The 64849-nt window shown below is 45.9% G+C and overlaps 1 protein-coding gene and 1 long non-coding RNA gene across 2 annotated transcripts; both read right to left on the bottom strand.

The window, feature by feature from the left end:
• Positions 1–4457: 4457 nt before the first annotated feature.
• Positions 4458–34895, bottom strand: LOC123388998. The gene is made up of 3 exons (XR_006603520.1): positions 34737–34895; positions 11099–11190; positions 4458–6952 (listed from the first exon to the last, which is right to left on the bottom strand). It is a non-coding gene; the product is annotated as an uncharacterized LOC123388998 (long non-coding RNA).
• Positions 34896–40624: 5729 nt separating this feature from the next.
• On the bottom strand, positions 40625–54161 carry CHMP7 (charged multivesicular body protein 7). The gene is made up of 10 exons (XM_004763269.3): positions 53717–54161; positions 51804–51975; positions 45410–45595; positions 45137–45270; positions 44047–44095; positions 43670–43789; positions 43287–43385; positions 43007–43067; positions 42333–42512; positions 40625–42085 (listed from the first exon to the last, which is right to left on the bottom strand). Exons 1-10 carry the CDS (start codon positions 54013–54015, stop codon positions 42033–42035), a joined length of 1353 nt encoding a protein of 450 aa, XP_004763326.1. The 5' UTR covers positions 54016–54161; the 3' UTR covers positions 40625–42032.
• Between the last annotated feature and the right edge of the window lie 10688 nt (positions 54162–64849).

Raw genomic sequence — 64849 nt, 5'->3', positions numbered from 1 at the left:
AATTTAGATTTGTCTTGAGTATTTTACTTTTAGTTTCAGAGTAAGTTTGTTTTGGTCAAGAATTGTACATAGCTAATCTTTCTCTGTCCATCTTATCAGGAGGAACATGATGCCTTTTTCTACATTTGTAGTAATGCTAAGTTTGATTATTTGATTGGTATCTACCTGGTTTATCCATTAAAAAGATACTTTCCCGGGGCGCCTGGGTGGCTCAGTGGGTTAAGCCGCTGCCTTCGGCTCAGGTCATGATCTCAGTGTCCTAGGATCGAGCCCCGCATCGGGCTCTCTGCTCAGTAGGGAGCCTGCTTCCTCCTCTCTCTCTGCCTGCCTCTCTGCCTACTTGTGAGCTCTGTCAAATGAATACATAAAATCTTAAAAAAAAAAAAAGGTGGAATAAAACAAAAAAGTGGAATTTGCTCTCAGCTTGCTGACTCCTGGCACATCAATCTTTTGACTTCGGTGCTCCTGTTCTCAGGCTTTCAGATCCAGACTGACAACTACATCACTGGCTCTCTGAGCCTCACATCTTCCAGCATCTCTGGCTTACACATGGCACTCTTGGGACATTATGTGAGCCAGTACTTTACAGTAATTCGAGGGAGAGAGAGATAGGTATCTCCTAATGATTCTGTTTCTCTGGAGAACAATGACTAATACAAGGTCCTTACAATGGACAGAGCTAAGAGTTTCTTGATTTTGTCAAAATGGGTCTATACTGATTTCTTAACCAGGCCAGCACCAGCAAACCAACAAATTCTTACCCTTTTCCTCCCATCCCTTATTTATATGCACTTTCTTTTATAGTGAGAATCCTGGTTTGTTGTTTTTTGTTCTTTTTTTTTTGACAGAGAGACACAGCGAGAGAGGGAACACAAGCAGGAGGAGCTGCAGAGGGAGAAACAGGCTTACCGCCAAGCAGGGAGCCCGATGTAGGGCTCGATCCCAGGAACCTGGGATCATGACCTGAGCCGAAGGCAGATGCTTAATGACTGAGCCACCCAGGCGCCCCCAGAATCCTGTTTTCCAACAATATCTAAATATTTTCTATTCGCCCAATCCTATAACCAGATATATAGTTAAATTTGTACTTATTTACAGAGTACTTCTAAGCATTTTTGTGGTAAGAAACATGTAGGGCCAATTCTACCTACCTGATTGCTGGCAACATTGAGACCCTTTGTGTGGGTGAATAATGCTGCGGGACAGAGCTGACACTATTCACTCACTCACTGAGGGGGAGAGCGTCTTCATTGCAGTCTCCAGCCAAGCGTCTGTAGGGATTATTTAGCTACAATCCATCAACAGACTGGGAGGTTTTGCCTTTTTAATTTTTTTATTCCTCAGGCATCATGAGGGAGGAAAAAATGGTACCATGGGCCTCAGGCTTGTTTTAAAGATCTCCCGTAACAAGTTACGACAGCAGTCTTTTAAAATGTCAGTCAAATCGTATCATCCTCTCCCCTACATGAAATCCTTTAGAGGCATTCCAGTGCATTTTAGTAACTTACTGCCAGACTCTAAGTATTCTGGCTTTGTGCACTGGGGCCTGGACTAGGGTGAGACAAGCCTGGCACGACCAGACGTGGGAGGGAGTCTACCTTTGTAAGTCTTGTGCCCTGGGTGCTTGAATTGCATCCCCATAGTCAAGGCTCTAGCATCCAGACCACCCTCCTTCCTGTCCATTACCTCCCAGCCACACCAACCTTCTATTTCTCCATGACAAGTTCTTTCTTGATGCAAGAGCTTTGCAATGGCTATTTCCTTCTGCCTGTGATGCTCTTCCCTTGGGCTGTTCTGTCTTGTCTGTGTTTAAGAACTATAGTCACACAAAAGCTTACACTGTGGTGATTTTTATATGGACCCCATTGGAAGTGGCTGCCTCTAAGAGCCCAAGACCACAGAGGTCCTACGGATTCTGGGTGGCTCTCCGTGTCTGTGCCACAGATGGGCTGTGTGACTCTACCCTGGGACTGAAACCCTGGGGCCCTGCATCCAGTCTCCCAGTGAAACATGCAAACCACTTCCTCTGAAGGCTTCCCAGTAACCTGGGGTGTGAACCCTCACCAATGCTAGGACTCCTCTCTTTGTATTTCCCTACATTTCCTCTATTCTTCCCCCCCCCCCCATACGATTCCCTCTCTTCTCCAGAACGCCTAGTAGTGTCTCCTAAATGGACTCACACTTTATGAGAACAAAAGTCAAGATGGTTGGTGATCACTGGGTATCTTCTGCTCAGGCTTTTTAAGACAAACCTCTCAGAGGCAAAGGAGCACAAAAAGGCCTTGTTCACTGCACTGTATGAAAAAGATTGAAAACACGGTCAGTGTCTCTGGCAAACACTGGAAGTGAGGGTGGCTGAAGCCGCAAGCCAGCTGGGCTGCAAGTCTGAACACCAGCAGAGCCGTGGGGATCTCAGTCCCTGTCGCTAAAAGGGAAGAAAAGGGCCCGAGAAAAGGAGATCGAAGCCACCTAATCACACAACACCTGCGATGGAGGAAGAGCCTTCCTTTTATGCATTCATACAGAATAAAACTACATCTGACCACTTCTTCTAGGAGTATGGTTTACTCTGGAAGGTCAAAGACCAAAGACATAGTCTTGTGAGGGGATCTTGGGCCAAGCTAACCACCAGCCAACCGGGCCAGCAGCATCCCCACATCCACAGCGCCCTTCGCTGCCAAGAAGAAATCTGGTTCTTAACCCAATGCCCTGCGGCAGGGGTGGAAGCAGAAACAAAGTCACCACCCAAGGACGAGCGAGCTCAGAGAGAGAGAGAGAGAGGCAACGCACGAAAGAAGAACTTGGCAAACTCAGATGCTCAAACGCCTGCAAACAACAAATGGTAAGAAGGTGAGCCCTTGTAGATCCAGATTCAAACTAATGGTGAAAAAGGACGCGTTTGGTAAAGCCAAGGACGTAGAATACAGATTGGATACTAGATAGCATGAGGGGTTGTGGTTCTTATGTTTCAGGGGTATTTATCGTTGCTGTTGTTAAAAAGAAAACCATGGGCCCAAAATAGCATTGCTTGGGTTAAGTCCCCAAGTCAGTAAACCCAGATTTAATACCTATCCCAACGGCGGCCTCAAACCACGCCCCTCCCAAGAATATAAACTTCACGAGGTTTATGGTTTACGGTTTACGGGAGGGATTTCCTGGCCAATACTTCCCTCTTGTTTCCCTTGGGAGGGCAACCTTGCCTAAACCGCGCACTCCTTCCTAACAAATTTTTCTCTTTTTTAATGCTCTCCCTCTGCCTTTAAAAGCCTTTCTTTTGTTTAGCTCAGCACAGCTCTCCTTTACTTGCTAAATGGGATGCTGCTCGATTCATGAACTATTGAATTGTTCAAGGCACATTAATCTTCAAATGTACTTGGATGAATTTTGTTTTAACAGATTTGGTAGCAGTTGTCGGGATCCAAAGTATACTTCTGATGGCATTCGGGGACAATGAGGAACAGTTGTGGCATCTTGAGAGCTCTTCTGAGTTCACGGTTCCAGGGCCCTTGGTGAGTTCTGCAGACAGCATCGCTTTCCAGTCTGGGGTTCACAGTTCGTGTGCACCAACAAGAACCTCTAACCGAGAACCAGTCCACAGACAAATATTTGAGACAAGCAGAGTATGACATTCCTCCAGAACTCCCAACTGTCTTTTTAAAAAAGGTTTTATTATTGGGACACCTGAGTGACTCAGTCGTTAAGCATCGGTCTTCGGCTCAGGTCACGATCCCAGGGTCCTGGGGTCGAGCCGAGGAACGGGCTCCCTGCTCAGTGGGGGAGGCCTGCCTTTTCCTTCTCCCACGACCCCCGCCTATGTTCTCTCTTGCTGTCTGTGTGTCAAAAAAATAAATAAAATCTAAAAAAAAAAGAAAAAAGATTTTATTATTTATCTGAGAGAGCACATGAGAGAGGACGACAGAGAGCAGCAGATTCCCTGCAGAGCAGGGAGCCCGATGTGGGACTCGATCCCCAGACCCCAGAATCATGACCCCAGCCAAAGGCAGACAATTAATGGGCTGAGCCACCCAGGTGACACCCCCCCACCCCCCTACCCCCACCCGCTGCTGAACTGTCCTAATGTTAATGCTTTGATAGAAGCAAAACACAACATTAGCTAGCATTCTCTAAGTGTTCTTTAACATACGAAAATCCTTATGGAGGGGCACCGGCTGGCTCAGTTGTTTTGACTCCCTTTTCTTTTTTTCCATTATGTTCAGTTAGCGAACATACAGTACATCGTTAAGTTTTTGTTGTGTGATTTCAGTTCAACTTTTGATTTTAGCTCAGGGTTGTGGGATGAGCCCGGAGTCCTTCCTGCCTTGGGCTCTGTGGTCAGTGGGAAGTCTGCGTGAGATTCTCCCTCACCCTCTGGCCCTCCCTCAACGTGTGTGTGTGACCCCGCGCGCTATAAGGCCCAAGTTTTTGTGTCCGAAAGACCACCAAGGAGCCAACACCGATGCAAATCACACGAGGGTTTATTCGACAAGCTTAAGCTTGGGCCCAAGTATACCCAACACAGCGGAGTCGGGACTTGGACCCCGAGTCTACTTAAGGCTGGGGTATTTATATGTCATTACAAGAGGCTTGGCGGGGGTAGAGGGGAAGTTTCAGACTTTCCTGCAGTAAGTTGATTAGCTGTTGCTGGGTTGTTGCAGGGTGGGGTATAGCGGTTTTTCCTGTAACTGAAGCAGGGTGAAGTTCAGCCCCTGGTCACAGGGGCCTGAGATGGCTGCCGAAGCTAAGATGGCTGTTTGTGCTAACACTGAACTTGAGGTGGGATGGCCTTAATTTTCTCGGCCTCCACATCCCCGCCCCCCCCCCCCCCCAGAGGAACCTAAGGAAGGAGCCAATCGTGGGTCCAGGCTGGTCTCAGCAACAAGGTCCGGTGGTTGGTATTGCTGTCTGAGCACCATTAGCTGAACTGTACTGACTCGGTCTTTGACAAGAGTAACTAATCTATTGATAATGCAGGGCCCGAAGGTAAGCAGGAGGAGGAGGAGAGGCCCGGCTAGGGTGGACAGCAAGGTGGTTAACCATGGGGAATGGCTGAACCATGATTCAAACCACCCCTGCTGCTGTGTCCGTTCCCGTTTGCCAGACCTTCTCTGACTTCTTCCATAGATTCTCAGACGATTCCGGAGTGGTCAGTGAAGAAGAAACATTCCTCGTTTAAGGCAGCACATAAACCCCCTTGTTTTAAGAAAATTAAATCTAGTCCTCTTCTGTTTTGAAGGACAACCTCAGACAAAGATGTTAGGGAGTCCTGGAGGGCGGAAATAGAGGTTTCTATCCGTTCTATGTGTAGATCGACTGCTGCTCTGAGACTGTTATCATGGGAATTCTGTACGGCTAGTGAAGCAATACCTGTCCCTGCACCTGCTAACCCAATTCCCAACAGCGTGGCGATGGTGATCACCGAGATGGGCCCTCTTTTATCTCGTCTGTGGGTACCTGCCTCCAACCACTGAAGTACCTGCTCATCTGAGTGGTAGATAATTTTAGGAAGTAGCTGAACTAGCACACAGAAACCCTTTGTCTGATTCAGAACCCGACCAGGAAAACGGGGATAGGCCTGTAGAACATGTCCACCAACCATCTTGAGAAGGTAGGTGGTCGTCTAGGCTAGATATAGATCTTGTTATCATTACATAGGGTCTGGTACTGGGGTAAGAGGGTGCCTGTACAGAGTCCCTGACCTGACACTGATTGTAAAGGGAGTCCTTGCGTCTTCTGATGCCATCTACAGGCATTAGGGTTGGAGGTTGTGTTGTACTGACCCAACATCACAATTCCCTCCTAGAAGGGAGGCTGGATGTCATAGCAGAGCCAGCAAGATCGGGTAAGATTGGTCAAGATTGGGCTTGGTTGCGTTGAGGAACCTGTAAGCTTGAAACATCAGGTCCCAAAGTGGATGCTCAGAGGAGCTGAGGAAGGGAGGATCTTGTGGGAAGGAGTCGGGATGGGAGTGATCATCTCTCGGACGCAGATGGTATGGTGGGTACAGGGGAGGGCAGTGGAGGGGGGACAGGATTTATCTGAGTTTTGGGCGGTGCTAATACAGGGTTTGGGTCTAGGCTAACCTGGTTATTCTGGGCTGAGAGTCTCAAGGTGAATATTGCACCCGGGTCCTGGTAACCGAGTCTTACTTTGTCATAGATTCTTAAGCCCCAAGTAAGTCCCATCTGCCATCTTGTGTCTAGTTTGCCGGCCTCTGTGAATTTTAGGGTGATCAGATTACTGGTTTCAGAGCTCTGTAATGTGTGGTTTCTTTTAAGAGTAATTAAATCATCTTTGTAGGGGGCCGTCCACCAAATTTCGCCAGTGGAGACACAACTCCAGCTGGCACAGTAAAAGTGGGTAGGGCCCCCACACTGTTTTGCCCAGTATCCTGTAAGGTGTCCCGGGCAAACATAAAAATGCCGTTTGTATAGTTGGCTTCTCAACCCGTGGAGATGGGTGTTCCCAAGTATTTTTGTTAGGTCAAGAGTAAGGTCAGGGAACCAAGTCTGTAGTGGGGCAATTTTTGAGAGGGAATATACAACCTCTGCTGTAGAAACACTTATTACCTGCCATGTTAGGTTAAGTGGTTGCTGGGGATTGGCCCTGGCATGAGGGGGACATAACATAAGCAACATTAGTGGGGTAAGTGAGAACGGCACAGTCTTAGCTTTAGGGGATTGTCCTTTTCGAGCTGGCTTTTCCATTCTGGAACGAAGTCCTTGAGAACAGCGTGTGGGTCAGCTGGCCAGACGTGGGTGTAGTGGACCCAGGGAGTAATCCCGTCGACTTTGAGAGCAGCGGGAGTGGTCAGGATCACGATGTAGAGTCCCTTCCAGCGAGGTTGAAGTGTCTGGCGTTGGTATCTCCGGACGTGCACCCAATCACCCGGCCGATATCGATGGGGACCCGGGGGTGGCCCAGTCTCGTAGAGAGCCCTCAGCTTAGGCCACACCTGTTCATGGGTTCATTTTAACATTTGGGGGGAGAAAAGGAGTTGGTCATCAAACTCAGTAATTTTAAACCTCAGGTTTTAAATTGGGAATGATAGGTGGAGGGATACGGAACATGATCTCATAGGGGTAAGTCCCATCTTATATGGGGAGTTTCATACCCTATATAGGGCAAAGGGGAGGAGAGTCACCTAGTCCCCGCCAGTCTCCAGGGCTAATTTAGTTAAGGTCTCTTTTAACGTCCTGTCATCTCTCTACCTGTCCTGAGCTCTGGGGCCTATATGTACAATTTAATTTCCAATCTGCCCCACGTGCTAGTGCTACTCCCTATGTTACCTGAGAGACAAATCCTGGTCCGTTGTCTGATCCAATCTTAACAGGAAAACCATACCTCGGTAAGATGTCTTCCAGCAGCTTCTTGGTCACGGTCTGTGCTGTTTCATGTTTGGTGGGAAATGGCTCTGTCCATCCTGAACATGAATCTATAAACACTAGCAAATACCTGTATCCGTATTTTCCACGTTCTACCTCAGTGAAGTCCACTTCCCAGTAAGCTCCTGGGTGGTCCCCCCGAAGCCAGGTGCCCGGGTTAGATCCACGTTAGTTAACTGACATGCGTGGCAGCTTGCCACCATGTGTCCGATCTTTGATCAGGAGTCTTTGATGGTGATCCTTGCATGTCGCACCAATTCTTCCATTTTTCTTGTTCCCATGTGGGTACTCTTACACATTTTGGATAGGACTCACTGTCCCCGTTCCTCTGGTAGGATTATGCTGGAATCGGCAGCTCTCTGCCAGCCATGTAAGCATTGTGTCTCAGGCAGACGCCTGATCCACTCTAAGTCTGTGTCAGTGTAGTTGGGGCTGTCTGGCAAGCTCGGTGCTCCTGGGTCAGGCAGTGTGGTCACTAAGACAGGGTTCACCGAAAGAGCTGCCTCTTTTGCCTTTAAGTTGGCCAGCCTGTTTCCCCTGGCCACTGGCGTGTCTGCTTTTTGGTGTCCCGGACAATGGATAATGGCCAGAGCCTTAAGCAGTCAGAGGGCCCTTAGGAGCTCAAGGATTTCTGCCTTGTTTTTAACAGTCTTTCCTTCTGCAGTTAAGAGCCCTTTTTCTCTATAAATGGCTCCGTGGATGTGGGCTGTGGCAAAGGCGTACCTGTTATCAGTATAGATGTTTATCCACTTGCCTGCTCCCATTGTTAGTGCCTTGGTTAATTAACTCCATCAGTTCTGCACATTGGGCAGATGTCCCAGCCGCTAACCTGACTCCTTCTCGGACAAAGCTGCTGCCATCTGTTTACCAGGTGTCATCCGCATTCAGCAGTGGTCGGTCCTGGAGATCGGCTCTGACTCCGTGCACGTGAGCTAGGATTTCTTGGCAGTCATGTAGGTGGGTTTCCCAGTCAGGGTTAGGGAGCTGTGTCGCTGGGTTTAGGGCTGTTGGTACCTGGAACAAAATTCTGGTAGGGTTCAAAAGCAAGCCCCAGTAATGGGTCAAGTGGGCACTGCTGATCCACCGGTCCGGGGGTGGGTTGAGCACCCCTTCGATGGCATGCGGGGTAGTGACGTATAGTTCCTGCCCCATAGCCAGTTTATCTGCATCCTTGACCATGGTGGCTACTGCAGCAGTGATTTTTAAGCACAGAGGCAATCCAGCAGCCACGGCATCTACTTTGAGAGGTAGGCCACCTGTCTCTTCCAGAGGCCCCTGCATTGAATTAGGACTCCCTTCGCCACCCCTTCCTTTTCATCCATGTAAAAGTGGAAGGGCTTAGTTAGATCAGGCAGCCCGAGTGCGGAGGCCAAAAGCAAGGCTTGTTTAAGGTCACTGAAGGCTTTGTTCATGGCCTCAGTCCATAAAAAGTCCTGTTTTTGTTTCGTCGCCTCGTAGAGGGGCTTAGCCATGTCAGCGAAACCAGGGATCCACAATCGGCAGAAACCAGCCGTCTCCAGGAATTCACGTACCTGGTGGACGTTTCGAGGCTATGGGATTCTCATGATGGTCTCCTTCCGTGCATCTGTTAATCATCTTTGTCCATCTCTTAAATTTGTACCCCAGGTAGCTCACCTCCGTTCTGCAGATCTGAGCCTTCTTAGCTGAAGCCCGGTATCCCAGAGGTGCTGTCACTTGGAGCAAATCCTTGGTGCCTTGTAGGCACGTTTCCTGGTCCTCTGCTGCCAACAGGATAACATCCTCATATTGTAATAGGGTCCGATTAGGGTGCTTGGCACGGAACTCACCTAAGTCTTCCTGCAGTGCCTCGTCGAAGATGGTGGGCGAATTCTTAAATCCTTGCAGCAGTCGAGTCCAAGTGAGTTGGCCATTGATGCCCTTCTCTAGGTCCGCCCATTCAAAAGCAAAGAGGTCTTGGCTCTTTGGGGCCAAGGGCAAGCTGAAAAAGGCATCCTTTAGGTCTAGCACTGTGTACCAAGTCTTGCCTGGGGGCAAGGTGGAGAGGAGAGTGTAGGGGTTTGGGACCGTAGGGTGCATGTCCATCACCCGTCGGTTACCTTCCCTCAAGTCCTAGACCGGTCTATAATCATTAGAATGTGGCTTTCGTACCGGCAGCAGGGGAGTGTTCCATGCCACTGACAAGGCCGCAGTATGCCTGAGTCTAGCAGTCGTCACCAGATGTGTGGGGTGATCCCCATCTGAGCTGTGAGGGGCATGGGGTACTGGTGGACACTGACTGGATCTGCTCCTGGCTTCAGTTCAATGTACATGACTGGCCGATGTTGGGCCAGCCCCATTCCCCCAATTTCTGCCCACGCTTGGGGAAACTCCTGCAACCAGTGGTCAATGTCAGTCACTGGTGCTGGGGGCGTCTGGTGAAGACAATATTCATCCTCGAGAGTCAAGACAAGCACCTGGATCGGGTGCCCCTCTTTATCCAGCACCTTTGCCCCTTCAGGGTGGAAACTAATTTGGGTTCCCATCTTGGTGAGTAGGTCCCCTAACAAGGGGTAGGGGCACTCAGGGATGACCATGAAGGAGTGGGATACCTGGCCCACGCCAAGATCCGCTGTTCTTTGGGTCGTCCATGAATATTGTTTAGTGCCTGTGGCCCCCTGTACCCATGAGGTCTTATTTGTCAACTTCCCTTGAGGTTGTAGCAAGACAGAGTACTGTGCCCCAGTGTCTATTAGGAATTTAATCAGTTGCCCCTCGACTTGAAGGGTTACCCTGGGCTCAGGGAGGGGTGCTGAACGCCGACCCCCCTAGTCATCTAAATCTTTGACCTCCAAGATAGTAGCAAAGGCCTTTGGTCTTTTTGTTGGGGCAATCGTTTACCCAGTGGCCTTCTTCCTTGCAAAAAGTACACTGGTTTTTATTCAATTTGGGGCGTTCTCGATGGGGGCCGTCCTCCTTACCTGCTCCTGAAGCCAACTTCTTGAGACATCCGTTTTTCATGTGGGTCATCCGTGGTTGTGGCCAGCAGGATCTTACCCGGGTTCCGGGTCTGATGGTCACTTATCTTAGCCTGTTGTTCCTCCAGGAGCTCTCTGTTATTGTAGACTCTGTCTGCCACCACTATCAGATCCTGTAAGCTCTTTTCTCCTAGTCTTTCTATCCTCTGCAGTTTTGTTTTAATGTCCGGGAGCAGCTTGATTAACAAAGGCCATTAAGAATGGCAGCTTTGGGGGCGCCTGGGTGGCTCAGTGGGTTAAGCCGCTGCCTTCGGCTCAGGTCATGATCTCAGGGTCCTGGGATCGAGTCCCGCATGGGGCTCTCTGCTCAGCAGGGAGTCTGCTTCCTCCTCTCTCTCTCTGCCTGCCTCTCTGCCTACTTGTGATTTCTCTCTGTCAAATAAATAAATAAAATCTTTAAAAAAAAAAAGGAAAAAAAAAAAAAAAGAATGGCAGCTTTGGTCTCTGGGGCCTCTGGATTCATAGGGGTGTACTGTCTGAACGCCTCTATGATCCTTTCTAGAAATGCTGCCGGACTCTCATCTTTACCCTGTCTTACATCATATACCTTGGCCAGATTGGTAGCCTTGCATGCTGCAGCCTTGAGACCTGCCATTAGAGTCTGGCGGTAGACTCGGAGCCTCTCCTTACCTTCTGCCGAGTTGTAGTCCCAGGTGGGGCGAGACAAGGAGAAAGCTGCATTTATGAGGTCGCGGTTCTGGGTTGGCTGTCTGTCCTTACCCAGGACGGACTTCCGGGCTTCCACCTGGATTCGCTCTTTCCTCAGTGGTACAGAGAACCTGCAGGAGCTGCTGACAGTCATCCCAGGTGGGCTGATGAGTAAAAAGAACAGTATCCAAAAGATTGATAAGATCTTTTGGGTTATTGGAGAACTTTGCATACTGGGTTCTCCAGTTGTATAAATCACTAGTAGAAAATGGCGAAAATAACATCGGCTGTCCCCCCGTTTCATCGGGGGGATCCTGTGGCACAGAGGGGAAGGACAGTGGAATCGGCCAGTCCTAGGTTTGGGGTTGGGGCTGCCCGATGTCTACGTGTCCCTGCCACCGGCCCATGCATGGGGGCCCCTCCATCTGGGAGGGGGATTGGCACTCCCTCGGCAGCCCCTGATGCTTCTGCTGGAGGGACAGATGATGAGGGGAGGTGCTGGTAGGGTGGTGGGGAATCAGGTCCTCTGTGGGAGTACCCTGAAGGACTGGGTAAAGCGGAGTCTTTGGTTTGGACTCCACTTTCTTGTCAGACTCAGGAGTTGGGTTCCGTAGGGCTAGGATCTTGGATGTAGGTCCTGCTTTGGGAAGGAGAAAAGGTTTAAGCCAGGAGGGAGGGTTCCCAATCATGTCTTGCCAGACCAGGATATAAAGCACTTGGTCAGGGTGGCCGTTTGATTTTTTCTCTGAAGAGGATGGCCTTAACCGTAAGATAATAGGTAGCTGAAAAGTTCCCTCCCGGGGCCATCCAACATTAAAGGATGGCCATTTAAACATGCAGAAAGTCTGAAGCTTTCCCCTTCGTACATCCATGCTCAGGTTATGAGCTCTTTCCCTGACGTCCGAGAAGTGGTCAACCATCAGAGACAGACAGATTGTCTGCGTCTGTCCCATCACATCCTCAGTCCACAGCAAGACAATTACACTTACGACAACTAACAGGAACACACTCACACAGACAAATGATCTGGCGCGGTCGTGAAGACAAAACTGAAAGTAAGTTAAGGGAGAATCCAACGACCACAACGGCAGGTAGCTCTCCTCACAGATGAGGCCTTCGTCCACCAGGCGGGGGCAAGGGACGTCTCCCAAGACCCCCAGTCGATGGCCCACCAGCGCATCTGCTTAAGCCAATGTCGACCCAGATACAGGTTGAATTCCTACAGGTAAAAATGCAGATTGGAGTTCCCAAAGTATATGTGCAAATAGATAAAAATGAGTGCACTCACCAGCCAGCGCAGGACCCTCTGGGTCGGGGTCCTGGGGGTCTCTCAGATCTCGGTGGGACCTCAAAATGTAATGCCCAAGTTTTTGTGTCCAAGAGACCACCAAGGAGCCAACACTGATGCAATGACACGAGGATTTATTTGACAAGCTTAAGCTTGGGCCCAAGTATACCCAACGCAGCGAAGTAGAGACTTGGACCCCGAGTACGTTTAAGGCAGGGGTATCTATGTGTCATTACAAGAGGCTTGGGGTGGGGGTGGGGGTAGAGGGGAAATTTCAGACTTCCCTGCAGTAAGCTAATTAGCTGTTGCCAGGGTGTTGCAGGGTTGGGTATAGCGTTTTTTCCCGGAACTAAAGCAGGGTAAAGTTCAGCCCCTGGTCACCGGGGCCTGATATGGCTGCCGAAGCTAAGATGGCTGTACTTGTGCTAACGCTAAACTTGAGGTGGGATGGCCTTAATTTTCTCGGCCTCCACAAGAGGTGCACCCACTCTCTATTTTTCTCTTTCTCAAATCTTAGGAAAGAAAAAAAGAGAAGAGGGGCGCCTGGGTGGCTCAGTGGTTTAAGCCTCTGCCTTCGGCTCCGGTCATGATCTCAGGGTCCTGGGATCGAGCCCCACGTCGGGCTCTCTGCTCAGCGGGGAGCCTGCTTCCCCTCCTCTCTCTGCCTGCCCTTCTGCCTACTTGTGATCTCTCTCTGTCAAATAAATAAATAAAAATCTTAAAAAAAAGAAAGAAAAAAAGAGAAGAGAAGATAAAAAAGAAAATCCTTCTGGAAGCTTCTTTCATCTCTGCCCCTCCCAACTTAAAAGTATACCATCAATTGCTCCTCACAATCCCAGGGCAGCTCTTTCTGCCCCCACGCTTTAGTAAGTCCAACTTTTTTGTATCCAAAATGTCTCAAGAATTCTTTCCTGACCATTTGTTCCCAGGCCCCACCTCACACCAAATCTCGTAACTTAGCCCTTGGTTCAGCCGGCAGCTCCACGCTGGAATCCCCAGTTCCCACCCTCAGTTTGTGGGTTTAGTTCCCAGTCCCCAGATAGAGTCTGCTGACTTAATCCACGTTAGGCATTCCTGGTGGTACGCATGGCTTCTCTTGGCCAGGCCATAATGACATCTTTTGGTTATTGCTGGTGTATTAAGGTATATATTTGTCTCCTTTTACACCATCTTCTAGTACTCTTGCTTATTTCGTGCCTAAAAACTAAGATGCCAGTGATGAGGGAGCAGGAGGCTGGCTGAGGACAAAGCAAAAGCTGGCACCTTGCACCCCCTCTCCACCCGTTCCCCTCAGTAATATGTGTGACATTCCTTAGGCACCTCTGGCCTAGAAGAAAAACAACTAGTTAACTTGCAGAGATCAAGTCCTGCAAGACAGGAGTCTCCCTTGGTTTACCAGTGTCCTAGAGATTTACAATAAAGCAGCTAACAATAGCACAGTTTCCAGAGGCAAATAACTCAGTTCCTCAAGCCCTAAATAAAGTTAAATTTCTTCTAAACCCAAATCTCACTAACAAGGACACTTGATAGGAGAAAAGAGAAACTTTATCTCTAGATCTCCAAGATAGGGTCAAGAATCATTCCCAAGCATACGGCCCACTGATATACATCTAAAGGGTCTCACAACATCTAAAGGGTCTCACAAGAAGATTTTTACTACTAGTAATGAATAACCTTTCTCCCAACAATAGCTAGCCCCTCAAGGTCCTGGAGACCTTGCTTCCCAAATTCCTTAGAGACTAACATCACCCCCTTTTCCCTCACCTACCCAACTCCTGTGTGTATTACCAGCCACTCCTCAGGGTAAGGGTGCAGCATCTCTGTCTGCCCACAGGTCCTGTCCCCGTGCTCTAATAAACCACCTTTTTTCACCAAGACGTCTTATTTTTTTTATTTTTTAAGATTTTATTTATTTATTTGATAGACAGAGATCACAAGTAGGCAGAGAGGGAGCAGAGAGAGAGAGGAGGAAGCAGGCTCCCTGCTGAGCAGAGAGCCTGATGTGGAGCTTGATCCCAGGACCCTGAGATCATGACCTGAGCCGAAGGCAGTGGCTTAACCCACTGAGCCACCCAGGCGCCCCTCACCAAGACGTCTTAAGAGTTCTTTCTTAGCCCTCGCTACCAAATCTCACCTAGGTTCAAGAACTTCATCACCAGTGATGAGGGAGCACGAGGCTGGCTGAAGACAAAGCAAAAGCTGGCGCCTAGCACCCCCCACTCCATCCGCTCCCCCTCAGTCATATGTGTAGCATCCCTCAGGCAGCCCTGACTGCCATGAACAATAAGCAAATTGTTAACTTGCAGAGCTCACAATCCTGCCAGACAGGAGTCTCCCTTGGTTTACAAATGTCCTAAATCTCACTAACAAAGACGATAGATAGCAGGATTGTGACATCCCACCAAAAAGTCTCCCAACTATCTTAATGTTAATAGCTGGTCTAAAGACAACATTGATCAAGCCTCAAGGGCAAGGCCTCGGGTAGGCCCGGACATCCTGGCATCTTGTAAGCCCTCTTTAGCATATGAAAACTCCGTTGAAACCTCCCTTCCCCTTACCTTCCCCCAAACGCAGGGTACATAACCTGCCATCCCTCACAACCCGGGGCAGCAGCTCTTCCTGCCCACGGGTCCTGTTCCCCATGCTTTAATAAACCACCATTTTGCACCAAAGATGTCTCAAGAATTCTTTCTTGGTCATCGGCTCTGGACCTCAGCCCACCGAACCTCACCTAGGTTCTAGAACTTCATCAAGCAGGAGCTATGAATATCTACAGAAGGGGCAGAATTTTACAACCAACCACCTAGAATTACAAAAGCCACAGTGGGGAATATTCCAACGAGATAACATCACTTAAGAAGTGCACCTGAAAGCCAGGGTTCCCAAATTGAACTGTTTTAACTGGAAAGGAGAAACTTACAAAAAATGTTCAAAGTTCCAAAATAGTTTTATGGAAAGATTCACTGCAAAGGCTAAAGGAAGATTAATGGAAGAGATGCTTGAAATAAGACAAAACAATGATGTCATGCTTACTGCTTACTTTTCTCTTTTGGGAACTCATTCTACTCATCCTGAATTGCTTTTTCACTTAGAAAGGCTACACAGCCATAGGAAAAGGCTGCCAAGTTAATGGTCTTACAGACCCCCACCATATCTACCTTGAAAGGAGGGCCCTCACAGAGCCCCTGCCAGAGGTGATAAAACCAGGGCATTTTCTGATAAACTGCTACATTATTCCCTTTCATGGCCAAGGGGAACATCTGATAGATACCAGAGCCTGCAGAGATGGTCCTGGAAAAATTGGTAGAAGCCAGTGAAGGGTGAAAAAGGCCACCAGGTTCCGTTCTTCTGAATGTCTCTAGTGCCCAGGTAAGACAGAAAAAATAGTTGCACTTTGTCCTTCCTTTCCAAAAGCAACCCATTGTTTAGGGATTAGGGATCCTTGTCTTCTCAGGATCTCACTTTGCATAACTGAAAGCTTGGCTTTCCGCTTCCCTGAGACAAGCAAGTTGTTGGTTCTTTCTTTGGCGATCTTCAGGACTGACTTTGGGTTTAGGGAAGATAATATCCTTTGTACCCTCTTTGGGGCACCATCTTACACCCAAGGGGGGACGGTATTCACTACTGCCAGAAATATTTAAAAGTAAAACTATGTAGCCAGAGAAAAGAAACAAATTGAAGATAATGCTGGTGGATATACTGGATCGACCCAGGATGTCATTCAAATTACAACCCAACTCCCTGAGGAACCGATAACAATTATCCTGATTTTACAAATCTTTGGCGGGGGAGGGGGCCAGGGATCAGCTTTAAAGGCAGTGTGAAATTCACCTATCCCTTACCAATCCCGAAAGTTCCCTTTATCTAAAAAAGACTTGTAAACTATTGACCTAAGTTACATTTTTTTTTTTGTCCCTTAAACTTGTACACCTTCTCATTCTTTTGAAATGTAAACACAAGCCCACAATCATCTGAGACTTAAGGGGAGAGACGAGGAGGAGGAGGCCTTTTTAAAATACAATCTGCTAAAAGGGCACCTGTGTCCAAAGTCTAGCACAACCTCAGGTTGAACACCAGGTAAAATACAAATCTTAAAAATCTTCTCCACAAATATTAGAAATTATGAGGTCCTTTGCATCTGTTTTTGTGTGTATGTCCATATATATATATATATATATATATATATATATTGTGTAAATGAGAGATATTTTTCTACCTCCAGATGGTATTGCTAAAATTAATTTGTGGAAGAGCTCTGTGTAGCTGGTTTGAAGGCAAGCGCTGTTAAGGACTGGGCATTCTAAAACTCTCAGACAGAAACTAAGCCAAATGGTTTTCCAGTTCACACGATCTGGGAAAATATTCGATATAAAATCTAGTTGAAGGTTGATGGTTTGATTAAAACAGACATATCTTTAAAGTTAACATCAAATAGAAGACTTATTCTACATGAGTTTACCTAGCCGAATGAATTCATATTGTGTCTTATAAGATCTCCCAACAACAACAAAAAATAAGAGCTTTGGATAATGGCTAACTTTGGCTAATGTTTAATGAAGTCCACATGGGTAATCTAAACATAGTTATTAAGAACAAATAAATTAAATAAATGTAAACAAGATGAAAGTTTATTTAAACTTTTCAGTCGTATTTAGATCCACTTCAACTGTTTCCCCAAATCTTTCTCGTGACTTAAAACCTTCAAGTTTTTGCCAAGTTGAGTTTAAATGATGAGTTAAGTCAAATTCATTAAATGTCTAGATCATTTCCAAGTTAAGACAAAATACCACAACATTAAATACCAAATACGGGTTTGATGGAAGAAGGGTGTTGAGGTTCAAAGCCAATTGCCAAGGAAGAATTCTGTAGATGTCTTTGGTGCAAAAAGGTGGTTTTATTAAAGCGTGGGGGCCAGGACCTGAGGGCAGAAAGGGCTACACCGGGGTCCTGAGGAGCTACTCATTATATACTTTCAAGTTGGGAGGGATTAGGGATAGCGCAGATCTCTGGAATTTTGGAAGCAAGGTTTCTAGGACCTTTAGGGGGCTAGCTATTGTTAGGAAAAGGTCATTTTTTCTGTCTTATATAAAACCTTTGGCATGAGTGTGGAGGCCAAGAAAAACAAGGCTGTACCTACCTCGAGTCTAGCCCTGACATAAGTACAGACATCTTGGCAAAGCGGAGGCTGGCACCTTGCACCCCCTTCTCCACTGGCTCCCCTCCGCTTGGTAGTATGTGAGACTTTCCTCAGCCACCCCTGGCTGTCCTGGGGGAAAAGCAAATAGTTACCTTGCAGAGATCACAATCCTGCAAGACAGGAGTCTCCCTTGGTTTACCAATGTCCTAGAGATTTACAACCAAGAAGCTTTCTTAACAATAGCACATTTCCAGAGGCAAATAACTCAGTTCTTTAAGCCCTAAGGTCGCCCTCCCCACCATAAAACTGAAAGAGGCTGAGACAGAAGGAAATGTAAAATTTCTTCTAAACCTAAATCTCACTAACAAGGATACTTGATAGGAGAAATACGAAACTTTATCTCTAAACCTCCAAGATAGTGTCAGCGATCATTCCCAAGCACATGACCCACTGATATACATCTAAAGGGTCTCACAAGATTTTTATTATTGGTAATGAATAACCTTTTTTCCCAGACAACAGCTAGTCCCTCAAGGTCCTGGAGACCTCACTTCCAAAATTCCTTAGAGACTTACATCATCCATAATCCCCTTTGTCCTCACCCACTGCCCAGTCCACCCCTACTCTGCCTTTAAAAACTCTTGACTGTAATCTGGTTTGGGGTCCAAGGCCCTACTCCATTGTGTTGGGTATACTTGGGCCCAGGCTTAAGCTTGTCAAATAAACCCTCGTGTGACTGCATCGGTGCTTGGCTCCTTGGTGGTCTCTCGGACACATAAACTCGGGTGTAACAACGAGACCCTTCAGATATATATCGGTGGCTCATATGCTTGGGGACGGATTGCCAACATGTGTCTTGGGGTATAAATAAAAGTTGTTTCAAAAGGAATTTTTATATGTTAAAGGAGATTCATAGGATTGTTGGGGGTCAGGATAGTGTTAAGCTAAGATTGCCTTTTGCCCTTAGCAAGGGATTAGCACTGAGGCAGCTAAGTTCCTTGAGGAATGTTCTCTGCCTGTTTCAAGAATTTGTGAACAGGCTGTAAATATTGAGGAAATTCAAATTTTCTTTTGCCTTTGTTTCCCACGTCAAGGTTTATCTACTGTTGGCTTCTCATTATAAAAAACTAAAAGATAATTGAATGTGTTAATGCTGTATTAGAAAACTTAAAAAGGTATATGCTTCTAGAAACTACAGAATAAATTTATAAATTTACAAATCAAAAATGCTGGTATTGGGGTGCCTAGGTGGCTCACATGGTTGGGCATCTTCCTTTGGCTTGGGTCATGATCCTGGCGTCCTGGGATTGAGCCCCACATCGGGCCCCTGTTCAGTGGGGAGTCTGCTTCTCCCTCTCCCTCTGCCTCTCCCCCTGCTTGTGTTTTCTGTCTCTGTATCTCTGTCAAATGAATAAAAAAATACATCATAAAAAATCCTGGTATTACAGTTCATAATTAGTTATTACTTATTTTTCATGAAAACTTAAGATTTTTAAGAGTTAAAAATTCTAGTAAGTGTATTCAAGACTACTGGAAATAACAAGAAGAAACAAATCTATGCAAGGAAAGTAAGATGTATGTTTTTGGTAAGAAAAACTATGAGAAATAAAAACGAATTCTTGTGGAGGAAAAGAAAGTAATTTGGTCCTAAAGTGAGGTTGGTTCTTTAAAGAGAAAAAACTTAGAACAAAATCTAAATGCTTAAAAAAAAAAAAGAAAAGCTGTAAAGCTGTAGAAGGTTTGTGGAAAAAGAGTCTTGGGAAAGAAATTTCAATGTATCACTGGTGTTAATGCAAAAGGCTGCGACAAATCTACGAACACTGTGGCATATTCTGCTTCTGCAAAAATGCCCCCCCCCCCCAATGGCCATGCCATGGCCAGGCTTTTGACATGGCAAGTGTGTCTGCTCTTGAGTCAGAGAAATTAAGGTGAGTAAACAATGGTCATAAACAGACAGTTGGGGTAGGAGTACCTAAGGTTCTTCTTCCTGGCTCCCTGATAATTTCCATTTTTTGGTTTTTGCATTCCTTCACTCTCCATAGCGCACTTAAGATGATTCAAACTATGAGTAGACATCCTTGCGAAGACTTCTATAAAACAACAAAAACCATCTACCGCCAATGTCTGACTTGTCAGGTCCTTAATCCTGAAAAAAATTGTTTTTATTCCCACAGGGCTCAGACCTCCTCCCTCTGAATCCTTTAAACAACTACAGTAGGACTTCACTCAATGGCCTCTTGGTATAGATTATTATTTTTTTTAACAGGGGGGGAGTGAGTGTGTGGGAGGAAGACTGGGGGGTTAGACGGGAGGGGTTAGGGTAGAGGGGGAGAGAATCTTAGGCAGGCTCCACACCCAGCGTAGAGCCCGACATGGAGCGTGATCCCACGATCCTGAGATCATGACCTGAGTTGAAATCAAGAGTCAGATGCTCAACTGTTTCAATCACCCAGGTGCCCTTGGTATAGATTACTGAACAAGGACTCCGACAATTTTCATATTGACCTCAAATTTTCTAATTGATTAAGTTCTTCTGTCTAGCTTATGTCGTAACTCAGGGAAATGACCCTGAGGGCAAAGGATCCCCAGATGGGAACTAAGACTACCCCCTCAAGCAATGACTTTATCTTCACTACCCAACCCACCAACCTTTCTCCTGTATTTTTCTTTTTTTAAAGATTTCATTTATTTATTAGACTGACAGAGATCACAAATAGGCAGAGAGGCAGGCAGAGAATTTGAGAGGCAGGAAGGCAGGCAGAGAGGAGGAAGCAGGCTCCCTGCTGAGCAGAGAGCCCAACTCGGGGCTCGATCCCAAGACCTTGGGATCATGACCCGAGCCAAAGGCAGAGGCTTTAACCCACTGGACCACCCAGGTGCCCCTCTCCTGTATTTTTCTTACATAAACCTGGTAGTATTTTCTATCTGCTGTCTTCCAAGTGTTGGCCACACCGAAAGAAATCCCTTTCTTGTTTCGCCACCACTCGTTTCCTTGGCCTTTGCATTCTGTCCGTGGTGAGTGGTTGAACTGGTGTTTGGGACCCTTCCCCTGGAGCCAGATGCTCTTGTACCCCTATACCCCAGCTACGTTATCAGTATGTACTTGTTACTGTGTGTTTTCTAGATGGGTTAAAGCTTTCCCCTGCTATAAGGCTGATGATCCCCATAGTAGCAAAAAACTATTAAAAGGGCATTAATTTCTCACTTGGGGTAGAGCCCCATGACCTCCAGTGACTGAGCCACCCACTTCACTGGACAGATGGTATGAACTTCGAGGAAAAACTCTGTGAACTTCTTGGGATTCTATCAGTGTACAACTCTCTGACGATCCCCTGTTGTCTCAAGCTAGTATGACTGGCTACTTAAAGTCTCTAATGTCTTCTGCTCAAGTCCCTCATCAACAAGTTCCAAGGATCTTTCTGGTCACATTTTAGAGCCTGGTGACTGAGTATTCTGAAAAGGTCATCAGAAAAAGACTGCCCGTGAGCCTCACTGGAAAGGACTTTTACCAAGCACTCCTCACCACTTAATACTGCTGATATGCGGCTGTAAGCAAACGGCCCAGACAGAATTCCTGGGTGCCTGGGTGGCTCAGCTGGGTTAAGCGTCTGCCTTCAGCTCACGTTATGATCTCAGGGTCTTGGGATCAAGCCCCACGTGGGGCTCCCTGCTCAGCCAGGAGTCTGCTTCTCCTTCGCCCCCGCCCCATGCTCATGTTTTCTCTCTCTCATATAAATAAATCTTTAAAAAAAAAATTATTTTTGGTGCAAAAAGGTGCTGTTATTAAAGCACAGGGACAGGACCCATGGGCGGGAAGAACTGTCGTGGGACTGTGAGATATAACTGGTTACGTATTTATAGTTAGTGGGGGTTAGGGATGGCGTAAGTCTCTAAGGAATTTGGAAGCAAGATTCCTAGGACCTTGAGAGGCTCAGGGCTATTCAGATAAGGTTACTGGCTACTGTCTAGTAAAACAGTCATCAGATCCTTCAGATGTATGTCAGTGGGCCTTATGTTTGAAAGATGATTGATAACATGTATCTTGGTTGGGGGAATTGTTTATGATTATCAGAGGAAGGTAACACTAACGAGAGCAAAGCTGTAGTAGTAAAACATTAAAGGAAGTCCTTGAGGGAGCTATAGGAATGTTAAAATCTGTGTGTCTCAGGGATTTATCAGCAAGTTAATAAGGCTACATTTCTCTTGCCTTTGTTCTCATCACTGCTATAAAGTTAAAAGTTACTAAGCCTTGTGGGGGGTGGCGCCTGGGTGGCTCAGTGGGTTAAAGCCTGTCTTCAGCTCAGGTCATGATCCCAGGGTCTTGGGATGGAGCCCCGCATCGGGCTCTCTGCTTGGCAGGGAGCCTGCTTCCTCCTCTCTCCCCCTCTGCCTGCACCTCTGCCTACTTGTGATCTCTGCCAAATAAATAAAAAATAAATAAAATCTTAAAAAAAAAAAGTTACTAAGCCTTGGGTACACATCACACAGCTAAGTAAGTTTCCACTGGATACCCAGTCGTGTACAGATGGTGGGAGACTTCTAAATCAAATTCATGTAGCAGATGTCAAAGAATATGGCTTCTGCCCAAGATGACAGATCACATTTCATACTTTAAACATGGAACCTGGGTCTTCTCTTTCCTTTTTTCTGCCATTGATCTGAAAAGGCCTCATCTCTGGCTCCCAGGCCACTACCAAGAGGGGTATAACCGCTGGGATCTATAAATAATCTTTTAGGGGCACCTGGGTGGCTCGGGTGTTTAAGCATCTGCCTTTGGCTCTCAGGTCATGATCCTGGAGTCCTGTGATCGAGCCCTGCACAAGGCTCCCTGCTCAGAGGAGAGTCTGCTCCCTCTGCTCTTCACCCCACTCTTGCTCTCTTTCTCAAAAAAGTAAAATCTTTTAAAAGTCATCTTTTCTTTCAGCCTAAAAGAAAAATCCAACTGTACCTCTAACTTTTCCCAAGCAAAATAAGATATCTCATTGGTCACAAAGACCTAGTGGGAGACTTTCATGATTTAGGATTCACCCCTTTTGATGGGTCCCTACTTCCCTGGCTAGGGATAAACGTGAACAGGGCTAACTTCTTAATTCTTAAAATTATTGCAGAATCTGCCGCTAAAGCAACAGCTACCCAGTGAAGAGCCTTAGATTCTCTGGCCTAAGTTGTTCTGGATGATAGGCTAAACCCTTGGCTACCTTTTGGCGGAGCAGGGAGACGTCTGTGCTGTGTCCAACACCATTTCGTGGACCTGAATTAGCACTTCTGGGGGAAACGGAAAGTCAGTTACTTAAGATCACAAAACAAGCCACTTAGCTTAAAAAGACGACTTGTTCCTTGGGGTCCTTCTTTCACTTATTTCATTTTGATTGCTTTGGGTCTCGGGGACTACGGCTTCAAAGTGCCCTCCAAATATTGGGAATTAGCCTGCTCATCGTAATCACAATCCCCTCCCTGGTGTGCTGTGTTCTCTCCAAAGCTTTAAATGCATGTTCACAGTCACTAACCACCCAGCAAATGATCTCCTTGCTTGGAAGTGTCAGAAAAGGAACAAAGGGATGGCTGGCACGAAGAACGTACCCTGAAGTGCTACTACTGTAGGTATCACAGAGATGAAACAAAAACATCATGCATGACCTGTGGATAACACAAAAAGGAACAAAAGCTATGAGAACTTCATAAGGCAGTAGATGAGAGTGGTGCTGAAGACTCAAATTTTGATTGCATCTTTTGGTTAAGCTGAGAGTCTGATCAAAAGGGAGGAATTGTTAAGAAGAAAACCTAACACCCAAAATGACATCGCTTAAGTTAAGGGCGCAGGCTAGTAAACCAATACCTAACCAAACTGCAGTTTCAGCCCCCCAGGAATGTAACCTTTAACCAGGGAACATGGAATTTTCTAGTCAATACTAGGAAATTGACTGCTAGACTCCCTCCACTCCCCTTAGAAGGGCAACCCTACCTATACAGTCCATTCCCTGCTAATAAATTCCTTTCTTCTTTTTATCCCCTCTGTCTTTACTCTTTTTCTAAGTAAACTCTATGCACTCTAAACTCTATTTACTTTTGTAAGTAAACAGGGGCTCAAATTTAGGACCCCGAGATCAAGAGTTACATCATCTACAAACTGAGTCGGCCAGGCACCCCTCTTTCAGCCCTTAAAAATCTTTCCTTTGGGGGCACCTGGGTGGCTCAGTGGGTTAAAGCCTCTGCCTTCAGCTCAGGTCATGATCTCAGGGTCCTGGGATCGAGCCCCGCATCGGGCTCTCTGCTCAGCAGGGAGCCTGCTTCCTCCTCTCTCTCTGCCTGCCTCTCTGCCTACTTGTGATCTCTCTGTCTCTGTCAAGTAAATTAAAAAAAAAAAAAAAAAAAAAAAAAATCTTTCCTTTCTTTAGCTCAGCAGAATTCCCCTCTACTTGCTAGACAGAATGCTGTCTGATTCATGAATCAGTTAATAAAGCCAATTAAATTTTCACATTTACTTGACTGAATTTTCTTTTTTAACCTAATAGTTTTGCTTTTTCATCTGGTAAAGACTCATACTAAAGTGTACGTAGAGAAAACGGTAAGATGTCTTAGAATCTTTGTTTTTTTACTTTTTTAAGATTCTATTTAAAGACTTTAAATATTTTATTAAATATTAAATTTTAATTTTAAAGGTTTTTTTTTTTTTTTTTTTTTTTTTTTTTTGGTCAGAGAGAGAGAGAGAGACAGCACAAGCAGGGGGAGCAGCAAGGACAGGGAGAAGCAGGCTCCCACTGAGCAGGGAGCCCAAATTCGGGACTCAGTCCCAGGACCCTGGGGTCATGACCTGAGCCAAAAGCAGATGCTTCAGGGACTGAGCCACCCAGGTGTCCCTGCCTTAGAATATTTAAGTATGTTGGGAAGAAGAAAAGGGAGAAATTATAGGTAAAACAAGACCAACAATGTATTGATCTTTACTGAAACTGGGTGATGGGTATGTTATTTTCCCTAATATTATGTATAGTTAAACCTTTCCAGAATAAGAAGTTGATTTCTTCTTCTTTTTTTTTTTTTTTTAAATTTAAGGCTTTATTTATTTGACAGAGATCACAAGGAGGCAGAGAGGCCGGTGGGGCTGGGGGTATGGGGGTATGTGTGTGCGCGCGCCTGGTGGGGTGGTGGTGGGAAGCAGGCTCCCCGCTGAGCAGGAAGCCTGATGCAGGGCTGGATCCCAGGACCCTGAGATCATGACCTGAGCCAACCAGTCGCCCCAAGAAGTTCATTTCTTCAAGCCAAATGGAAGTTCTTGAAAACAATAAAAAGCTGGGCAAGGATGGCACTCACTTCGTAGCTAGAACATCTTTAAGTTCTTGAATGGGAAAGACAGAACGATGGAAAAACTTTAGAATCTGGTAGAAAGTGTATCATTAATAAGTTAAAAATTCGAGGGTACCCACTGAAAGGGCAGAAATATAATCCAAATCATCACAGAAAAATAATGATATAAAAACTTTATCCAACATAGAGCACAAATGAAAAAAAAATCGCTAAAGGATGGCAAAGGCAAATTTGTATCTCTTCTTTTGCTTTATTGAAGCTACAGAGCAAAACAAAAGAAAAAAAAGGGGGAAAATGTACAATTAAAAAAGAGAAATGATCATGTGATCCAGCCCACCCCAAACTTGGGAGTGAATTTGCAACATACTACAGATGTTTGTCAAGAACTGCTTGTAATTGGGCGCCTGGGTGGCTCAGTGGGTTAAGCCGCTGCCTTCGGCTCAGGTCATGATCTCAGGGTCCTGGGATCGAGTCCCACATGGGGCTCTCTGCTCAGCGGGAAGCCTGCTTCCTCCTCTCTCTCTCTGCCTGCCTCTCTGCCTACTTGTGATCTCTCTCTGTCAAATAAATAAATAAAATCTTAAAAAAAAAAAAGAACTGCTCGTAATTATGAATTTTTAATGAAAATCCAGACTCTCATTTGCTTAATTCTTTAAAATGTCTTTGTATTCATTAGTCAACACCACCTGACTGTGCAGATCTTAATATATTTTTAATCAGAAATCTATCAGCAAAACACCAAAGACGGACACAGAGACAGAGAGATCAAGAAAAGCATGTGAGGAAATAAAGGCCTTAAACGACACACTGGACCAGATGGACATCACAGATATATTCAGAATATTTCATCCCAAAGCAACAGAATACACATTCTTCTCTAGTGCACATGGAACATTCTCCAGAATAGATCACATCCTCGGTCCTAAATCAGGACTCAACCGGTATCAAAAGATTGGGATCATTCCCTGCATATTTTCAGACCACAATGCTCTAAAGCTAGAACTCAACCACAAAAGGAAGTTTGGAAAGAACCCAAATACATGGAGACTAAACAGTATCCTTCTAAAGAATGAATGGGTCAACTGGGAAATTAAAGAAGAATTGAAAAAAATCATGGAAACAAATGATAATGAAAATACTACGGTTCAAAATCTCTGGGACACAACAAAGGCAGTCCTGAGAGGAAAATATATAGCGGTACAAGCCTTTCTCAAGAAACAAGAAAGGTCTCAGGTACACAACCTAACCCTACACCTAAAGGAGCTGGAGAAAGAACAAGAAAGAAACCCTAAGCCCAGAAGGAGAAGAGAAATCATAAAGATCAGAGCAGAAATCAATGAAATAGAAACCAAAAAAACAATAGAACAAATCAACGAAACTAGGAGCTGGTTCTTTGAAAGAATTAATAAAATTGATAAACCCCTGGCCCGACTTATCAAAAAGAAAAGAGAAAGGACCCAAATAAATAAAATCATGAATGAAAGAGGAGAGATCACAACTAACACCAAAGAAATACAAACTATTATAAGAACATACTATGAGCAACTCTACGGCAATAAATTTGACAATCTGGAAGAAATGGATGCATTCCTAGAAACATATAAACTACCACAACTGAACCCGGAAGAAATAGAAAGCCTGAACAGACCCATAACCAGTAAGGAGATTGAAACAGTCATTAAAAATCTCCAAACAAACAAAAGCCCAGGGCCAGACGGCTTCCCGGGGGAATTCTACCAAACATTTAAAGAAGAACTAATTCCTATTCTCCTGAAACTGTTTCAAAAAATAGAAATGGAAGGAAAACTTCCAAACTCATTTTATGAGGCCAGCATCACCTTGATCCCAAAACCAGACAAGGATCCCACCAAAAAAGAGAGCTATAGACCGATATCCTTGATGAACACAGATGTGAAAATACTCAACAAAATACTAGCCAATAGGATTCAACAGTACATTAAAAAGATTATTCACCACGACCAAGTGGGATTTATTCCAGGGCTGCAAGGTTGGTTCAACATCCGCAAATCAGTCAATGTGATACAACACATCAATAAAAGAAAGAACAAGAACCATATGATACTCTCAATAGATGCTGAAAAAGCATTTGACAAAGTACAACATCCCTTCCTGATCAAAACTCTTCAAAGTGTAGGGATAGAGGGCACATACCTCAATATCATCAAAGCCATCTATGAAAAACCCACCGCAAATATCATTCTCAATGGAGAAAAACTGAAAGCTTTTCCGCTAAGGTCAGGAACACGGCAGGGATGTCCATTATCACCACTGCTATTCAACATCATACTAGAGGTCCTAGCCTCAGCAATCAGACAACAAAAGGAAATTAAAGGCATCCAAATCGGCAAAGAAGAAGTCAAATTATCACTCTTCGCAGATGATATGATACTCTATGTGGAAAACCCAAAAGACTCCACTCCAAAACTGCTAGAACTTATACAGGAATTCAGTAAAGTGTCAGGATATAAAATCAATGCACAGAAATCAGTTGCATTTCTCTACACCAACAGCAAGACAGAAGAAAGAGATATTAAGGAGTCAATCCCATTTACAATTGCATCCAAAACCATAAGATACCTAGGAATAAACCTAACCAAAGAGACACAGAATCTATACTCAGAAAACTATAAAGTACTCATGAAAGAAATTGAGGATGACACAAAGAAATGGAAAAATGTTCCATGCTCCTGGATTGGAAGAATAAATATTGTGAAAATGTCTATGCTACCTAAAGCAATCTACACATTTAATGCAATTCCTATCAAAGTACCATCCATCTTTTTCAAAGAAATGGAACAAATAATGCTAAAATTTATATGGAACCAGAAAAGACCTCGAATAGCCAAAGGGATATTGAAAAAGAAAGCCAACGTCGGTGGCATCACAATTCCGGACTTCAAGCTCTATTACAAAGCTGTCATCATCAAGACAGCATGGTACTGGCACAAAAACAGACCCATAGATCAATGGAACAGAATAGAGAGCCCAGAAATAGACCCTCAAATCTATGGTCAACTAATCTTCGACAAAGCAGGAAAGAATGTCCAATGGAAAAAAGACAGCCTTTTCAATAAATGGTGCTGGGAAAATTGGACAGCCACATGCAGAAAAATGAAATTGGACCATTTCCTTACACCACACACAAAAATAGACTCAAAATGGATGAAGGACCTCAATGTACGAAAGGAATCCATCAAAATCCTTGAGGAGAACACGGGCAGCAACCTCTTCGACCTCTGCCGCAGCAACATCTTCCTAGGAACAACGCAAAAGGCAAGGGAAGCAAGGGAAAAAATGAACTACTGGGATTTCATCAAGATCAAAAAGCTTTTGCACAGCAAAGGAAACAGTTAACAAAATCAAAAGACAACTGACAGAATGGGAGAAGATATTTGCAAACGACATATCAGATAAAGGACTAGTGTCCAGAATCTATAAAGAACTTAGCAAACTCAACACCCAAAGAACAAATAATCCAATCAAGAAATGGGCAGAGGACATGAACAGACATTTCTGCAAAGAAGACATCCAGATGGCGAACAGACACATGAAAAAGTGCTCCATATCACTCGGCATCAGGGAAATACAAATCAAAACCACAATGAGGTATCACCTCACACCAGTCAGAATGGCTAAAATCAACAAGTCAGGAAATGACAGATGCTGGCGAGGATGCGGAGAAAGGGGAACCCTCCTACACTGTTGGTGGGAATGCAAGCTGGTGCAGCCACTCTGGAAAACAGCATGGAGGTTCCTCAAAATGTTGAAAATAGAACTGCCCTATGACCCAGCAATTGCACTACTGGGTATTTACCCTAAAGATACAAATGTAGTGATCCAAAGGGGCACATGCACCCGAATGTTTATAGCAGCAATGTCCACAATAGCCAAACTATGAAAAGAACCTAGATGTCCATCAACAGATGAATGGATCAAGAAGATGTGGTATATATACACAATGGAATACTATGCAGCCATCAAAAGAAATGAAATCTTGCCATTTGCGACAACATGGATGGAACTAGAGCGTATCATGCTTAGCGAAATAAGTCAAGCAGAGAAAGACAACTATCATATGATCTCCCTGATATGAGGAAGTGGTGATGCAACATGGAGGCTTAAGTGGGTAGAAGAAGAATAAATGAAACAAGATGGGATTGGGAGGGAGACAAACCATAAGCGATTCTTAATCTCACAAAACAAACTGAGGGTTGCCGGGGGGAGGGGGTTTGGGAGAAGGGGGTGGGATTATGGACATTGGGGAGGGTATGTGATTTGGTGAGTGCTGTGAAGTGTGTAAACCTGGTGATTCACAGACCTGTACCCCTGGGGATAAAAATATATGTTTATAAAAAATAAAAAATAAAAAAATAAAAATAAAAAAAAAAAGAAAAGCATGTGAGAGTTCATGCCCCTACAAGCACTATTTAAAACAAACCACGGGGGGTTTGGGTGGCTCAGCCCGCTAAGCATCTGACTCTTGGCTCTGGTTCAGGCCATGATCTCAGGGCCACGGGATCAGGCCCCACATCAAGCCTGCAAGGGTCCTACACTGGCCTGCATCAGGCTCCACTCAGTGCCAAGTCAGCTTGAGATTCTTTACCCTTCACTCTCTCTCCACCCCCTGCTCTCTCTCAAACAAATAAATAAATAAATTCTTAAAAAATAAAAAATGCACACTCTACTTGACGTATCTGTTAGGACATCCAATGTAATCATTCACCAGCAAGAAAATTCCACAAGTGAACAAAGAAAACACAGGGTCCCAGGATGGCCCCAGGAGGCAACAAGGCTGCCACAAGGGTTGGAGAGCAGCTTACACGTGTGGCACTGGCTGACTCCATGCCAGGCACCCTCTGTGCCCTTCACTTAGCTCGTTTCATCCTCACAACGTCAGGATGGTAGTACTATCATCATTCCCGTTTTATAGACGTAATCTTTTAAAACAGAGTAGTTAAGTGATTTTCCCAAGGTCACACAGCCGATAAATGGCAGAGCCAGCTCTCAAACACTCTGGGCTCTGGCTCCAGAAGCCCAGTTCAATGCCCCTGAAAAGGACAGGAGGCAAGAGAGCAGAAAGGAAAGATACATGGGGCTCCTCTGAGGGCTGAGTGGCTCTGGCAATACTGTCAGGTCTCTGCTGATTGCTCGACGGCCATTCTTCTCATTTCCAGCACCTAGCCTGGCCCCCACCATGCTCTCAAACCAGTATTTCTAGTGCTTTCTGAAGAGAAACATCAAGTTTCATATAAGAGAAAGATAAAGCATGCTGCCAGCTTCAAGGGGCTTCTCACCCAAGCAAGAGACAAGGCAGTAAACTGTTTCCAGAATCCATTAAGAAACCAGGTCCTGAGCCCAACACAGGCAGATGGGAAACCGGAGAATTGGGGCAGGGTACTGAAGGTGAGTTCTGGGTCAAGACAGCTAGCTTCACAGAGAGGCATCCAGAGCCAGAGTTCAAGTCTTTGGAGGACTTGAACTCAAAGCTGCCAGCTGGCCTCCTGGTGTGGCTCTGTGTGGGGCCCCAAGCCCAGTTCTCCTCGGGCTCCTCCTCACCACTCAGTTTCCTTCTGGGTCAGCATGCCTGCTGCGAGGAGAGGCAGCGTGTCTACGATACAGGGAAGGCCCTCCCGAAGTCACCAAGCCTCCTGCAGTCTAGGGACAGCCCTCGGCAATCTCCACCGCCTCCCCCCCCACCCCGCTCTTTCTCAACAACAGCCGCATCGCGTCCACCCAAGCTGCCTGGACTGACGACTGCTGTGACAAGCCAGAGGCCCCAGAAAGTCAAGTGGCCAGAACATTCCCAAGAACAGCCTTGTCCCCTTCTCACTCTGGGCAGCTTTCCACCAGGCCCCCGTTCAACCTGCGCCTAACCCCTACAGGGCCCAGCTCACCAGGGAAGGGGACAGGCCAGTAGGACAGATGCCTGCTCAGGGCCAGGAGGCCTGATGTACATTTAACCCAGGTTTCACAGACAATGGACCTGCCTGGGAAGATTCTGCAAAGGCAGGTGCCTTGCCTTACCTCACACTTCCAGGTAATGATGGAGCCAGAGCTTGGATGCCTGGTCTCCTGACCACATGGGGCCATGCCAGCCCATCCCGGTACACTTGGAAAGGTGGCCCACTGCAACTGCCTCTCAGAACAATGTATTAACTTAAAATATAAACCCTGGATGATTTTACTAGTTACCAAGCACATTCAGATACGGCCTTAAGAAAAACATGTACTAGCAACAGGTCTTTGGGGGAAAGGACGATACACAACCTTGAGGCTGAGCATGAGCAGCTGGGATTGCCCCGCCAGTTCAGGGGTGGGGGTGGGGGGGGGGAAGCAGAGCAGCTGGGAAAGCCGGCCCTGAGGGCGGAACACCGCCAGCTTCCTTTTTCCTTTTCCGTTGTCTCTCCTTTCTCCTCCCCAAAGCGCCTGCTGTTAGTTAGTTAGGAGTCCTCTGAAATGTGCTTGGTTAACTATCAACTTTACCCTGCTTCTTGTTTGTCCACAAGACATGTGACTAACGTTTGACCTTCACCTCTTCCTGGGTTATTGTTCCTATCTAATAAAGTGAGACTGTGGAGTTGCTCGGGCAGCGGTCTTTTCCACTGTTGTCCCCTGCTCCCCTTCTCTTGCAGCGGACTGGTTTGTGCCTCATTCTTCTCCCGCTTCCACTGTTGCCCCCACAGCTGCCCCCACGGTTGCCCGAGTGAGAATATGAGCAGCTCCAACCACCCACCCACCCCAGTGACAACCAACATGCACCTCTGCCCCCAGAACAACATAAAAGCCAGGCTGGGGCCACACACGTCTGTACTTGGCACCGAAAGGGGAGATCCCTACCTACATCAATGTAAGAAGGAAGCAGGTCCCCCCACTCTCCCCGCTTATGTTCCCTCTCTTGCTGTCTCTCAAATAAATACAATTTGACTTAACTATCTCTATTTAGTGGTTTCTTTATCTGTGACCTGGGGATAGGTTAATACTTTGGGCCTCGGTTAGCAATGGACACTGAATGATGAGAAACCCACATAACACATCTAGCACACTGCATTGCACATTAGGACTGGTCAAGATGGGACACCACCACCCCCCACAGCCCCCTCAGCTCTGTGATGTGCAGGTGAGGTATCTGGGAGCTCCAGCTCTGAAAGAGCCAGATCAAAGGCTTTACTGACCTCCTCTGGCTAAGGACCCAGAGTCCAAAGCCACAAAATCACAGGTCTGGCTGCTAGCCCTAGATCTTGCCAACTTTCCTCCACCATTCCAAATAAATTCTAGACAGAAGTAGAAGGGGCCATTGCACCCTGCCTGCCCAGCCTCTACCCTATGAGGGAGGGGAAGGATGTCACAGGGTTAACTTAGTGGTCATGGTCCTGGCTAAGCATGGGAACAAGCTGTCCCCGCAGAAGCTGGCTCTGAGGACCCTCAGCCTGTTTCTCACCTGGCACTGGGAAAAGTTGATCCACAGACAGAGCTGCCCTCAGAAATACAACTTCTGCCCACCTCTCAGGTCTAAGGTTACCAGCTCTCCCTCTAAGACCTCCTGCCATAGCATCCCTGTGTTCTATGATCCTCTTCTCTCACCTCAAAGTTTTATTGCTTTTTGATTCAGTCCCTCAAGTCCCCCCAGATACTAGTTGGCCAACTGAACTGAATGCTACTGAGCAAATCAGGAATTACGGCTTGGCCAGGTATGCTTTAAGACTAGCCTCTGCAGCTCCATGCCTGGGGGGTGGGGGGATGCCAGCAGTTGCATGGCAACCGTGCCCACTGGCCAGGGATAGACCTCAGGGCACTGGAGCTGCCTTTAGTCCAGATGTCCCCAATACAAGTATGAGTTATGGCACTGGGTTCCTGGTTTGTTCTTGGTCCCCCATTCACAGGGTGACCTCAGTCAACTGACTCCCCATCTTGGAACTATGGACTATGACACTGATTCACTCTAAAGTTCTGACTCTCTCTCCTACTTTTTGGTGGTTCTACCCCTAAATCTACCCAATCATCCTTCCACCATCACCACTGCCATCTTCATTATGGCCACCACCATCATCACCACCTCTGCCACGACTCCAACTATCATCATTAGCACCATTATCACCATCCCCACTACAACACCCATCACCACCATCACCAGTCACCAGCAATACCACAATAACTACCACCAATCACTACCAATACTATCCTCACCATCACTACCACCATCCCCCACTACCAACTCTACCACCACCACCCAGTTGTGGTAAACTCAGTTTGCAGACTACACCCCGGCAGCAAGGAAGGAAAGAGGCTGTGAGGCAGAGCCAGCTCCTGGCCAAATGATAACGCTTTCTATCAGTGTTATCAATTCACCCACTTCTCCACCCTACCCCCTTACACACCTAGACCCTCCCCTCCAAAGTTACCCTGTCCACTTTCTCTGTCTTCAGTCACTGACCCTCTATAGCGCCAAAGCGTATTTGCATATAAAGCATATGCTTTAGCTGTGCCATCAATGACTTCGATTCCCTTCAAGGATTTCAGGAATTAGAAAAGGTCTTTTTGATCAAGGACTACATGCCATGTCCAGTAAGACTCTGGGATGAGGATTGCCTTGATGCCATGAAGACTAGTTACAGCGATGAAAGAGATAACCCACAGAGGGTCTAGGGATTCAGAGGAATATGGTACCAAAATACCATACAGATCCCACAGGGTATCCCTGACACCACAGAAGTGACCGTAACCTGAGACTCAATTCCTGTAGGCTCCCAAACTCCACGGGCTAGTTCCATGGCTCATCTTATAACATTCTGCATGGTGGCCATGTGTGGCTGGGGCTGCATCTTTGAACATATCTAGAGGGCTCTGTACAGACGGGCAGGACTCCACCCTGCGCCACCAGCCCCATCTGCTGAGGCCAGAGTGCAGCTGGACAGGGATGAGGGAGAGGAGAACTGACAGCAGCCAGGCTAATCAATGGTCACTAGAGAAGCCATGGGTAGGTCTCGTGCTGCTGGTGGTAGGAGGTGCCAGCCATGGCCAGAGAGTGCTTCAGGCAAATGAGGCACAGGTTCAAGACAGAGGCAGTGAAACACAGGATGTCAAAGGCCACCCAGATATCACATAAGTCCCCAAAGGGTAGTAGCCAGCTGCCTGGGCTGCCACTTCCCAAGGCATTCTCAGCACAGCCACCAGATTGTCCAAGATGACCAGAAAGAATATGAGAACAATGGTGATCTTGGAATGCAGGTGGCAAAAGTTCAGGGTGGCGGCACACATAAGGAGTATTTATCAGCAAAATGCCAGCAGTGAGGACAGTAAGTGCCCTCCTCACCTCCCTGTCCTCTGCTGGACCGGGGACCTCTGTCACCCACATAAAAACTAATTTCTGGGACTTCTAGAGACTCTGGAACAGGCCTGAGATTAGGGGCAAGGGTCAAGTAGTGAGGACCCGACAGACGACAGACGCACCAGCCTCTACCTAAAATCAGTCAAATACCCCCCTGGCTTCCTGCGGCGGTCTCTCTCCCTGCACCGAAGAGTTGCCCGGGGCAGGATCCCGCCACTGGAAGAGGGGATGAGTCGCTGCATAGGGCAAAGATTGGAGGTCCCATATTTTATCTTGTGAAAGGAGCGGGGAGGTTTCGGTCAGTGGCTCCCGGGCTCCTCCCAGCGACGGAAGAGAGCGACAGGCCACAAACAGTGACTAGGGCCAGCGTCTGTCCGAGTGGACGGACGTGAAGACACGAAGGGATCTGGACGCAAGAAACCCGCTGGAAAGGAAAGCGTTATCTGGGAAGCATGGAGGCTGGGACCGAGCCAGGGGGCCCAGAGATCCCCTACGCGCCCAGAGATCCCCTACGCGAGCGGACTCGGCGTCCTTCCCGGACTTGATCGCCCGACGGCTCTCCGAGCCCGACAACCCGCGCTCCTGGCTCGGAAGCCCTGCAGCGCCGGCTGCCCTGGAGCGCGGTGGTCCCTCTCACCTTCTTCCCCGGGGCGCCGACCCTTTGTTCCCAGAGCCCCGGGCTCCGCTCCGTGCCTGCACCGAGACGGTCCGAGAAAAAGCGCCAGCTAGGTCTTGAACCCGTTCTCCCCAAGGCCCAGAGGCGTGCCCAGCTGCTCTCTGCAAGCCCCCGCCCCGCCCCTCCGAGTCCCGCCCCCGAGCCCCACCCCCAAGCCCCGCCCCGGAGTACCGCCCCCTCGGAGCCTCTGGTGCTACCGAGACTTCCCGGGCCCGCAGTTCCGACTTTCCGTGAGATCTCTGAACTGCATCTCTGGAGCCTTTCCTTCTAGAAGGGTCTCCTTTTCCCTCGGCAGCCCCTCGCTGGACTCGGAAGGACCAGAAGAAAGGTACTGTTGCTCCAGTGGTAATTGTGAGGTGACGGAGGCACCTGCGAGCTGTGCCTCTAGTGGGGTCTGCTGTGCTAGTAGCAGAGAATGAGAGCAAGGAGGACTCTCCCCTCAGCTGCTGTCCTCCTCGCATCAGTGGCCAGATGATGCCTGCCCCTTGCTTCCAATCCTGGAAACTGATAAAGACAGCTTCGATTTGGGTGCATCTTAAAAAGTACCTTCCCCCATGGGGCGCCTGGGTGGCTCAGTGGGTTAAAGCCTCTGCTTTCGGCTCAGGTCATGATCCCAGGGTCCTGGGATCGAGCCCCGCATCGGGCTCTCTGCTCAGCAGGGAGCCTGCTTCCTCCTCTCTCTGCCTGCCTCTCTGCCTACTTGTAATCTCTGTCTGTCAAATAAATAAATAAAATCTTTAAAAAAAAAAAAAAAAAAAAAAAAAAAAAAGTACCTTCCCCCAACCCGCTCCCCCCTCACACACGCCAAGCTCTGGTAGGTGCTTATGGTAAATAAGAAACAAAAGCAAATTCAGTTCTGGTTTCTGGAAGTTTCTCTTCCAGGGTGTCATAATCAAAGGGACTTACTCCCATGAAAGCTGAAGAATCAAGACTATATTTGAGTTTCATAAATGGGTAGGATGATGAGGGTGAGAGCCAACTTTTACCCTAGTTGGGATAAGAACAGACGGAGAGAGGAAAAGTAAAAGAGAAATGCAAAAATTGGATTCACTAGCTGAAACCTCTTTCCATCATTAAAAGGGTCTCTACACCCAATTTCCACTGTGCAAGGCTTTGGGAGAAGGTTCCTCACACCATCAAGCAATTCTTGGCCACCAGCTGGGTGTCCTACAATTCAACTCAGTTCTGACTGTAGCTGCCTGGAGGCAAAATCAGATTCCTCAGTCCAGCAAGAGTGATCTTGTCACAATCACAATCACAAATCCAGGTTGTCCCCTGTGCTTCTAAATCAGAGGTTTCTATGATATCCATCTTGGATTTGATTAATTTCCTAGAGTAGCTCACAGAACCCAGGAAACCCTTTTACTCACTACATTATGGGTTTTTCCAAAGGATAGTAAAAGGACACAAATCAACAGTCAGATGAGATACATAGGGTAAGATCCTGAACAAAGGAGCTTCTAGCCTTATGGTGTTTAAGGCCCAGACTGGTGACATTCTGGCTCCCTAACCTGCAAGCTCTCTGAACCCTATCCTTTTGGACTTTTGTGGAGGCTTCATTTCTTAGTCATGATTGATTAAAGCATTGGCCCTTGGTGATCACACTCTGTCTTCAGGTCAGCTCCCTTCTCTGGAGTTTTGGGGGAGGGAGGGTAAGGACTGAAAGTTTCTTTTCTTTTCTTTTTTTTTTTTTTAAGATTTTATTTATTTATTTGACAGAGAGAAATCACAAGTAGATGGAGAGGCAGGCAGAGAGAGAGAGGAAAGCAGGCTCTCTGCTGAGCAGAGAGCCCGATGCGGGACTCGATCCCAGGACTCTGAGATCATGACCTGAGCCGAAGGCAGCGGCTTAACCCACTGAGCCACCCAGGCGCCCCAGGACTGAAAGTTTCAACCCTCTAATCACAAGGCTGGTTCCTCTGGTATCCAGACCCCATTCTTAGGTGTTTTCCAGAATTCATCTCATTAACATCAACTTGGGTATGGTTGAAAGGGGCTGGTTAGGATTATCAACATTCCTTTACTACTCTTATCACTTGGGAAATTTCGAGGGTTTTAGGATCTCTGCCAAAAACAGGATGAAGACTATGTATTTGTCTTCTTATCAATCACAATATCACAATCATCCATTGCTAACCTTGGACAAATTATTTACCATTTCCAAGCCTCCATTAACTCATTTGTGAAATGATAGTTCCTGTCTCATTGGAAGATTAAGTACATTCAAAGGGTTTAGCATAACATGGTAACCATGGAGATGCCCTGCCCTGGCCTCCCTTCAAGGATTTGCTGCCCAGCTGCAGAGAGTGTGGTCAGCCACCAGCGGACCTGCTTTTGGCTCCTTCAGGGGCTGCCCCAGCTGCAGAAAACTGCCCCAGCTGAGGTCACCCCCTTTTCCAGGGGACTCTGATAACTGAGGAAAAAGATAATGGATAAAGGCACGGCCTGTTCTGCCTGACATAGATAGTAATGGGCAAACTCATTCTAGAATTTCTTGCCAGAGCGGCCAAGGCTTTTGGGGGCCTGCATCATGGATTGACTTCTTCCTCCCCCCAGTCTTCTACCCTTTTTGCTTCACAGGTGGGGAGCCCTGATACCCCAAACTCTGTCTCCAGATCTGCTTCTGGAGAGCCCAGTCTATAACATGCAGTGTCTGGCAGACAGTAAGTATGCAATAAATGTTAGCTATTGCTTTTTGTTACTGTTGTGTTGAAATAGGAACTCAAGTCTGAGATTGGACATTCTGTTCCTAACCCATCCCACCCCTGCTTTGCAGGTGCTTAGTGCTGTACTAATCACCCTTCATTATGCTAATATCGTGGAATTACTCTTTGTTATAAACATTTGTATCCTTCCCAAAATTCATAAATTGGAATCCTAACCCCCCTTGTACTGGTATTACGAGGTGGGGCCTTTAGCAGGTAATCAGGTCATAAGAGCGGAGCCATCGTGAATGGGATTAGTGCCCTTATAAAAAGAGACACCAGACAGCTCCCTTGCCCTCTTTCCACCAAGTGAGGATCTAAGAAGGTGGCTATCGGCAGCTAAAAGAAGGCCCTCACTAGAACCAGACCATGCAGGCGCTCAGATCTCTGTCTTCCAGCTTCCAGAACTGCAAGATAATTTTTGTGGTTTCTTAGCCATCTGGTCTGTGGTATGTTGTTATACAATCTGAACTACGATATTCATCTTGAAGTACCTGCAGGGCAGGGAACCTATCTAAAACTTCCTTCCTTCCCTCCACTGATTTGTTAGCTCACACAAACTGTGCATACCATGTGAATCTGTTGATTAATTTTTAACTTTCCTGGGTTAAGGACTTGAGTGTGTTATTTTTGAATAGCTAAATTTTACTCTTCCCACATGGATAAGGAATTTTCTAGGCTACCTCGTTACATGGTAAGCCAGGAGGCCAGCCTGCATTCATTATACTGTTCGCAGGGGTAGAAATCTATTAGCTAAGGTTCCATCCACCCTGCATTTCACAGTGTGCTTTTTGGGGATACCAAGTCATCTAATCACACCATTGGTTATCTTGCAAGGATTCCGAGTCTGGCTCCTTTAGAAAGGGCTGTACAGCCCACAGCTGGGACTTGGTTTCGATACAGTTGATGGGCTTTGTTCCAAAATGCAAGTCAAAAGAGTTACCTTAAGGGGTAATATCAGCAAAGGAGCAATGCCAAGACCGACCTCGAGTTCACTAAGAACTGGCCCCTGGCCAGCTGGTATCTCTTGGGAGGGGATATTGGATCCACAGAAGTTAGTGTCATTGTAGCACTGAGAACTGGGGGAAGCCTGTCTGCCAAGCCACAGCGCTAGCACATAACACCCACCAACTACAGGAAGTGCTCTGGGAGTTAGATCGTTTTTGAAAGTCTGCTTCAAGAGTAGCCTCTTCTAACAGAGAGTGTGTGGAGTTGGAAGTCAACAGCCTAACTTCTCCTTGCCCACTCTGTGACCTTGGGCAGGTCATCTATGCTTCAGTGTCCTCAGCTGGAAAACGAAGGCTTTGCTCGGTTTGCCAAGGCTCCCCCGGCTCTCCTGTCCGAGGTGTCTGTGACGACGTGTTGTTTCTGTGCAGCAGGTGAACGGGAACCACACTTTGTCCCCAGAGGGGCTGCAGCTTGAATAAAAATGAGATGTCGGTGGTAGGAATGAGACATTGGCGGGGAAAACAAAATCCCTCAAAAGGAGAGGAGGTTGTCAAACTCACCCACAAACCTCAAAGCAAAGCTTTGGTTGGATTCCCTGTGAGTCAGGAGCTTTCCCAGTTGCCTCATCTTTCTTATAACTTTGTTATTTCTCCTTGCAATTGCTTTGATGACATTTCCAGCACGTTGGACCAGAATATCGTGACCTCTTTGGGGTGGGGAAGGGCACAGGGTTGGCTGCTCAGCCTTGAACTCTCAGCCCTTCAGGCAGTGATAAGACACCCCTCTCACAATAGGTATCTGACTGGAGAGCCCACCCAGCTCCTGGGTGCCCCCCTTCCTCCCACCTTCCCACACCTGCTCTCTGTGTGCTGCCACACTGTCCCGGCAGGCAGTGACTGCAGACCCTCTAGCCACGTTTCCTGTCTCGTCACAAGGCAGCAGGTGTTCATGAGAAAGGAGCAGCAGACCATCTGCGGGGAGACTAAGACAGTCAGAATCTCAGGAGTCCTCTTATCTGTCTTGTTTGCTTTGCTGATGAGAAATGAGAGGCTTGTGGGCCCACAGCCACACAACTCGTTAGCGGCGGAGGCAAGAACAGGAGGTAGGTTTCCCTTAGCTAGGACCTATCACTCCCTAGTTTGTATTTTCTCTCCCTACTTGTTCTTAGCAGAATGGATAGATATTTTAACACTTAGTTTGCTTTACAAGATTCTGAACACCCAAGAAAATACTCAAGAAAAGTGAAAGCTTGGATGTCATCTCCTCTGTGAAGCCCTCCCTGAGCCCACCAACTTAAAAGTATTTATTCTGGGAACTTACTTAGGTCTTCAGCTGTATGCTGAAGGGTCCTCCACCTTCAATAGGGCAGTATTCGAGCCTGATTTATCTGGGCCCAGTATAGCTCCACACACAAGAAAATTCACCAGTTCCCTTAATAAACCAAGTCCATTCAGAGGAGCACCCTGACACGGGACTCGGGCCCTCATGGGGATCACGTGCAGAAACGCAGCCACCGCCAGCCAGCGGCTCCTTGTTCTCTCTGAGCCACCCCAGACAACATCTCAGCAAGGCCCCAGGCTAAAACATTTTAACACGGACTTCTGAGCAGCTCTGGCCAGTGGCAAGAAAGAGTTTAACATGAGACCACAATGTTCAGGTCATCCAGCTTGACTAGGGGTCCCTGCAACATGCCTCCCTTAGAGCACTTGGCCCGTTTCATGGGGTTCTCTGTCCAAGCTGTTTCTGCTCTGGGTTCGGTGACTCCCCTAGAGCTGCAAACCCAGTGCTGTGGTCGACCTAGCTCTGCACTCAGCCTCCCCACCAGCAGTGGCAAACACTAGGCCAGTAACAGGTGCTGAGTGAACACTGCGCCAGACTAGAAAATGGTTATCATCACACAGGTAGAGGAATGGGGCTATTGAAAAAGAGAACAGGCCATGGAAAATAATCAAGACGATGGCACTCTCCTGGAACCCAGGCCCATCCAAGAATGCCTCCTCCCCGAGAACAGGAACCGTGTGGTATGAGAGCGAGCGGCTGGCGCCGGCCACCTCAGCCCTCACACTCTGCAGCTCTTTCCTTCTCCTGCGGCCTTCAAGCCAAAGACCTGGAGTGTGTCTACGCTGTGGGTGTGAGTGGCAGGGGGTATGAAGGCACAAGAAACTATACAACCTGAGAAGAGACCAGGACAGGCACTCGGATTTTTTCTTTTAATTATTTATCAGATAAAAAAGAAAAAATAGTGATTGTTTCTCTTCACCCCCAACATTTCAGTTTTCCAAGGTCAAGTAGGAGAGAAATTGAACAGTAATTCATGCTCCTTGCCTGGAGCAAATTCTTTCCCTGGGCTCTGCGGCACCTCGTGGAGGAGGGCCAGGGCAAAGGGCTCCAGGCAGAAATACTTGTTACTGTGGCAGCAGAGTGGCAGTGCAGCTGTCCTCCTTTCTTCTCCCTGTTGCCAGAACATTCAGACCCTCCTGTCTGCCGCCTCTCCCCCCAGTACCATCCTCCCCAGTCCATCAAAGGAAGCAGGAAGACAGCACGTGAGGAGGCAGGACAGGTCTGGCGCAGGACCAGGGAAGTACACAGCAGACGTGGCGGAAGGCCACATCTTCTGCTTCTATTGCACATCCTGGCTCAGATCCCCTGCCCTGAGCAACGGGCTCCAAAGGGAAATGCTTCTGAAGTTCAAACCAAGAACCTGCGGTTGTGTGCCAGGCTCAAGAAGGGGAGGTGTGTGGTTGTGTGGCTTGTTCTGATACGCATATTTAAGTTATATGTTAAGTTATTCTGTGCTGGGGGCAAGGCAGAGATTGTGCCTCGTTAAAAAAAAACATGGAGTTTGGACACCCGGGGCCCTAATAGTCGCCTGGGCTTCTCCCCGTCAAGTTCAAAAGACTAAGAATAACTCTCCAGTCCGCAGATCTTCTGCATAAGACGGAAAAGACAGCAGCATCCCCCCAACTACACAAGCCCCCTTGCCAGGTGTCGTGACTCTGACACTCAGGGGTGACGTCTTTTTCTGAACACCTGGAGAATCTGGCCAGCGGCCCCACAGAACACCCTTTCACACTGTACGTTCCTCCATCAGGTGGCAGCTGTTTGATTCTCCTTCCTTGCATTGCAGTGAAAACAGAGTAGGACCGGAACAAGTCGCTTACCTGACCTTACAAAATAAAGTCCTCAGGGGAAAAACAGTGGGGGTGGGGAGAAGGGACTGGTTTTGATTTGGCAAAGCTGCAACTCTTTCGCCTTCATGGGCTGGAACAAAGCTGGCGGGTAAAGACAAACCTAACTGAGCCAACGGCAAGGACTGCAGGCTATGAGAGACAACAGGTCAAACACAGAACTGTATAAATTGTGGCACTATAAAGATGAGAAGGCAGGTCCATGACACCAGCTGGGAGCACGCCTGGCGAGCACGCTTCCAGAAATTACATCTGTCCTGTAGTGAGTGGTGGCATCCAGATACATCGAAGCAGTTCTCCTTCCTCCTCTTCCCAACAAATTCTGAGAGTTTCTCATTTAAATAACTATGTACACACACACAAGCCTGGTCTCTCTTTTACACGAGGGTCCTTCACTTAAGGGTCCTAGAATGGCTTTAGAGAGTCGGTTCCAATTGCCTTTTTGGAGATTTACTGCTTGGGACCAAACCTGTAAGGAGAAGAAATGACTGAGTTCTACATCAGGCAGACCTTTAGGGTGAAAGCATCCCAGTGTTTAAGGGGTTGAGTCTTCACATAAATAACGAGCCTGCAACTCCCTCCCTCCCACAAACCCCTTGGGGTCTGACACCCTAACAGACTAAGTACCCAGGCTGGGACTCACTAGCCCTGTGCCTGGCTACTGTCAACCAGAGGGACCCACGCCCACCGGCAACCCTGGGAGTAAAGCTCCATACCTCCCTCTGATAAGGACAGCTTCTCAAGTTCAGCTTCAAGTTCAGCGTCCGAGATCCTAGGGTTAGGCACACTGTTGGTATAAAATGTCTCAGGGGGGGTTTCGGGCAGATCCAAAGGTTCTTTGGTGGTATCCTGAAGAAGGATGTCCAATTCCTTCTCCAGTTCCTCACTGTCAAAATCTGGAAAGAAAAGATGGCATGAGGACATACAAAGTCCAAGGAGCAAATGCGTTCCTGAGTCAAGGATTGGGGGTGGCATCACTCAGCTCAGCTCTACAAAAGATGTCCAGGCCTCCTTGCAGGTCCGAAAAATCGTAGGAGTCGGGAGGCAGAGGGCACCTCCAAGCAAATACTCTTCTCCCACACACACAGAGCTAAGTCATCAAGGGCATATATTTGCTAACACCACAGAACTGACCCTACTTCCCCTTGCCCATAAAGGAGGATCCTGCAGTAGGAAGTCTAGTGAGGCAAGATGGCTGCAGCCCAGAGAGGTTAACGGTACAGTCTACCAAGAGGAGAGGACAGTTCCTTCTAACCACTGCTGGGGGTGAACCCCAGAGAGAGTCCTGCCTGCACCAGGAAAAGCAGATCTATGACCCAAGCCATCACAGTACCAGCAAGCGAAACCCTCTTAGGAAGGAAGGAAGAAAAGAACCACCCTGTCAACTCACCTAAGCCATTGGTCACCCCACCAGCCAGAGTCTGAGAAACTTCATCCTGAGTGTCACACAGCTGGAAGAGAAAAGCACAAGGCCTTGAAGGCGGAGTAGCATTTCTGGGGGTCTCCGTCTCTTGGGCTCACGGTTCAGGGTTACCAAGTAATGCTGCCCCACCTGAGAATCAGTGCACAAGGGAAGGAGTCTAGTTTGGGGAAAGAGGAAGCACAGCAAAGTCACACCTGCCCTCACTAACTTCCTTCTGTAGCTGTTCCTCCCTGGCCCCCTCCTGTACCTCTTGGATCTGATCCACAAGGCTCTCTGCCTTCTCCACTGTGACATCCTTCATGGAGAGTTTTAGTGCTCCTACCCCAGCCTGATAGGCATTGAAAACCTAAAGAGGAAACGAAGTTATCAGTGCAAACAAAGAACACTGGGCAAAATACGTACCAATATCATTTCATCTCTGAATGATGACTTTGGGTTTTTTTTTAACCACCCGCCCTTGATTCAGCCCATGTTCACAGAGGCCAAAAGTTCCCAAAAGGAGAAGCGAACTCCCAGCCCTACCCTGAAAACACCCAGGCCTCCTCCAAACAGCACAGCCACAGTGGAGGGAATGAGGAGTGTTTGCTGGAGAGACCACCCATATCCCGGAACTAGAGGGGCAGTGGTTACCATCTGATCTGTCTGGGAGGCGTAGATCCGGTCCAGGATGCCTTGAACAGTGTCCAGCTTGGCATGCAGGGCCTCGATGCGCTTCTCTGTCCGCTGCTTGGCCTTGAGAGACCTCAGAGCCTGGCGGGGGTGGGGGGAGAGGCATGGAGACTTGGTCAGGACGGCCAGAGGGCCAGAGGAAGCAAGGCTTTCTCTGGTGGTAAGACCATCTCAGGCCTCCTCCTCCTCCCTTACTTGTAAAGCAAGCTGTGGTGCCTGGACCACCTGCAGACACTTCCCATCATGCCCCAAGCTCGTCTCTGAACCGCTGGGGTACCACCACCCACTGTCGGACCCAGGCACAGGTACACAACTAGAGGGGAAGAGCGGAAACTCACCAGCTGCTTCTTTCCTGCTCGGCATGCCCGGCGGGCTTCTTCTTTACACCTACCAAACACAGGGGACAGATCAAGATGACTGTGGCGCAGGATGAGGGCGGTACTGTCTTGAATAGTCCCCGAGAGTCCCACTTAATGAAGGTACTTTCCAATCTGAAAATCAAATCAATTCCGTCCAATGGCCAGAAAAACGATGCCCAAGAGCCTGCTGGCAAACTCCCGCAGCAAGCTGAGATATAAAATGGAACATGTATGCAGGCGAGAAAGCCAAACCAACCAAGGATAAGCAGTTTCAGCCGCCAGGCAAGGAAAATGTGCCAACAAGGCACCCTAACAGCACAGTCCCATTTTGGCAGCCGGTAGACAAGGAATCAGTTCTGAACACCAACAGTGGCCTTGGACGTAGTTCCTGGCTTCCCTGCACTGCTGGGTCTCTCTCACTGTTAAGGAGGAGCAAGCATTTTCATTCAATGTCCACATAGCCTACAGTTTGGAGAAGGGTTCATGTGCCTTTAGCAGGGGTGCCTTCCCCATCTGAGGGGAAGAGCAGGGATCCCTCAGAAAGAACCTGGAAGGCGGACACTCGCCTCATTCACTACGGTATTCCGAAGTATTCCTAAGAACCTAAGACAAGACCCTGCTCGACAGACACTGTTAAAAAGATCCTGGCATGGAGGAGCAGAAATGTTAATGCCAACAGACGTAATCTTGTCGGGGGAAGAATTAAAATTCCTTTTTTTCTCCTTTGTGATAGTCCGTGTTTTTGCATGACCGCTGCACTGAGCAGCGAGGACTTTGCTATTAGTAAAATAACTTTTCTTTCTTTTTCTCTAAGAGTTTATTTATTTACTTGACAGACAGAGATCACAAGTAGGCAGAGAGGCAGGCAGAGAGAGAGGAGGAAGCAGGCTCCCTGCTGAGCAGAGAGCCCGATGTGGGGCTCGATCCCAACCTGAGTTGAAAGCAGAGGCTTAACCCACTGAGCCACCTAGGTGCTCCCTTTTCTTTTTCTTTTTTTTGAGATGAGCCCATGGGCAGCAGTGCTTTGCTGGGTGGGGAGGCTGGGGCTGCTCAGCTCCAGGGTAGTTACCTCTCTGCTTCCTGGGACAAGGACTCCACCTTGCGCGATAGCAGCTGTTCACTCTGCATCAGCTGGTACACCCCGACATCTACGTCGTTGACTGGAGAGACCTTGGCATGTGGCCCTCGGGCAAACTTCACAATCTGAGGGACAGGGACAAATTACTGGGGCCCCTACTGCCCATGCTCAGAAATCCCCCCGGCAGGAAAGGCAGGAGGCACGTGCAGTAGGCACTCGATAAGCCGTTGCTGAGTCGCTGAACAAACAGCTGGACTTCCGTACCTTTTCCCCATTCTGCTCGAGAACTGTGACTCTCTTCTCTTTCTGCAGCTGCAGCAACACTAGGTAGAAGGTCCTCTCGTCCGGACAGGAGCCCGCACAGAGGGTGCTCAGCTCTGACAGGGCCACCACGGGGTGGGAGGAGAGCGGGGAGTTCTGATACAGACGGTACACCTCCTCGGCTTTCTCCTGGAGAGGGGGAGGCAAACGTGCTTACAAGCCTGGCCGCTGCCCTCAGAGCCCCGGAAGCCCTGGCCCCATGTTCCCAACCAGGATCATGCAAGACCAGAGCAGGGGGCGCTGGCCTTGTCTCCCCTGAAGTAGCAGTTTTGGAAAGGAAAAAGAACTTGAGTTTTTTTTAAACCTTGGAGGGAAGTCTGGTATATACATATGATGAAAGAAAGTACATGGTATGTGTATCAGGAGCTGGCTCCGTGCTCGCCTGTCCGTGTGGGACTTTGTGTTGCTGGGTCTCCCAGCCCAGGGGAAGGAGGAGGAGCCCAAGGTGGTGTGGCACGGCCAAGACTGAGAGCTGAGGCCTGCTTTTCGGCTCTGCCTGTGGAGCCCGGGATCAGTCAGTCTCACCGGTCCTCAGCATCCCTGTCACAGACTGAAGAAGGGAGAGAGATGACATCCATATTCCCTTCCAAAGCTGGTCTTCCCATTCTTAAGCCAACTGGCAATACGGCAAGCAAGAGCGTCACTGAGTCTCTAAGGAGTCTCAGGAGAGAAGGATGTGACAGTGAGGTGGGACAGGGTTTGTGTGGGGAGCCTAAGAAATAGAAGTTTCAAGAAACAATGCCACCGTGTTCCTCTTACATGGAAAGCACTCTCTCAGATTTCTGCAAATAAGAAATACTTACTGAGGTATGAACAGAGTGCTATGAAAATCTAAGGAAGGAACACCTAGGGGTTCGGAGATTGCTTGAGGGGGACAAATGGTTGTTGAGAAGAATTCCAAAGGGTAAGTTCCTAGGTGAAGTGGTGGGAAGGTTATCTCAGGAAGGGGGAAGGTCATGAGCAATGGCATAGAGTATGAGTCAATATGGTGTTTACGGATGTGGACAGGAAGGGAAGAGAGGACAGAAGCCCTTCTCTCTTACACAGACTACACAAGCTGTGGTCTCTTCTTTGCTGTCCTTGCTCTGCAGATGGTGGACAGTCTTGGAAGTGAAATGGCAAGGCTGGATTAACAGAATCTAGCTGGCAAGCAGGAAAGATGGATTGTAGGAGCAAGGCTTAGAGGCAGGGCGGTCATTTATGCCAGAGACTGGGAGGGCCTGAACGGGACAGTGGTGACAGGGACAGAGAAGGGATGGGTTCAAGAAAAATTCAGAAGATAAAACAGGCAGTCCTCAGTAGCTGGGCGTGGGGTGGAAGGGGACAGAAGAGTCCAGGATGATGTTTCAGTTCTGGCTTGAGTGACCAGGTGGATATGATGGTTTTAATTAACAGCAAGAACACAGAAGGAAGAGCGTATTCTATAGGGAAGATAAAACATCCCATTTTGGACACGTTGTTTAGGATGCCTGAAGTATATCCAAGAAAATACATCCAACAGATAACTAGATACGCAAACCTGAAGCTCAAAGGAGACACCAGGACAGGATATATAACTCTGAAACTCCTCAAGCACACAGAAGGTAATTCAATTCCCAAGTGCAAACGAGTTACCCAAGGAAACTCAGAGAAAAGTAATAAGCTGAAGGAAGACCCAGGTTTAAGAGGCGAAGGAACTCACAAAAGAGACCCAGAGCAACACATAGGGAGAACCAAGGAGAACCATCAGTGTAATGACAACAAAATCAAAGAAATGGAAAATTTTAAGAAGTGAGGGGCAACGGTGTCAAAGGCATAAGAGTCGTCTAGTAAGACAGGGACTCCACTTTTCATGTGATTTACCTGCCTTGTCAGATAATAACACTTACTATAAAGCTTCTGTAGTGGGAACAGTGCGGTGTCCAGGCCAAAAGATGAACGGCAAGCAACAGTAAATGATGTTGGGGCAGCTGGGAGGCTCAGCTGGTTGAGTGTGCGACTCTGGATTTCTGCTCAGATAATCATCTCAGGGTTGTGAGACAAGTACCATGTCAGGCTCTGTGCTCAGCACGGAGGCTGCTTGAATTTCTCTCCCTCTGTCCGTCCCGCTGCTTGTGCGGGCTCTCTCGAATAAAACAATAAATCTTTTTTACTAAGCAGGGAGCCTGATGCAGCGCTTGATCCCAGGACCCTGGGATCATGACCTGAGCCAAAGGCAGACGCCCAACACCTGAGACACTGAGGTGCCCCAAAAATAAATTAAAAAAAAAAAAAAAAAAAAACCCACCAAAAAATGATGTTAAGACAACTGACTGTTTGGAAGAAAATTGGTTTTCCTTACCAGATATACAGAAACAAATGCCAAATTACTGAAATTTATTTTTTGAATTTATTTTTTATTAACATATAGTGTATTATTTGTTTCAGGGGTACAGGTCTGTGAATCATCAGTCTTACAAAATCCACAGCACTCCCCCATTGCACATACTCTCCCCAGTGTCCATCACACAGCCACCCTCAAATTACTGGAATTTAAATTGAGAAAATGTTTTGTTGTTGTTGTTTTAAAAGATTATTTATTTATTTATTTTTGAGATTGAAAGAGAGAGAGAGAGAGCCAGCACAAGTGCACAGGCCGGGGTGGGGGGCAATGCTGGGGCAGAGGGAGATAGAGAAGGGAGCCTGATGTGAGGCTCGATCCCAGGATCTGGGATCATGACCTGATCCGAAGGCAGAGGCTTAACCCACTGGGCCACCCAGGCATCCAAGAAAATATTTTTTAACATTTTTTTTAAAGATTTTATGTATTTATTTGAGAGAAAGAGAAAGACAGGTGGGGGGAAGGGCAAAGGGAAAGCGAATCTTAAGCAGACTCCCCACTGAGCACAGAGCCCAGTGCAGGGCTTGCTCTCCGGACTCTGAGATCCCAACCTGAGCTGAAATCAAGAGTCTGATGTTTAACCAACTGAACCACCCAGACACTCCTGAGAAAATATTTTAAAAATCTAATTAACCTAGTGGAGGATGCCTTTGTAAGCAAGACCAGAAATTCAAGAGCCATAAAGCAAAATTTTTAGAGACCTGACCATAGAAACGTAAACTTTTATACAGTAAAAGACATGATAAATAAAAATGGAAAGCAAAAGAGAGACCAGAAAATAATATTTACATCCCTAACACTAAATATATTCTATCTATCTACCCCTAATATGCAAAAATACCCCTCCTAAATATAAAGGACAAACAATCCAGTATAAAAATAAGCAAAAAATATAAATAGGCAACACACAAAAGGGGATTTGTAAATGGCCAGCAGACAGGGAAAAAGCCACTCAAACCCCAAATAGGAAGCATCATTTTTGTTTGTCATACTGGCAAAATTTAAAAGACTCATGTTATCCAGTGCTGGCAAGGATGTGGGGAGACCGAACATGTTAATGTGTGAATTAGTACAAACTTCTGAAAAGTAATTTGGCAATTTCTGTACATATGCATTTCTAGAAATCAACAAAAAAAAAAAAAAAAAAAAAAAAAAGGAAGTATACAGGTATGTACACAAAGCTATCAAAGAAGTATTTTTTTGTTTTTTTGTAACAGAGAAATTGGAATGACTTCAATGTCCAACTGTGTGGTTACTACAGGTTAAATTGTGGCGTATCAATAGATTATCATGCAGCTATCCGAAAGAATGTTATGTAGGGGTCTGCAAAGACGCTCATAACATACTGAAGTGTAAAGAAAAAAAGGCACGTTGCAGATCAATAAGTAAAATAAGATTCTATTTCTGGAAAAAATGCATGTGTGCATGCATAGTTTTGTATGTATGTGTACATTCATGTATTTATTCAACAAATATTTAGTGACTCTCTGTTATGAAGCAGGTGCTGTTCCCAGAGTCCCAGCACCAATAGAACTTCTCCCTCCTGATAGGAGAGACAGATTATAAATAAATAAACAAATAAATAATATTTTTAGGAAGGATTAAATGCTAACTAAAATAAATAAAATAAAAACATAAAAATATAAATATAAAAAACATATTTTACCTGTATAATATATATAAATACATCTAAAAATAAGATAAAATAAAATAAAACAAAACAGAAAGTAATACAATGGTGTGGGACAAGGTCAGTAAGAAAATATAGGAACACCTGAGCACGCGTGTGTGTGCACACACAAACAGAAAGGAACACACCTAAAGAGATGGAAATGGCATGAACAGAAAGGAAATGTTTGTTTCTTTGTATAATTATTTTAAATAGCAAACCGTATGGGCAATTTTTACTTTTCTGCATTTTTTCAAATAAAAAGTTACTGGCTTTCTGTGTATGGACTTGGGAAAATCACTTAACCTCAGAAGTGTAGGCTTTATTTTATAACAATATCTAGAGAAGACTCTTCAGTTTCATACACAGAAACAAGGTTCCCTCTCAGGAGAAAAGAACAAAGTTACCATATATTTGAAAGCAGATGTCACGGAATGAGCTCAAGTGTTAAGCACTCTGTTTCATGATATAAGCTGGGTATAGGTTTAACGGTACCGTGCCGCTGTAGAGCGAGATTTATTTTTCTACTTAAATAAGAGTAAACTACACTGCAGTTAAAAATTACTGTTGGTCCTTGGAAGATCTATGTTATTAATTCTACTTCCTCCCCCATCTCTGCCTTTGCTCTCAAAAGCCTATGAATCGAAAACCACATCTGTGGGGACAAATGAGTCTACCTCCCTTTGTTCCAGGTTGGAAAACCTTACGGTAAAAGACTGCAAAGAGTAATGGAGCTTGGCCCACAGCCACACAAACTATCCTGTAGTTTCTGCGGGTCCCTGGCTAAGTCCTGGAGGTCAGGGCGCTGGGTGGGAGGAGAGCCATGTGGGTGAAGGGAAAGAAAGAGCCCTTCCCTTGAAGCAGATGCACACTGCTCAGTCAAATCGTGAGGGCCAGGGAGAGGGGGTAGATTTTGGAGACGTCCACCTCAGTCTGAGTTAGAGAGGGTGGGGTGTCTGTCAAGGTGAAGAGAAAGTGGAGCTTCTGTGGGGCAAGGGATGAAGATGCTCAGCTGGCTCCAGCTGTGTGGAAGCTTCTGGAGCTATGCAAAGGTCCTGAGGTTGGGCTTAGTCTGTGAGTTTCAAAAAATAAGTACTGTCTACGCTGTACTTCTGCTACCTGGTGTTCGGTCAATCTGTAAACATGCACACACACAGCAGTTCTGGTAGAGTGGTGGGGCTGAAGTGGGTGTACACTGGGTTAAAGTGCACTGGGAAGGTCAGGAAGTGGTGACAACAAAGCTTGGTCAAGAAGGAGAGAAACAGAGCACTAACGAGACAGTGGCCAGGCCCCACAAAGGAGTCATTCTGTGATGGGAAAAACTCAGGAGGATTTAGAGGCTGAGGAAGGAGAGCACCAAGCAAGGGAGACGGAATGTATATCAAGAGGGACTGATGGAATGAGGGAAGAGCTGGGTAGACACAGACTCAAGAGCCCATGTGGAGGAGAAGACGGACCCTTCATCCTCTGAGCCTGGGGAGAAATGAAGGCTCAAACTTGACGGAGAAGGACAGAAAACTGAAGGCTTATCTTAGGAGATGCTCAACGAAATGTCAGCAGAGTCATGGGGGTGGTGTATGGAAGGCAAGTGTGAGGGGGCTGAGAAAGGACAAGAAGCTGGGCTGAGGAATGGCTACGAGGGCCCTCCTAGAGCTGGGCCCCATGAAAGGGACCCCAGTCTTGGTGACAGGGTGATTCTCTCTAGCAGGGATGGCAGACTGTGGGGCCGGTCTACAGCAGTGGCTGTGCTGGGTGTCTCAGGTGGCCCGAGAGAGCAGCAAAGCAGCTGGGTGCATGCTCTAGTTTGGCTAGGGAAGGCAGGCCAGGAGGAAGCTGACCACCCAGTACAGCATGAAGGGACCAAGGGCCTGGGGGCCTCTTCAGTGAAACTAAGACCATCAGTAAGCTGAAGGGGAGAGGGTTATAGTCACAGAGGAGGAACTCTGAACCTGGTCTGCTGATTTAAGAGAAGGCCTAGCTAAAGTCACAAGGTCTTTAGAAATCCTCAGAAATGCTTAACCAGTAAACTACAGAAGGCAAAGAATTTTCCAAACTTTAGCTTATCACTAATATCTACAAATACAGAAAGTAGTCAACTGTATGTTACCGACAATTCCTGGACAGCCATTGCCTTTGAAATGTACAATCCAACTAACAACTCCATATAAAAGGTCAGATAAACTCCATTATCAACTCCGTCACCATGCAAAAAAAGATGTTGTTTCTCTAAGGATACACACAGGAACATGGAGGATCCTGTCATCATGGCGATGCCATTTGGACCGGACCTCTGCCTTTTCAGCACCCACCTTAAGCAGCTCCATGGCTACGAGCACCTCCTCGGCAGGAACTTTATTATCGCCTAGCATGTTGGAAAGAGTCCACTTGAGGGGCTTCAGTAGGAAGACTCCAACCCCCCAGGAGATCCAGCTGCTGTCTACACTGGCCATGAAGTCTGACTCCCGCTGCAACTCCCCTCGACTGCAGGCAAAGAAAGAAAAGGGCATAGAGTAGGCTTAATGCAATGTCCCATTCCAATCTGAATCCTCCCCTAAGAGACAAATTTGATCATCACCATCATCGTAAACACCATTTCTTAGGTACCTACTCTGTGCCAGCGATTATGAGCAGCACTGTTTATGCTCCAGCTGAAAACCTCACGACAACTCTGTGAGATGGACACTGTTGCTAGCATTCTGGTCAATGAGAAAACTGGAGGACTGGGGTGAGAGAGGCCAATATAACTTGGCTCCAAAATGCAAGCTCTCCACTAAGGCTACAGAGCCTAACTTGGGACTTCCTTGTACAAATGAAGCTCCATATGATAAAATGAAAATAACCATAATGTCAATTACTGTCAATGCAAGACCTAAGGAAATATAGAAAGATGGTCAGAGAAAAGATTCTCTGCTATTCCTAAGCTAAGGTGGAGACAGGACATAAGCACTTTATGGTACTAGTACTAAGTAGCTACATTTAATGAATGCTTACCATCGACCAATCACTATGCTAAGGGCTACGTAAAGAATATGTTTCAAATCCTCACGATAAACCTACCGACAATTATCATCATCATTTTATACTTGGTCAAGCTGAAGCATAAAGAGGGGCACATAATTTTAGCGAGTGGCAGAGCCAGGATTTGAGCCCAGACCGTTTGGCCCTCAACTTGGCACAGTTCACTTTCTCAGACACAGTAAGTTTCAGAAATGGCTTGTCCCATCAGCGTCAGCCAATGGAAAGGTACTGGGAAGAAGGGAGACCCCTAAAAAGAACATAGCAAAGTTGACTTTCTTCATTCACTGGGCAGCACCCTCAAAGGAACATACGAAAGTTGACTGTCTTCATTCACTGAAGCAGGTACTATGCTAGATAGGCTGCTCTAAGTGTAGGTACAAATGTGATCTGCAAGTGATTTAGAATCAGGAGACAAGGGGGTCCAGGCCTGGCATTAGCTCTCACTAGCTGAGTGACCTCGAGTAAGTAGCTTGATCTCAGTCTCAGTCCCCTCTTCTGTCTGTTGAGGATAATTCTATCATCTCGCTCTCAGGACTGCTGAGGAGGTCAGATGATGGTGTATGCAAAGTATCTGCATACTGTTAAGTGCGGTACATCTATTAGACAAGATATCCATGCTGCCGCCGCAGGTACCTCCAAAACCCTGCACTGGTCGCACAGGGGACACCTACAGACCCTTCTCAGAGCACCGAGGTACCCAGTAAAGCCCTCAGCCTGCTTCATGTCCTCTGCTTCAACCAGTCTGTGCCAAGGACAAGCCAAGACAGTCCAGACACATGACCTGTGCCGGGGAGGCTGCAAGCAAGATCCCCACAGGCCTTTTCCCCACGACTGCCCTCTCGTTAGTCCTGACATTCCTTAGTTCAATAAATCTATCTCACATACCTTCTGTGCCAGGGTAATTCAAATTTGGAAGCCCCTACAAAATAACTACACAACGGGATTCCAAGCCAGACAAGTCATTGTCACCTCTGCCAGACGGGTTTCTCCTCTTACCGTCTGAATCTAATCTCATCGGACAATCGTGGCCCCCCAATTTGCCCGATGCCCCGTCTCCCTCTCCCTCCACACCCCTAACCCAGCCTCCTTTCGGGTCCTCCTGTGCGTCCTGAACAAACAGATCCGCCCCTGCGGTCCAGACCCTGGGCTGGGCGCGGTACCCTCAGGGAGCCACCCCCGCCCCCTGGCCCGGGCCCGCCCTCACCGTAGCAGGTCCTGCAGCACGGTGGCCAGCCCCAGCGGGACACTGCCCTTGCGCTGAAAGGCCTCCTGCAAGTCCCGCAGACGCAGGCGCACCACCCCCTGGCGGCGGCTGTGGCTCAGCACCAACGGAGCCCAGAAGCCCATCTTGCTGTCCCAGTCGGTGCTGTTCACCTCGCGACTCCTTTTGAAGGCGGAGAACAGGAAAGACATGCGTTCCTCATCATCCTCCCACTCGGGGGGCAGTAGGCCCGCCGGGTCTCCCCCGGCCGGGGCCTCGGCCTCCCGCTCCGGGGACCACATCGGAACCCCAGCCCCGCCAAGGCTCCGAACACAACCCCGGCCCTGGTCCCCTTCCGCCCTGGTTCCTTCCCGGCTTCCGTTCCTTGACCGCCTCCTCCTCTGTCATTACGTCATCGCCACCCCCAGCGTGAAATAAGTCCCGCGCCTTCTTAAGCGCATGCTTCTCTCTGCCCTCTCTGCGCCAGGAGGCGGGCTGATGACCCTATTTTCTGACAGCTTCAAGGCGCTTGCGCCGGCACCTCCTCCCGCAGTCTTTGTGCGGCAAGTGGGGCTTCGCGCGTGCGCGGCGAGTAGGTGAGCGTCCCGCCCCCCGACGGATCATAGAGTTTAACGACGCGTCATAGAGAGCCTAACGCTTCGGCGCGGGGTTGTGGAGGTTCCAGGTAGTGGGACTGTAGAGTCCCGCTAAGAGGCGCCAGAGGAGCCGGGATCGCTGGTGCATCAGTATGCGGTTCCTCCAGCAGCCTTTACTTCAGACACTTAAACTTCCAAGATACCTTCCTTTTACAGTAATGTCAGCGGATAGACAGCCGTTGGCCACTCAAGCTCGTATCCGCACTACTTTTTTTTTTTTTTTAAGATTTTATTTATTTATTTGATAGAGATCACAAGTAGGCAGAGAGGCAGGCAGAGAGGGAGAGAGGAGAAAGCCGGCTCCCCGCTGAGCAAAGAGCCGGATGGATGCGGGGCTCAATCCCAGGACCCTGAGATCATGACCTGAGGCTGAAGGCAGAGGCTTTAACCCACTGAGCCACCCAGGCGCCCTCCACACTATCTTAAAGATATATAAGCTTCTACTGTTCTGGCTTCTAACCTTCATCCCTGGCGCGCTCTGCGTTTCTTTCTCAGTGTCAGTATCTTGCTGATCCTCAAGCTGGAGCTCGATTCTAATCTTCGTTGAAACCTACCCCAACTGACCTGACTCACAGTTGATCTCTTTCCCGGACTGCACAGTTGGCATTTACTATTATGTATCCTGTTCCCTAATTCCCTCGGCGCAGGTGCAATGGCTTAAATATGATGCTATGATACATAGTGGTGCTGAAGAAATTGTGATAAACTGAAAGGTGTTCGGCTTGACCTCTGCCCTTCTAATAACTTAGAATCTTGCTGGAATGGAATATATAAGAGTCTTACAAAAAAAATCTTTTGAGCAATGAACGTGTCCAGGATGTTAAGAATAAATTGTTTTTTTTTTTAAAGATTTATTTGTTTATTTGACAGAGATCACAAGTAGGCAAAGAGGCAGGCAGAGAGAAAGAGAGAGGAGGAAGCAGGCTCCCTGCTGAGCAGAGAGCCCGATGGGGGAGTCGATCCCGGGACCCGAGATCATGACCTGAGCCGAAGGCAGCGGCTTAACCCACTGAGCCACCCAGGCGCCCAAATTGGTTTTCTTTTTAATTGAACGATTTAAAAGATGAAAGGAGTTTCTTGTTTAATGGAACTGGGTAACAATCCCCAGAATTGAGTATGAATCTGACCTCTGCCATTCACTGGCTATATGACCTTGGTCAAATATTTAACCTATTTGAAGGAAATACTATGATATATGTAAAATACCTAGTATAGTATTATAGGTGTTATTGATGTACAGAAGATGTTAGTGTTTGAAGCCAAGGGCCAGGAAAGAATTCTTGAGATGTCTTTGGTGCAAAAAAGTGGTTTTATTAAAATACGGAGACAGGATCTGTTGGCAGAAAGAAGTGCATAGGATCACCAAGAGTGGGCAATTATATACTTGCAAATTGGAAAGGGGGTTAGGGACAGAACAAACCTCCAAGGTACTTTGGAAACAAGGTTTCTAAGGCCCTGAGGGGGCTAGCCATTGTTAGGAAAGGTGTTTATTACTGTTCAGTAAACCCTCAGTCATGAGACACTTCAGATGTGTATCAGTGGACCCTATGCTTGGAAGATGATTCCTAACCTGTATCTTGGAGGGAGGAGGGGTTAGAGATAAAGGGAGCTTCCAAAGGAATTTTTATATGTTAAAGAACACCTACAGGGTCCCAGGGGTTGGGCTAAGATTGAATTTTGCCCATAGCAAAGAGTCAGTATTGAGGCAGTTGAATCCCTAAAGGAATGTCACTCTCCTCGTTTCAAGAACTTGTCAGTGGGCTGTAAGTAGTAAGGAAATTTAATAATTTTTCTTCTGACTTTGTTTTCCATATCATTATTACCGTGTGGCAGAATGTTTAGTAGTTGGAACTCAGTTATAAGGAAGAATTTTAATGAGGATTTTGAAATACGAAAAGGGATATGCTTGGCTATATAAAGTGCCAACTGATATTGATGTGTTGCATTCTTTCAAGCATTTTCAGGTCCCATATGATATTTATGACAACTGACAAAAAGTCTCTCCTTGACCACAGTCTAGATAGGTTTCTCTGAACCCTGTTCTTGACTAGGCCTGCCAACCTTGGCCTATAAAGACCTGAGCAAATGCTACCATAGTTTCAACAGCTCAAGACCACATCTCTAGGAAGACTGTAGGCCCTCCCAAAGTGCTGCTGTCTCAGAAAACTCAAGGTTGTCAAAAAATTTTACTGTCTGTTCCAGGCAACACCTGAAGATGGGGCCCCTGTCTCCCAGCCTCTGTGGGAGAGGACAACTAATTTTCACAAGTCAGTTGGCAAACCCAGATACATTTCACAGGGACCGCCTCCCCTTCCTGCTTTTTGTAATTTATCTCTGGCCAGACTCCACTGAGACCCCCTCACTCTCCTGCCTATTCCCGTATTAGCCCTTTGAAAAGCCTAGTCACCTCTGTATAAAAAGGTTGAGTTAAATTTGCACTGGATGCTTTCCCTATTGTAATAGTATATTACTGATTAAAATCTATCCTTACCACTTTAACTAGTGCCCAGGGTTACCCTAAGAAGCACGTTTCTGCCATGCTAGCATACTCAATAAAATGTCTGGTTGGTGTGTGTCATGGGAGAGACCAGCTTGTTTTCTCAGCTAGGCCTCTGTGTCCAAGTCAAAATAGTCCTGCTCCTAAGCATTTTTTAAAAGATTTTATTCATTTATTTGACAGTGATCACAAGTAGGCTGAGAGGCAGGCAGAGAGAGAGAGAGAGAGAGGAGGAAGCAGGCTCCCCGCTGAGGAGAGAGCCCAATGTAGGGCTCAATCCTGGGACCCTGGGATCATGACCTGAGCCAGAGGCAAAGGCTTAATCCACTGAGCTACGCAGGCGCCTCATCCTAAACATTTTTAGGAGAGCAAAGTTAAGTATCTGTAGCCACCTGTACTGAAAGCACCATGGGTTCCTGAACCCTCTTAGCAGACGGTTCTCCACCTCCACCTTTTGGAAATTACTGGGAGTAATGGAGAACAGAAAGAAAAGCTCCAATGATCCTCAAAGGAGCGACTGGGGATATGCCAAGCTCTTTCTCATCTCAGGGCCTCCACTGCTACATTCTTCCTGTGCTCTGCACGACTGGCTCCTTTTCATCCTTTAGGTCACAGTTTAAAATTCACTTCTTCAGAAAGGCCTTGTCTGAACATTCTATGTAACATAGCACCCTTGGCATTTTAGAATGGATGGATCAGTTTGACAACACCTGCTGATTCATCTGAACATCACAGAAAGACAACCAGACATACCTGTCTCCTGAAGTCATGTGATAGCAAGTACACAGAGCCATGGGGAAGTATTTGTTTTAAAAAAATTGAACCTGAAAGTTATCAAGCTACTAGATCTAAATCCTAGCTCGTGGAAGTTAAAAAATCAGAAGGTAGAGAGAGGTATGTGTTAAACGAACACTGAGGTTGCAATTAGCAAAATCCAGATGGGGGAGTTCTACCTAGACCTTAGAATTAGATCTATTCATCTAATTTGGATCCAATTTTCATGAATAATCATAAAAACTCATCAATGGTAACCAGATACTTTCAATATTAACTGGATATTTGATATTTAGCAAATTACTTCGAATGAAATAATATGGAGGTTATGTTTTCTTGAAAGTATATTTTGAAGATATATCTGAAGCATTTATGACTGAAACCATAAATGTGTGGCAGGAGGTTGGATGGGAGAGAGTAGGGATGTATCAATGAGTCTAAATTTTGTACTCTGTACCTGCACAGAGTGAGGTGCTTAGATATCATTTAATTTTTTTAAATAGATCTTATTTAAGAAAGCGAGAACATGAGTGGGAGGAGGGGCAGAGGGAGAAGCAGACTCCCCACTGAGCAGGCACTCTAGGATCATGACCTGAGCCGAAGGCAGACGTTTAACTGACTGAGACACCCAGGCATTCCCTCATTTAATTTTTTAAAATGAATAAATGACCATGACCCGCATCCTGGTTTCATGTCAGTAAATACCTGCATGACCTCAGGCAAGCAGGCTTTCTCTCCCGATTCCTTCTCTGTCAATTAAATGTTCTACAGTATGATCTTGAGGACTTTTTTTTTTTCTAGTGCTCACTTTCTGATTCTAAATGTAATATCTATTGTAGGTCTGAGTGATTGCAAGAGCCCTTCAATAGTGGGGAGTCTGAAGACCAAGAACAACCATATCATCTCACTGCAGTGATATTTATTTACTGATACCCCAATATGTATTTGATCAGATGCCTGAGAAGCCTCACTTCTGGGATAATGTGCAAACATCGCAGAGCCATCCAACCCTGCATCACCTCTATAAAGCCGTACAGTGCTCCATGTCGCCTCGCCAGCTGGTTTGGGGATGCCTCATTATTTTTGTAGAAATATGCATGCCCTCTTATGTTTTCCAGTTATTTCTAGTTCTTATCTCTTGGATTCACAGCCTTTAGGACTTGGCTAAAGGAGGAATAAAAAATACATTATTCATGATCTACGAAATTTATGGAGGGAGAAGCCAGGCTTGTTAATATTCTGTTCAAGCACCACTATGTTCTAGAAGTCTTTCTTGATCTCTTTCTTTCCTCTTCCTTCCTTCCTGCTCCACGCTGGATTGGGTGTCTTATCTTTTTATACCTGTATATTTCTCTATCATTTCATGTCCCACATTGTTGTCTGCATTTCCATTTATGTGCCTGTCTCTAAGTAGGTTAAGTGCCTTACTGGCAGAGACGATGCTTTTAATTTTGTTTTTTCTAGCACAGTGTGTGCACTTCTATAAGGACTCAGTTTGCTGTATGAATAAATGAATGAATTTAGTCAAACCATGAGTTTGAAGAAAGAATGAAGAAACAGTATCATCATTGCCTATGCTTTATATCATGAGAACATTTATGGGAAGGGGGGAGTAGGGTTGGGTGAGCCTGGTGGTGGGTATTAAGGAGGGCACATATTGTATGACGCACTGGGTGTGGTGCATAAACAATGGATCTTGGAACACTGAGAAAATAAAATTAAATTAAAAAAAACATTGATCACAATATAATGTACAAGTACAATAAACCTTTTATTTATTTGGATGACTTACTGTTTCTTAACTGGTTTGAGCTGAAATGCCTCTAAATTTAATTGCTTACATAGTCAGACAGACTGGTTAGAGTAATTACAGCTGTGGGAACTCCCTTGGCTTCTCTTTTCAAAGAATGCAAATCACAGGAGGTTGTTGCTATCTACCCATTCATAACTACAATCTTCTAGAATGCCTCAGTAACCATTTATGAAGTTTAATTTTATGCCAAATAACTTATCCCTTTTTAAGCTCACTGTCTTCTTTTCCACATTTCCCTTTTATTTTAATTAAATATATTTTAAGATTTTATATTAATCCCAATTAAGGTACAGTGTTATATTAGTTTCAGGTGTATAATATAGGGATTCAACACTTCCATACAACACCCAGTGCTCATCACAAGTGCACTTCTTAATGTCCATCCTCTAATTCACTCATTCCCTCAACCACCTCCTCTCTGGTAACCATCACTTTTTTCTCTATAGTTAGAGTCTATTTCTTGGTTTATCTCTTTCTCTCTTTCTTTCCTTTGCTCCTTTGTTTTGTTTCTTAAGTTCCACATGTGATTGAAATCATATAGTATTTCTCTTTCTCCGACTGGCTTATTTTGCTTAGCAATATATTCTCTAGTTCCATCCATGTCATTGAAAATTGCAAGATTTCATTCTTTTTTGTGGCTAATATTTCATTGTCTTTATATAACACATCTTCTTTTTTAAATTTAATTTTATTTTCTCAGTGTTCCAAGATCCATTGTTTATGCATCACACCCAGCTCTCCATGCAATACGTGCCCTCCTTAATACCCACCACCAGGCTCACCTAACCCCTCACCCCCTCCCCTCCAAAATCCTCAGTTCGTTTCTCAAAGTCTACAGTCTCTCATGAGTCATCTCCCCCTCTAAATTCCCCCAATTCACCTTTCCTTTTCTTTTCCTAATGTCCTCCATGTTATTCCTTATGCTCCACAAGTAAGAGAAACCATATGATAATTGACTCTCTCTGCTTGACTTATTTCACTCAGATTATTTCATAATCTCCAGTCCCATCCATGTTGATACAAAAGTTGGGTATTCATCCTTTCTGATGGAGGCATAATATTCCATTGCATATATGGACCATGTCTTCTTTATCCATCGTCCTTTGAAGGGCATCTTGGTTCTTGCCACAGTTTGGCCACTGTGGCCATTGCTGCTATGAACATTGGGGTACAGATGGCCCTTCTTTTCACTACATCTGTATCTTTGGAGTAAATACCCAGTAGTGCAACTTCAGGGTCATTGGGAAGCTCTATTATTAATTTCTTTAAAAATCTCCACACTGTTTTCCACAGTGGCTGCACTAACTTACATTGCCACCAACAGTGTAAGAGGGTTCCCCTTTCTCCACAGCCTCTCCAGTTGTTTACTGTGTTGTTGATTTTGGCCATTCTAACTGGTGTCAGGTGGTATCTCAATGTGGTTTTGATTTTACTCTCCCTGATGGCTAGTTATGGTTAACATTTTTTCATGTGTCTTTTAGCCATTTGTATGGCTTCTTTGGAGAAGAGTCTGTTCATGTCTTCTTCCCATTTTCTGACATGATTATCTGTTTTTTGAGTGTTGAGTTTGAGGTGTTCTTCATATATGTTGGATATCAGCCCTTTGTCTGTAGTGTCATTTGTGAATATCTTCCCCCATTCCGTGGGTGGTCTCTTTGTTTTGTCGACTGTTTCCTTTGCTGTGTAGAAGCTTTTGATCTTGATGAAGTCCCAAAAGTTCATTTTCACTTTTGTTTCCTTTGTCTTTGGAGACATGTCTTGAAAGAAGTTGCTGTGGTCATTGTTGAAGGGGTTACTGCCTATGTTCTCCTCTAGTATTTTGATAGATTCCTGCCTCACATTGAAGTCTTTTACACATTTTGAGTTTTCTTTGTTTATGGTGTAAGAGAATGGTCAAGTTTCATTCTTGTATACATAGTTGTCCAATCTTCTTTATCCATCATCAACTGACGGACACTTGGGCTTCTTCTATATCTTGGCTATTGCAAATAATATTGCCATATAACATAGCAGTGCATGTGTCCCTTCAGTGTTTTTATAATCTTTGGGTAAATACTTGGTAGTGTGATTGCTGGATCATAGGGTAGTTCTCTTTTTAACTTTTGAGAAATGTCCATACTGTTTTCCACAGTGGCTGCACAAGTTTGCATTCCCACCAATAGTGCACAAGGGTTCCTTTTCCTCCACATCCTCGCCAACACTTATTGTTTCTTGTGTTGTTGATTTTAGCCATTCTGACAGGTGTGAGGTGATATCACCTTGTGGTTTTGGTTTGCATTTCCCTGATGATGAATTATGTTGAGCTTCTTTTCATGTGTCTGTTGGCCATCTGTATGTCTTCTTTGGAGAAATGTCCGTCCATGTCTTCTGTCCATTTTTTAAAAAGATTTTATTTATTTATTTGACACACAGAGAGAGATCACAAGTAGGCATAGTGGCAGGCAGAGACAGAGGAGAAGCAGGCTCCCCGCTGAGCAGAGAGCCCAATGTGGGGCTCGATCCCAGGATCCTGAGATCATGACCTGAGCCGAAGGCAGAGGCTTAACCCACTGAGCCACCCAGGCGCCCCTTTCTGTCCATTTTTAATTGGATTATTTGTTTTTCAGGTGTTGAGTTATATAAGTTCTTTGTATATTTTGGATACTAACCCTTTATCATATATGTCATTCGCAAATATCTTATCCCATTCTTAGACTACCTTTTAGTTTTGTTGATTTTTTTTTGCTGTGCAGAATTTTTTTATTTTGATGTAGTCCTATGAGTTTATTTTTGCTTTTGTTTCCCTTGCCTCAGGAGTTGTCTAGTAAGAAGTTACTATGGTTAGTATCTGAAGTTACTGCTTGTGCTCTCTTCTAGCATTTTTATGGTTTCAGGTCTCACATTGAAGTCCTTAATCCACTTTGAATTTATTTCTGTGTATGATGTAATAAATTGGTCCAGTTTCATTCTTCTGCTTGGTGCTGGGCAGTTTTCCCAAAACCAGTTGTTGAAGAGACTGTCTTATGCCCAATTGCATATTCTTTCCTGCTTTGTCAAAGGTTAATTGACCATATAATTATGGGTTGATTTTGGAGCTTGCTTCCTTCCTTCCTTCCTTCCTTCCTTCCTTCCTTCCTTCCTTCCAAGACCGATTTATTTATTTGAGGAGCAGTAGGGACAGAAGAAGAGAATCTTCAAGCAGAATCTCTGCTGAGCATGGAGCTGGACACGGGTTCAATCCCATGACCCATGAGATCATGACCTGAGCTGAAACCAAGAGCCAGATGCTTAACTGACTAAGCTACCAAGGTGCCCTTTATTTTTTTTTTAAATCTATTCTATTGATCTATTTTTATTCTTGTGCCTCTTTTGATTACTATAGTTTGTAATATAACTTGAAATCCAGAATTGTGATGCCTCCAGGTTTGCTTTCCATTTTTCAAGATGGCTTTGACTATTTGGGGTCTTTTGTGTTTCCCTCCAAATTTTAGGATTATTTGTTCTCAATCTGTGAAAAATGTTGGTGGCATTTTGATAAGGATTGTATTAAGTGTGTAGATTGCTTTGGGGGGGTATAGATATTTTAACAATATTTGTTCTTCCAATCCATGAGCATGGAATGTCTTTCCATTTCTTTGTGTCATTTTCAATTTCTTTCACTGGTGTTTTATAGTTTTCAGAGTCAGGTCTTTCACCTCTTTGGTTATGTTTATTTCTAGGTATTTCTAGGTATTTTATTTTTGGGTGAAATTGTAAATGGGATTGTTTTGCTAGTTTCTCCTTCTGCTACTTCATTATTGATGTATAGAAATGCAACAAAAGGTTTCTGTGCATTGATTTTGTATCTTGCAACTTTACTGAATTTGTTTATCAGTTCTAGCAGGTTTCTTTGTAGTCTTTTGGAATATATATATGTGTATATATATATATATATATATACACATATATATATTACATATAATAGTATCATGTTATCTGCAAATAGTGAGCGTTTTACTTTTTTTCTTACTGATCTGGATGCTTGTTTCTTTTTGTCATCTGATTGCTATGGCTAGGACTTTTAGTACTGTGTTGAATAAAAGTGAGAATGGACATCCTTGTCTTGTTCCTGTTGTACAAGAAAAGTGTCAGTTTTTCCTCATTGAGGATGAGGTTAGCTGTGGGTTTTTCCTATGCGGCCTTTATTATGATGGGGTGTGTTCCCTCTAAACTCACGTTATTGAGAATTTTTACCATGAATGCATGTTGTAATTTGTCAAATGCTTTCTCTGTGTCTATTGAAATGGTCATATGGCTTTGATCCTTTCTCTTACTGATGTGATGTATCATGGTGATTAATTTGTGAATATTCTTGCAACCCATGAATAAATCTTAGTTGATCATGGTGAATGATTTTTTAAAATGTATTGTTGGATTCGGTTTGCTAGTATTTTATTGAGGATATTTGCATCCATTCATCAGAGATTTTGGCCTATGGTTCTCTCTCCCTCTCTCTCTTTTTTTGTAATGTCCTCATCTTTTTTGATATTAGGGTAATGCTAGTCCCACTAAATGAATTTGGAAGTTTTCCTTCCTTTTCTATTTTTTTGGGAATAGTTTGGAAGAATGGGTATTAACTCTTCTTCCAATGTTAGAATTTGTGTGTGAAGCCATTTGGCCCTGGCTTTTTTGGGTGGGGGGGGGGTTGATTACTGATTCAATCTTTTTGCTATTTGTTGATCTGTTCAAATTTTCAATTTCTTCCTGTTTCAGTTTTGGTAGTTTATATGTTTCTAAAAATTTATCCACTTCTAGGTTTTTCATAATTTTTTTCATAATATTCTTTTATAATTATTTGTATTTCTGTATTTTTAAAATTTCTCCTCTGTCATTTTGTGACTTTATTTATTTTGTTCTTTCTGTTTTTTTCTTGATAAGTCTGGCTAGAGGCCTATCAAATTTATTGATTTTTCAAAGAACCAGCTTCTGATTCTTTATTGATCTCTCTCTCTTTTTTAGTTTGTATATCATTTATTGTGTTCTGATCTTTATTATTTCCTGATTTCTACTGGTTTTGGTTGTGTGTGTGTTTAATACTACTTTTAGGTATAAGGCTCCGTTGTTTATTTGAGATTTTTCTTGCTTCTTTGAGGTAGGCCTGTATTGCTATAAACTTCTCACTTAGAATCATCTTTGCTGCACCCCCAAAGTTTTGGACCATTGTGTTTTCATTTTCATTTGTTTCCATGTGCTTTTTGATTTCTTTTTTGCATACTTGGCTGACCCATTCATTGTTTAGCAGCATGTTATTTAACCTTCATGTATTTGTGGTCTTTCTGGATTTTTTTTCTTATGGTTGACTCTTAGTTTCATAACCTTGTGGTCAGAAGAGATGTATGGTATGACTTTGATCTTAAATTTATTGAGGCTTGGTTTGT

The sequence above is a fragment of the Mustela putorius genome, unplaced genomic scaffold, assembly GCF_011764305.1.
Source record: "Mustela putorius furo isolate JIRA1106 unplaced genomic scaffold, ASM1176430v1.1 tig00003937_pilon_pilon_pilon, whole genome shotgun sequence".
In the NCBI taxonomy this organism is placed as follows: Eukaryota; Metazoa; Chordata; class Mammalia; order Carnivora; family Mustelidae; genus Mustela; species Mustela putorius.
The sequence above is the reverse complement of the archived record's forward strand: the minus strand, read 5'-3'. Positions and strand labels throughout refer to the sequence as shown.

Coding starts and splice junctions, on each gene's coding strand:
- CHMP7 (XM_004763269.3), bottom strand. CDS start 54,015: ATGTGGTCCCCGGAGCGGGAGGCCGAGGCCCCGGCCGGGGGAGACCCG. Junction 44,096..45,136: donor TTGTCCCAGGAAGCAGAGAG/GTAACTACCCTG, acceptor TGTGTTTGGTAG/GTGTAAAGAAGAAGCCCGCC. Junction 42,086..42,332: donor GCTGTCCTTATCAGAGGGAG/GTATGGAGCTTT, acceptor TTCTCCTTACAG/GTTTGGTCCCAAGCAGTAAA.